Genomic DNA, 60,948 nt, shown 5'->3' on the forward strand with positions numbered 1-60,948 from the left:
TCCAAGTGATGACTGGGCCGAGGATTTCCTGCACAGAAAACACACGTAAACTAGCCTCGGGGGATGTGCCGAGGAAGACCCCTCCGATGCTAAAGTCAGTACAATGTTTTAAGAGAGAAAGTTATGCAAGAGAATTAATGCTTGAGGCTTGATGTGGATATCTCCTAAATGAGTCAATTGAAGGCTTTTATACCTTTGCTTAATGGATGAATGGGCCTTGGGATCAAGTGGGCTTGCCACGTTGACTGGACCATTGACTGACTTGGCATTTGGACTAGAGAGTTGAACCCTGCTTTTGGCCTTTTGATTAAAATATTTGGACCCAAACAGAGAGAAAACAAAGAAGAACGGAAAATACTAGTTGTACAATGTGCCAAGTTCAATCTTATCCTTAACCACCCTCAAAATGTTGCATCTTTTAAACAAAAGACCTAGCCGTCAGTATTTTTCGAATAGTCCAATGCACATCTATTGAAGCACATCCTTCTTGTCATAAAAAAAGAGCAAGAGTTGCAGAGCCTGTATAAGTCGTTAGAGATCACAATGCAGTCACCATTTAAGAGTTGAGACATGGGCCATGGCTTACGCAGAGAAAGCAGAATCACCTAGGCCAAAACTACCACCCACTTCCACCTTGTTTGTTGTTGGAAACTTGATTGTCTAACCAGTCATATATCTTCGTGTATGCTTGTGCGATAAGGTGGGGATTTTAAAGGGAAGTTGGTGGTGTTGGGGAAACCATTTTTGGTGTCGAAGGAGGTCGTATAAGATGAGCAATTGAAGCAAATAACAAAGGGATAAAACATTCGCCCTTTTGGGTTAGGGTTTGTGAGCTCTTGTTTAGCTGCAAGTCGATAAAATTATATTTTTTGGGTGTTTGGGTAGTCCATATTTTGCACACCAACTTTTTCACTTATATAATACTGTTTGTTTTTTTAACCGAAACTTTTCACTTGCGCACGTATAGGGGTGAAAGTAATATGGATTAAATCCGCATACTGTGCCAAACCGAACCAAATTAGCAATTTGGATTGGTTTTTTTATTAATTAAAAAATTTGGATTGCGGATCGGTTTCGGTTTTAAGCTTCAAAAAACCGAAAACCAAAATTTGAAATCGAAAATTTTAAAACGCCCAATTTTCCAGCCCATTTTCCCTCTAATTAGAAACCCTATTCATTTTTCCTTCCTCATTCTTTCACTCTCAACCTCTCACTACAGCAACCCTAGATCTAATCTCGATCGTTTCAATTCCCAATTTCTCCAACCATTTTCTTTGGGCAATCTCTAGCCACTTTCTCATTCACCGACCACCGGCTCCACCATTCCACCTTGATTCTCATTCTCGGTCTCCTACGATCCACCGCTCCCCTACTCCTTTTCTCATCCATTTTCTCTTGAAGGATGACTTCAATTTTATTTTTTTTTTCATTTAAAATTTAGAGAATTGGAATGGTGGTGTTAGCTTAGAGCCTCAGACTCTTGCTAAGTGAAAGATTTATGGAAATGATTTATGAAATTTCAAAAAGGAAACGATTGTATGGAAAAATGTTTGGAAATTGACTTCAATCATCATGCTCTCATCAATTAATCTGCCAAATTCAATTTTTGCTTAATTATGGGTTAATGTGATTCATAATTTGGTAATTGTTCTTTATTTTGCTTGAATTAATGTGGTTATATTTTGATCTTGCTTGAATTTTGATTAATTATTAGGGCTTCACTTTCCCCAAAATGACATACCTAACAAAATTCGGTTCGATTTATTTGGATTTAATATTCAAAACCAAATTAATTCGGTTTGGATTGGATGGGATTGAATCCAAATTTGGTTTGGATTCTGTTTCAAAAATCTAAAACCGAATTAATTCCGTTTGGATTCGATTTGGTGTAAAATCCAAATTTAACCGCAAATCGAACTTTCACCCCTACACACGTATTAAAAATTGCAAAGCTTTGACTAATACTAATAAACTATTCATGGAGATGATTATAAGCTACACGAGTACCCACGAGAGTACGAGACTATATATTTTTTTAATTACGTACAAATCATAAACATAATAAAGTAGATTCAAGTAAATCGTTGTTAAAAAAAAAGTAGATTAGGCAAATTAGCAAAGAGTCAAACCATTTTACTTAAAAAAAATGGAGAGAGTAGAGATAAGTCAATGGATTTTATGTTCAAAATTTATAGAATTTGACGCCTCTTAAAAAAATAAATTAATTTGCTACTATCTTGTGAAATAATACTCTTAAAAATAAATGTTACTATTTAAAATATTATTTTTTGTTAAGTACAACCTTTAAAATTGTTTAATTTATACGATTATTACCTCAACCCATTTTTTGACGAATTAGCCTAATGATAGCATCAATTACCAGACTAAATATAATTTATGCCATTTTAATCCCATTTTTTTGTGACATATTAATCAATTAGTCATACAGAACATGTAATTTGTGACATCACATATCAATTGAAAATGAAATTTATGTCATTTAAATTTGAGTTTAATCACTTATTAAAGTTTTTCTTATACTAGTCGTCTAATCTTAATGTATATTAGATATAATTAAGATCATAAATGATGTCATTATTGGTCTAATTCATTGGAAAATGGCGGGAGGTATTAATCTTACAAATTAGTTACTTTTATAGGTAATAATTAACAACTTTTATTTTTCGAGGTGATAATTAACAAGACACACTTTTTTAATGGTAGTAATTGACAAGTTTTCCAAAATATTATTATGATATAATCTCTTAGGAACGAAAGAAGTACAATTTGACCGACACACACTTTGAAGTGGCGTTTAATTGACTTTTTTTTTATAATAAGATATAAATGAAGTGGCCATGGTTTAAAAAATAAAAGAAAAAATATTGGAAAAAAAAATCTTCTCAATTGTGCAAGTGAAAAAGGAAAGCCTAATTGGTGTCCACTTACTTAAGAATACAACAACACCCTTTTTATTTTTATATCTTAATGTTACTTATTGGAAATAAATTAATGGCATTGGATGGAAAGATAAATAATGGTTATATAGTTGTAATAAAACTGATAATTGGCAAATCAATCAAAATTAGAAAGTTAAAATTTGGAATTGATTGTTCAAATAATTTTCACTAACTATATAAAGAATTATAAATCATACATGGAATTATGACAGTAATAAAAATGCGATTTGGGAATTACAATAAAAAAAATTAGATGACTGATTACAAGTAATAACAAGTGAAATGGAAACTTATCATTGATAAATCATCATAAATTGGAAATATACAATTTGGCATTAATTGTTCAAATAATTGGCATCAATAGAGAATTTATTGATGAAGGAATATGACAATAATGAGAATGCAATTAGGGAATTACAATAATCAAATAACTATATAATTATATTAATTACAATTGAAAAAGAAAATAATCATGGCAAATCTATCACAGTTGGAAAGATAAAATTTGGCATTAAATTTTCAAATAATTGGAATTATAAATCATGGAATTATGACAGAAATGAAAATACATTAGGAATTACAATAAAATAATTAAATGATTGAATATAATAACAAGTGAAATGGAAACTTACTTGATAAAATAATCACAGTTGGAAATATACAATTTGGCATTAATTATTCAAATAATTGGCGTCATTAAGAATTTATAAATTAAGGAATATGACAATAATATAATGAGAATGCAATTAGGGGCCTACATTCAAAGAACTATATAATTATTAATTACAATTGAAAAAGAAAATAATCATAGGCAAATCTATCATGGTTGGAAAGAGAAAATTTGGCATTAAATTTTCAAATATTTGTCATCAAGTAAGGAACTATAATTTATGGAATATGAAATAATGAAAATGTAATCATTATTTACAATTAAAGAATTAAACGATTGATTGCATTACAATTGAAATAGAAAAAATTATTAACAAATCAATCATAAATGGAAAGATAAAATTTGACACTAATTCTTCAAAATAATTGTCATCAATTAAGGAATTATAAATTATGGAATAATGGAAATAAGGAAATTAAAATACAATCAAGGAATTACAATTAAGGAATTAATTCAACTGTGTATATTAACTAAAATTATAATATCACAATTTTACCCTTATTTATCCTTGCAAGTGCACAAGTATCAATCAAGACATATATATTGTGTATGTTGATGTTAGAATTAGGCATATGTAATTGAATTGAGAAATATCTTCCAATTAGGCCCTGATCACTTCACCTTAAAAAAAATAAATTAATATTCAGTTATTATAATTTTAATTTAGTAAAAATAAATTAATTTTAGTAAAATTATTTTCAGTTCAGTAAAAATAATTTCAGTACAGTTAAAATGAATAACTTTAAATAAGAAATATGATTGAGAATAAGTAAAAATAATTTCAGTTCAGCAAAAATAATTTCAGTTTAGTAAAAATAATTTAAGTTCAGCAAAAATAATTTCAGTTCCGTAAAAATAATTTCAGTTTAGCAAAAATAAGGGGAAGTGAACGGGGCCTTAATGAAATAAACTATTAATTTTTTTAGTTGCCAATTGATATTATTGTATTTTTTTTATGTTGGTAATCTTCGAAAAATTGAATTGACTACTACGAAATAATTATATTATTATTATATGTTTTTTCAATATTTTTGTTTCTCCGTGTATTCAAATGATGTATTTGACGTTATGGAAAAAATACAATAAATCATGCACACATCGCGTGCATAGATTATTAATTTGTTAAAAAGTAAATTATGTGAAATTAGAGAATTTTTTTAATTTTTTCTCAGAAAAAAAAGAAGTATTTTCTTAAAACAAGATTCGGGACCATGAAAAGAGAGAAAAAAATGTAGCAGTGTGCCATATATAAGAGCGTAACACTAACAATACGGGTTTGATTTAAGTAAATGTAACATACTAACAGTTAAAAAAATTAGTCGAAGTACATTAGTCAAGTATTCTTTAAATTAATTTACATAATAAAAGTAATGTTTTAGCCTCAATTAATAGCGTATAAGATATAAGATGACATAACATATCTTTGATTGATTAAGAAAGCATTCATATTATGAATCAACCTAGTCCTCGTTCTTTTGAACTAAACATAGTCTAGATGAACAAACTATACTCGATAGAAACTGAAATATTATTATTATTATTGTTGTTGTTGTTGTTGTTGTTATTATTATTATTATTATTCCAATTGTAAAATAAATAATAACAACATTATTATACTGTGTATTAAAGTTGATATTTAGTATAATTCATTATAATAATAATAATAATAATAATAATAATAATTATTATTATTAATATTATTTTATTACAAAACCCTCAAAAAGATACTTAAAAGAACAACAATAACAACGCCTAAGACAACAAATACACAAATGTTTTAAAAAATCCGGTTTACATTAAATTGTGAACGGCGGATGGCGGCAATAAATAGAAAAGAACTTTGTTACCAATTTCATTCATACGTCACACATTTCATTTCTTCTCTCTTCTTCTTTTTTCTCTCTCTTCCTCATAATTTACTTTCTTTCTCTTCCTTAATTTTCTCACTCTTCCATTTTGACTTGATTTTCTTCAATATTTTGTGATTTGATCTGTTTTGCTTCAATTTTTAGTGCTTTGATATGATTTTCTACCTTCTTTTTCACTTGCGAACTTGTTTCTCGCTAATTTCAGGTTTGTTACTTAATTTTTTGTGCATTTTTATTAGTTTTTAGTGGATTTGATTCGATTTTTAGGTTTTTTTAATTTTGTTCTTCTACTCTTTTGTAGTGCTTATTTACTACTAATTTCTGCAATGGTGAAGAAGAAGAGTAAAAATTAGGAGTTATAGTTAGATGATGTTGATCTCAGTGTAGGTTGGGTCACTTTTGTGAGAATTTAGGTTATTTTTGAAAAAAAACAAAAAACTAATGAGATTTATGGAAATTTTATGTGAAGATATTTGTCACTTTTGTGAAAAAAAAAGTTACTTTTGTGAAAATATGAGTCACTTTTGTGAAAAAAGGGGTTACGTTTGTGAAAAAAAGGGGTCACTTTTGTGAAAAAAAAGGTCACTTTTGTAAAAAAAAAAAGTCACTTTTCTAAAAATATGAGTTACTTTTGTTAAAAAAGGGTCACTTTTATAACAAAAAAGGGTCACTTTTGTGAAGAAAAAAGTTACTTTTGTGAAAATATGAGTCACTTTTGTGAAAAAAGGGGTTACGTTTGTGAAAAAAAGGGGTCACTTTTGTGAAAAAAAGGGTCACTTTTGTAAAAAAAAGGTCACTTTTCTAAAAATATGAGTTACTTTTGTTAAAAAAGGGTCACTTTTATAACAAAAAAGGGTCACTTTTTGTAAAAAAAAGGGTCACTTTAATGAAAATATTACTGTTCACATGCGCAAAATGTCGATGTACAATAAAATTATTGTAAACCGGGGGCATGCAAAAGTTTTTGCAACAAATAATGAGTAAGTAATGTTAATTATATTGATTAAACTAAATAAAGCCGGATAAATAACTACTTGTAATTATGTAGTACCAAGTAGTTTAATTTTCAATTATTTTATCTACCATATTTCCACATAAACAATAAGCTGAGAAGATTTAATCAACGCCGCTTCCCTTTAAATCACAAATATATATAGATCCGAACATCAATCTTCACCATTTTACAAAGCATTAATAAAGAAATTTCTTTTAAGAGAACCCACTTCATTACCTCGCTAAATAAACTGTTATCCAAACAATTTAATTATGAATCAGATCTAATGTTTTTTTCTTGCCGTTATAAGTATAGCGAAATTTCTTTTTAAATAACGACATAAATAACCTCTATCCTTACAAAAAAGTTACTGACTCGTTATAACCAGATACAAATTTGAGATTCTCGAAAAAGAAAGGTGGCAAGAATAAGAATTCAATCCACCATTTTAGGTCATCCAAAACATTAAAACCCAACTAAAATCCGGTTTTTTAAATCCGAGAAAGATAAATACTACTTGAGATAAAATAAATCCGAATGTTCCAATTTAGACCCCATTTGATAAAGAGGAGTTCCAACGGATGAAGATGCCAAGTGTTGACAAAGCAAAGAAAATAAAAAATGTCCCTTTTTATTTTTCACTTCCCTCTTTTTTTCTTTCTCTCTCTTAAATTCACGTAATATTTGTTGTAAGAGGAGAGAGAAAACAAAAAGAGGTGAGAGAAAGAGTGGAGTGAGAGAGTCGTCGAACTAGTTCTTTTCGAAGCTCTGATTCACTACTTGTTACATCAAAATTCACTGTAAGTTGTCAAATTTCTTGAAGTTTTCATTCGATTTGTTGATTTTCAGTTGTTATTTGTCATTGATTTTGTGTTTTTTGTTGTAATTATGATTGTAAAATGTCGCGTTTTGTCAGCCTAGGGTTTTGGTGATGAGTGTGAATTTGGTTGGTTTTTGCGTTTGATTTGGTTTGAATTTCGTGCATTTAGCTTGTTATGGTTAATTTTACTGTGATGTTGGTTGTGTTTGGGGTTGATTTGAGGTGTTTGTGGATCCGACCTTGTTGATTTGGTGGAGAAAGTGGTGAATTGGTGTTTTTGTGGTGTAATTTTTGGAATTTGTGTGTGTTTATGATCTGATTATGTGTTATTCAGGTTTTATGATGTGCAAGATTTGATTTTTGTTGAAAATTCTTGGTTTTCAGGGTTTAAGAAGTTGTTGAGGGTGAAATTCGTTTGTTTTCTGCTGAAAGAAAGAAGCTTTAATTTAGCTGACTGTGGGATTTGATAATGGGGGAGGAGGATGCGAAGTTGGAAGTCATGGAGACTGTTATGAATGGGACCAAGTCTCCGGTGAAGGAGGCTGGAACTGTGGTGGAGGAGAAAGAAAACGGAGTCAAAGATATGGTGGAAGAAGATAAGAAAGACAAGAATGATGGCAAAGCTAAGGAGAAAACAGGTGATGAGGGCAAGGGGGAAGAGAAGGTGGATGAAGGCAAAGAACCTAAAGAAGAGGACGCCAAAGTAGAGGAAGGCAAAGAGCCTAAGGAAGAGAAGAAAGCTGAAGAAGAGGAGGGTGAAGAAGAACCTAAAACTGAGGCGAAGGAAGAAGAAAAGAGCTCGAATGAAATTGAGAAGGACGTTGAAATGACTGAGAAAAATGAGAATCTGGAAGAGAAAGATGAGGGTGCTGAAGAGAAAGTTAAGGGTTCAGAAGAGAAGATGGATGAGGAGAAAGAGAATGACGATGAAAAGGTAGAGGGTAAAGAAGAGGCAATGGAGAGTGGAGAGGAAAAGGATCATGAAGAAAATGATACAGAAGAGGTGAAAGGTAGTGAAAAGGGAGAAGAAGACGAGAAAATTAAGGAAGATGAAGAGGAAAAGGGGAACAAGGAGGAGAAATCCTCAAAGAAGCGTAGCCGGGGAAAGGGTGCTGAGGATAAGGGTGCAGATAAGAAAAAGAAAGTAGTCCAAAAGGAGTTGGAGCCTAGAACTCCAACTATTGATCGCCCAGTACGTGAACGGAAATCTGTAGAAAGGTTGGTTGCAACAATCGAGAAAGATAACTCTAGGGAATTTCACATCGAGAAGGTGCTGTTTGCATATTTCACTATTCCTTCTAGAAGTTTTTTTAAACTCTTTATCCCCTGGAATTTAGTTCTCATTTTGCTTGATATTGCAGGGTCGCGGCACCCCACTGAAAGAAATTCCCAACGGTATGTAGCTCCTTACCCTACACTTTTTGATCAGATTTACTTGAAAGCTTTTTATTATATATGCATTATTGCTTCAACATAGGCTGTGTAAAAAATTAAATCTAATAGTAATAATGTTCCTTTTGAAGAGAGAAATTCTTAATTATTATTTTTTTAATAAAAAGTACTCGTATTCAATAACTGTGTTGTGTGGATTTGATTGCTGACCAATAGTTAATTTCCCTTTTGGTTTTAGCTTTGAACTTTATCTCATTGAATGGTTCATTGGTTCTGTTATGTAATTTCATTTACTTAAAGCATGATTTGAACATTTATCTTACCATTTAAAGACTATGAATGAATTGCAGTGTTTTGTATTTTCATTTATTATCTTGCTGTTTTGGCTTTCTGGCACAAAATGCTGCGTCTATGGCATTTTATCAAGTGAACTTATTATATGTGTTCATAGATATTATTGAATGGGTTTGAAAGATTGTATTTAAGATGATGATGCATGAATTAGTTAAACTGTTGCTATAAATGATTCAGCCAGCTAGCAGTTTTCTAGTTTTTCCTGTTTGTGGCATAGAGAAAGAAGTATTAGTTTTGATCTGTTAGTATTGCAGACAGAACTGTGTATTTGGCTGGAACAAAACTTATGCATGGTGGGATAAATTATTATCTTTTGCAGCAGATTGCTGTGTGATTGTATAAGTGTATCTTTTTGCAACAATTTTTGTGATTGTAAATTGTATTAGTATATGTACATTGCTGTTCTGCATCTTGCTATGGACTTGGTTTACAAATTCTAATCTAGAGCAACCTCCAGGCTGGAAAACCTCATGCTACTGTCAGGCCTCAACTTGAACCTGGAGATGTGAGGTGACTGGTCGGAGAGTCTTGCTTAGTGTTGTTAACTTTTTTCGATGCATTAGATATCTGTCTTGTTATGAAGACTTTTTTATGTAACATTGAACCTCCCCTGTCATGTCCGCCTTTTTGGTAAAATGTGATATTGACAATAAACCTGAGCTAGGATGTACTCATGTTTTGTGTAAAAAAGCTTCATGTCAAAGTGTTGATAAACTCTTTTCATTATGTAATATCATTTGAGTTTGTTGTTGATGTAAATGGTATATAAATTGTTACAACACGAAATCTAATTCTTGCTATGCTTAGATGTGGGCATTCTTTTAAATGAAGTGATTTTCTGCTTGATGAACTGACTCAACCAACTAAAGCTTCCCTTAATAAGAGATACTATCATAGAGAAATAGCCTATCAATGAGATATTTGTTTACTGATTTGTAACTTTGTGAGCTCATTCATACTCTCTCGTGGGAGTGCTTAGATGGATGAAGTTCATTTATCGCTCTCTATTGTGGAAATGAATAGTTGGATGAGCGAAACAAGATGTAGAGGTTACCGGTTCAATCTAGCTTGTAGTCATGGACCCCTCCACCTGATAATTTTTTTTTTTTTACGTTAGATACAAAAAACAGTAGAATAAAGTTTCTGAACCTTCCACAGGGTAGCGAAACATGCTCAATTAATAGTCCTCTCTCAAACATCATATATAAAAATCCATTGATGTGGGTCGCCTAGTTTCATGTATGATGTGCTTCTTAACATTAGGGCTTTTCATCTTGTTTGAAGCAATAGTGTTTCTTTGATGGATTATCTCAAAGTAAAAATGTAGTATCTATCTGTAGGATTCTCTGGCTTTATAATCATGTCCACTGCTGTATAAATAAAATTCTTGCTACTGTATGGTGTTTGGTATAGAAATATAATTTCCCCCTCACCCCTCCCCCCCCCCCCCCCTCTTCTGATGTTCCTTTTGCATTGCAGTTGCATACAAGCTATCCAGGAAAAAGAGTGATGAAACCTTTAAGATGCTACATATGATTCTGTATGGAAGAAGAGGGAAGGTGTGTATTTGCAGCTCTCTACTGACAAAATCTCTTTTTGTTATGGCTCAATTATTTGCTCCATCTTTGTTGTGGAATTCATATGTAATTTAAAATTCCTTATTAGTAATTGATTTATAGTTGTTTAACTTACTGACTTATTCAATAGATCGTGGACATGCTTTGGGAAGTAATGATAATTAGCTAAGAGTATGTTCCCTCTGTAACATATTGATTGTCACTTCTGCTGTTTGAGATTGAACTTTGATCGTGAAATTCTCTCATGCTATTAAGATATAGTAACATGAAACCAAAGCTTTATTTCCAAAAGGATAGGTCGTCTGCATGAAACCTTCTCATAATTTTTGTAAATTTACAATGAGAGAAAATCGCAGTCAAATTATAGGTGTAAAGTGCAAGCAATTGTTAATGTATAACATGACATGCTTGAATGAATGTGATGCTAATAGTAGCTTTTATTCAACTTCCAACATATTTTGAAATCTGTAGCTAGAAGGTCAAGAATTCTGTCAACATCATTTATTTCAGCATTTACTTTTATATTACAAAAGAAATATGGTTTGATAAAGTATCATTGCTTACTTGCATAGCAATGATGATTTGAACTTTGAAGTCATTAAACCGGGTACATGCAGAGAAAATAATAAGATGACGGCGGACTGTATTTTGCTATTTTTATGCTAAACCTTTGCAGTCGGTTCATCTTGCCAAACGCTGACAATCTATAAGATTAAAGCTCTAAACATTGTATAAATTTCCTAGACCTGCATCAAATAACTGTCAATTTGGTTTTGATTGACCTTTTACACTCTTGATAGTAGTACAGTCTATTTTGTTAATTAGCAATATGGATTTGTCATATCAAATTAAAATTTGCCTGGAGATGTGAAAACTCATGCACTCTGATTTGGAATATTTGGATTTTAAGAATTGATCTTATATGTAAACTGAGTGTTTAGGGTTTCACTCTGAAATGATCATGTTTTCGGTTTTAAGATTTTTTTTTTTTTTTTTTTTCACACTTCTACTTGTATACGTCAAATGATAAATTTTGCATTTAAGCTGCATATCCAATTATTATTAATGCGGTGAAACTCTTTCCTCCTTGAATCACATGATCTTTAAATCTTCCATTCTTTCTGTTAAAAATTATCTTGTTTTTGGATGGGTTGGTGACGTGGTGCTGGTTTTGGAGATAAGATCTATCTGTTTGCTAAAGGTGTGAACCAAGATTCTATACTATAAATGTAAGGATTAACAGCAAGATGACAAATATAGACGCATTTATAAAGGGGAGGATGTATTGTCTAATAATTAATGAATTACTTTGATTTATTTAATGATGTACTCTTAAGGGAGCTGTGGATTAACTTAATGATGCGCTTTGATAAAATATATTGTTCGCCTTAATAAAATGTTTCATTGGAAGATTGATAGGGGATTGAACATTATTCTAATTAGCTTCTTTTTCTCTTGCAGGCAACTGAATTTAAACGCAATATATCGCGGTTTTCAGGTTTTGTCTGGCATGATAATGAGGTAAATCACAAATTTTTTTGTGCAGGGCCCTGCACTTGTGAACTTACTTTTTCATTATCTAAATCAGTTTTGAAGAACTAGATGTCCAAGCTTCTGTGTCTTAATTTTTCTGCGTGTTTTTGGTTGGTGATTTATAAGTTTTATCTGCAGCACATTGTTCAGTTCTTTTGTAATAGTGACCTATATTCTGATATATAAAAGAGCTGGCCCTTTTTGTTACCAATTGGCCTTGTCTGGCTTGTTTGCTTGCTGATTTTTGTGTTGCATTAAAAAACATAATTTTTAAGATTAAAATGGATTGGATGTCTGATAGTCAGACATTGTGGGCAAGAAATAATATTAGTATCATAGGCATCATCTAGAAAGAGTAGTCTAGTTTATGGAAATCTAGGAAATCTATGAGCTGCTTAAAATTTGCAGTCTAAGTGATCTGTCATTAATAATTATGGGAATTAAAGAGCACTTTATCAGGAAAAAGACAGGTGTCACAGATGGTTGTGTGTGTGCCCCTTGACCTTGTTCAACAAAATTAATTGAAGCAGGGTTGTATGATGACTTTAATGTTCTTGTTACTGCTGCTCCTGACTTTGAATTAAATTAAGGAAAGGCACATCTAAGTTTCTTAGCACTCCTTTGTCTATTACTGCTGCTTGAACTTAATTTACTTGTGGAGGGAAAGTTTGTCTTAAGTTTATTAATCTAATTGCAGGAGAAGCAGAGGCTGAAAGTCAAGGAAAAGTTTGACAAGATTGTGAAAGAGAAATTGCTGGACTTCTGTGATGTGCTTGACATACCAGTTACTAAAGCCACCATTAGAAAGGTATGTCAATTGATTTAAGTTTCTTTGTATTATCATTGCCATGCCACTTTCCCTTTAACTTAGGTGAATTTATAATTAGATCCCAAGTTTCTGACAGTCATCTGTGGTTAATGTGAAGTGAAATCATGAAATGGGTTTCCTTGATATTACCTACCTTCCTCCTATAGAAAAAACCTTTTAAACACTGGAATTTCAATCTTCTGAATATGAAGACTAGCATGCACATGTACTTTAGCTGACAAGGCAGCATTTGAAAGTAAAGCCTATTGGAATATACTTTTGTCTTGTTCAGCATGATTTTGCTGATCAATGTATTACTTTTCAACATTTTTTCATGTATAGCTATTTGGATTGAACTTTTTGTAGAAATAATTTTGAATGTTTGAATTGTGATACTAAGTGTTCAAAGTATTGTACAGGAAGATGTTGTTGCCAAGCTGCTTGACTTTTTGGTTTCTCCTCATGCTACTACTACAGTTTTACTAGCAGAGCAAGATCAGGTTTGTAACAAAGATAGTGGAAGTGAATCTGTCATTGCAATGTGTAAAGCTGCTTATATGACATTTCAATTACCACTGCTGTTTGTATGCTATTTTGCTGTTTTAGGGCAAGAAGCGCAAGAGGTCTGCCACAAAAAGTGCATCTAAATCAACATCACCTAAGGGCTCTTCCAAGGTTCGGATCCCCGGTCTCTATTTGCCATTTTTCCAATGCTCCTAGAATTTATACTTGGTTTCCAAATCATTATACTTCTGTACTCTTGTGTCATTAAGATATATGAGATAAATATATACATCATTTACATTGTTTGCATCCTGTCTTTATTAAATTTGTTTCCTTTTTTCGTTGGCCATTATGGTTGCAGAGCCGGAAGAAGGCTGGCGATGCTTCTAAAAAAGAAGAAAAAAAGACTACTTCAGAGTCTGATGATGAGTCTGCGGATGAGGAAGAAAATGAGGAAGGGAAGAAGGAGAATGGAATTGCAGAGAAATCTGAGGATGAGAAATCTGAGCAGTCTGAGAGTGAAGAGAAAAAGGACATGTCTGAAGATGACTCTGGAGAAGATACACCAAAAGAGAAAGCAAGTTCAGGAAAAGCGAAACAGGAAAACAAGAAAAAGACTCCAAGTGTAGAATCTTCAGGAAAAGCTGCTAGCAAAATAGTTGTCACTCCTAAGAAAGCTAGGTCAGTGCCTAAAGGAACACCAAGAAAATCATCATCAAACAATTCCAAGGTTTTTGAGAGCAAGAACTCAAGCCCTAAGGTGTTCTCAAGGAAGAAGAAGAAGGAAGAGCCGAAGACAGAGAAGTCTCCAGCTCCAAAGAAATCTGCTGTTAAGGAAAAACCTGGTAAGTGTAAACCTTTAAAACATCTGTCCAACTTAAGCACCACATGATATCTATCCGGATACCCTGAAAATGTTCCACCTTTACTGTCATGCTTATTTTATACCGAACATTATTAACCGGCTTGGTTTATTCTCCAGCAAAAGCTGCTTCTGAAATTGATTCTGTTTGGAATTAGGGGGGGGGGGGGGGGGGGGAAGATAATTGTGAGTAATAACTTGCAGAGTTCTTTTGAAATAAATCATGTTAAGTTGCAATTCTTGTAGAGCATTTACTGCTAAAATACTACTGTACTAGGCTGTGGGTTTGATTCGGATTTAACATTGATATCTGTCTAATTGTTATCATGTTGAAATTGTACATTATTAAGTATGGTTGCTTAGGTTGTGTGTCAAATCCTGAATTAAATCTTTAAACTGAGTTTGCTCTGTTATCCTGAAGGTAAAAAGGCTGTGAAAGGGAAGGAGAAATCCAAAGAAGACAGATCAAAGCCAAGTGATGATGAACTAAGGAATGCAATATGTGACATTCTAAAACAAGTTGACTTTAATACGGTAAGAATTGAGTGTTTATAATGTGTCCATGTCTATCACTGTTAAAAAAGATTGCTGAGTGTTTCATGGACTATCCATCCCTCATTGTTGCTCTACACTTACGTGCATTTGGTGTTAATTGACTTTAAGTTCTAGTTAACTTGTTCTGTCTTGCTCTTAAATGACTACACTTCCATCACCATACTATATGAGACCTGGGGTGATCAGCTTATGCTAACCCTTACCTCTAAGCTAAGCTGGAGAGACTAGCAGAAGGTGGTACTTGCTATTCTGCCTGAATTGTACAAAACTACAAATTATATTATTTCTGCGCGGGTATTGTGTATCAGCGCTTTTTTGGGCCTTTTGATGGCTTGTGCAATTGTCACACTGGGATTTGTTGTTTCTGTACATCTCATTTTTTCTGCTTGCAGTTTCATGTTTGTGGTAGTTATATGTAACATGTGCCTTGCAACACTTGGAGCTTATGCCAGTCACTTTCCTCACTGATATGTTTTTTTAATCTACAGGCAACCTTCACTGATATTCTGAAGCAACTTGGTAAGATCTCTCTTTTAAATCTGGTTTTCTACAAATTGTAGACTACAATATCAACATCACTAATTCGCAAGATATGGTGTAGTCTACAATATCTTACGAGTTGCTGATGTTGATATTGAAAATATGGCCTACTAACGTGATGATCTTCTGAGATTTTTGATAGCACCTGCGGTTAGCCAGTCACTAACTTTTTTCCCACCTGCAGCCAAGCAATTCAGTACTGATCTCACGTCCAGAAAGTCATTGATCAAGCTTATGATACAAGACGAGCTTACAAAACTAGCTGATGAAGCTGATGATGATGACGAGGGAGATGAGGGGGATGCTGAAAAAAACCGAAGCCCAGCCTGCTAGCAAAGAGGTGGAGGCCTGATTTGTGACACAGCAGCAGAACAAGTGGTAAAATATATGTGATCATCTGTCCATACCTTCGTTTCTGCCCTGGGGTTAAAGAAATTTAGATAGTATTAACTTTGCTTTAGTATCGGGCCTTGCTGTTTAGTCTAAACAAGTAGCTGTAATCTATCGATAGTTGTTTATAATATTCTGGCAAGCAAACTAGTCTTTTGCTAGCGATAGTATTAGAACAGTTGATGCTCATGCTGCTGAGTACTTAGAACAGTTGATGCTCATGCTGCTGCAGGATGCAGGTTGTAATATACAAATTTAAGAAATTGTTAGGTCTTTTACTTTTGAGCTTTTCTAATTTAAACCAACTTTTGTGGACCAAAAGGGTAGATCTTTGTTGATCATTTTTCAACTTGGGTTGAGAAAGAGGCCTTTCTTTTACTCTTGACTTAAAGTCTTGATTTCGGATTTTGTACTAGTTTTTTCTGTTGTATAATGTTTCTTGTCATCCCAATTCTCTGAATAAATGAGTTATATTATATGGTGGTAGTTAGTTGTTGGTACGCATGAAGGAAAAAGATGCTATGTAAGATGGCGACGTAGGTGGGGATCATGAGGTTGATTTCACTTAATTTTCCTTCTCCCTGTGTTTTTCACTTGGATCAACACTGGATGACCTGAGATCTTGACACGAGGGGATAAGCCATTACGTTTTATGTCGATTGAAGCATTTGTATCCAAATTGATCTATTTGTTTTTTTTTTTTTGGCAACAATCATGGATATTCGAGTGTTTTGAAAATTGATCTGTTCTTTTGGCAACAAATCATCGATATTCTAGTGTTTTGAGGAATAAATCGTGGAAAAATTGCATATTTATAATGAAGAGTTAATTACTCTGTAATTATTTTGGCAACCGAAATTAACATTTGTGTTTTTTGTTTGTTTGTTTGTGTGCAACTAATCGACCAACATTACATTGAGCTTTTAAGGAGTAAATTGCATATTTATAACGGGTAAATTCTTATTAAATCCAAAGAACAAAAACCTTACGTTATTTCAACCTTTTTATTAACCTGAATTAATAATGTATTTTGGCAAATGATTGACCGATATTAGTGTTTTGGAAAATAAACCGCATATTTATAATGAAGAGCATAAGAGGTAGTCGTGGACAATTATTTTTTCTTTCAAAATTTGCTATCTGCCCTTTCAACGGGCTAAATGGGACGATCTTAGTACTGAGTTGTTCATTCCATGAATAGCTCTAGCATACAAACACGTATCAAGACCACAACTATCAGAATAACTACGTGATGAAATTATACTACATGTTTGTATTAGATAATGAAGGATTGAGATAATATGACACCTGTTTAAAAGAAGGTATTACTATAATGACATTAAAGAAGTATGCTTTATTATCACGGGAGTTACATCGGCAACAAACTACTCAAGAATTACTCCATAGCAGTATAGCACATAGAAATCAATTGTACAAGATAACTTCTTTTTTTTTTTTTTTTTTTTTTTTTTGAGGAAAAATTGTACAAGACAACTTGCAAGGGCAAGAAACAACAATAGCAAATTAGCAATGGATGAATTGGTGATGAAGGATGCGAGTATCATAATCATGTTGGCAAAGTGAGTCATAGGATACCATCGACTGTCAAAATCATGGTTTCACCTAGTCACTTATGGACAAAACTCTTTTCCACTCAATGTAGTGGAGCATTTATTCAAGTACTAAGCCTAAATAAAATAAGGGTACAATAATACAAAAGAATATGATAAATTTATTATGACACGTATGAAAGTATTGAGTAGGAGTTATAATGAAATTTATTTTCTTTAAAACATTAAATTGGAAAATAAATCGGGCTCATTCAATTTATTTGATTTGTTTGAATTTACATCGTATATATATTTATCTTATGAGTTATTAAAAGAAATATTTGTATTTTACCACCCACAAATAACTCAGTTTATAAAATTACCACCCAAAAAAAATTATTTTATATTACCACTTATAAAAGACAAAAAAAAAAAAAAAAAGATTTTACACTTTCCATTAAAAAAACCGTTAAGTTTAACGTCTTATATAAAACATGCTTTTTAAATGTTTTGGGGGGTCATTTTTGTCCTATAGGTCAGCTTTGAAGTCAAAATTTACAAAAAATGATTGAGAATGCCTCGTTTTGCATATTAAAAGATACCTTGATTTGCGTGACACACGCAAAATGAGGCAATTTTGTTAATTATTTGTGAATTTTGACCTCAAATCGGACCCTATGGACAAAAATGACCTCCAACACCTTTAAAAAAGCATGTTATTGGCATGAAAATCAATTTTTTTTTTTTTAAACGTTAGATTTAACGATTTTGTTGGTGAAATCTAAATTTTTTTATCTTTTATAAATAAAAATTTGTTTGGGTGGTAATTCAAAAAATGGGTTATTTGTGGTGGTATTAGTGGCAGATGTAAGCCATTTGAGTGGGGTCCCTTGACCCCACTTGAGCATAAAAAAAAGAATTTTTTTTTAATAAAATTAATTTTTTTTTCCAATAAAATTACTTGTTTTTATATCAAATGACCCCATTAAAATTAACCAAATACATTTTGACCCTGTTAAATATTTTTTCTAGATCTACCACTAGGTGGTATAATACAAAAATTTATTAAAATGTATAAAATTAGCTTTTTTGATCTTATATGAGCTTGTTTTGTACTGTATCCAACAAAACTCCTTCCGTAATTTACGATATTAGTTATTCTCAAAATTACAGGTCACCTTTTATATATAAAACAAAGTATTCACTTTTTTTTTTTTTTTTCTTTTGAAAGAAAACAAAGTATTCACTTTTATTTTTACAATACTCCGTAGTTACTTAAAGAATACAAAATTAGATGATGTGATGCTTAAATATCTCAAAAAAAAAAAAACAATAATTTTCAAATCATTTTCACCAATGACAAGTCAAATATCAAGGTAATAATATTGCCCAACCAACTAGGTTTTCTTAGCAACATTAAATATTGTCTTAAAACTACACGAATTATGTAGAGATATATCGTGATATTTATGAAATAATAGTGGAATTATAGTTCAAATATTTAATGCCATAAAAAGGCCCAAATAAATATATGACCTACCCCATTATTATTATTATTATTATTATTATTATTTGTTTTTTTTTCCTTGATGTAACACTATAGAGATTGATCAACTAAGATAATGTTATCCTTAACCGGCCAAACAGAAATTCTTAAAACTTCTATGCAAGTATAAATTATGTGATTTTCTTAAAAAAACATGGAGTACATAATTATTAATTATTATTATTTTTAAAAAAAAAAGTATTCAAAGGGGCATATTAAAACTGCCAAAAAAAAAAAGGTGATGCATTTTATGACCTCTGAAGCTAGGAAAAGGTGATCGAACATCTTTGGCTTAGAAAAATTATTCCATGTTTTAGAGAAAAAAAAGGGTTTCTCTTTTAAAACCTTACTCTACATTCGAATTTACCTATTTTACATCTTTCCATCATTTTCATGCATCTATTCGCTTTATTGCCTACCTTTTTTGGACCATATATGCATCAAATTTCAAATTTTAGAAACACAAACTTTAATATGAACAATCTAATCTTACCTTCTCTATGGACTTGTTTCATATTCATTTGTATTGAATTTTATGCAGGTAAAAAAAAAATGTGAAAAAATGGGTAGCAGAGTGTGAATTTTAACTGTAAAGAAATTTATCATTTAATTAAACATCGTACCAGAAGAATTGGGTTTGATAAAAAGGAGATGAGAGAGGGTGTAAAATAATAAATTCAAGCTTATATTATATGAAGTACTTTGTAATACAAGATAATTTCATGTCTCATTCTTGTCACACAATCACCTTTAACATACTCCTACCTCCTTACAATTAATAGTCCCGTCAAAAAAAAAGTCACACAATGTCGATGAATTAACATATTTTCTAAATTATTTGATGCGATAAATTTCTAATATGTTTCTAGCTATATTTTAATTAAAAGACATGGAGATGATGAAACTGGGTTTGCTATTTAAAATACTATTTTTTTTTATTTAATTTTTTTTTTAACAACCATATCATATCCTTAATGATAAGGAGTTTGACCATATTATAATTAATTTAAATCTAGATGGATTATATTAATATTACTTAACCATTTAATTATCATCATTTTTACAAAAGGAGAGAATACAAGACATGACAAGGATTGTAAAAAAGGATGTCAAGTGTGCTTTCTAAGAAATATATTAATGTCTAATGTAAAGTAGGAAAACACTCTAAGTATTCAAATGAGTGAGCATTCATCAATCTTTCTTAGACACTTGGATGCTAGCAATTGGATGATAGTAAAGAGAAGATATTTGCACAAATCTTCGAATATAAAATTTGATGGTCAATTGATCCCAAATTGAGGTAATGGAATATCCTACTGCCATGTCACCTAGTACAATCTACTGTTCACATCCCCCACCCCCTCCTTCCAAGAGCACAAATCGCTCTTACTAGGGATCGATCCTAGGACCTCCCCTAAGAAAGGTAGATGACAAATCGAATGTGCTAAATTTTGCTTTAAATTTACTACATGTTAAAAAATAAATGTTGGGCACATCTTATTTATAAATTGAGATTACTATATGTGGCAGTCGTCTTAAACTCATATCAAATACAAGATGTTTGGAACAATTTCTAAATAATCAAACCAAACTATTTAATCTGAATTATATCAAATTCATGTTGAGTTTCAAGCAATGTTACGTATTTATGAGCCATTATCTTTATAAAATTGGTTAGAGAAGTTCACGAAGAACTGAGCTTACTTGAAAGACAAGACTTGACAGTCTTGAATCATATTAGTGACCCCTTAAATCAAACACGTTTCATTTCTAAACAAATAAAGTTGGTCCCTCAATCTTGTACATAATATCTTATACCTTTAATCTCAAACCATATGTATCATGACTCAAAAAAGACAATCAACCACCTAAATTGAATCGAGAATAGCTAAACCAAATTTTCATTACACATGACTTAATCAACTCATTTTCTACATTAATATTAGGATTGATTTGGTAAATATATCATTATGAATTATAAAATTTGCTACTTAATATTACGTTTTTGGGTTTACAGAATGTTCCGGCTTCCTAATTGTCTAAGTTAACTGTACATCAATCAACTCCACTTTCACAACCATTTATTCATTTTCGCGCACTATCTATTCATATAGACATAACTGTAAGTCTGTAACTGTTGCGAGTATTCAGAAACAAAGCGAGCACTTATCACCACTCTCCTCTCCAATATAGTGGATCCCAATCATCCCTGCACCACTCTTAGTACTCCACATGTTAAAAGCCACCTAGATGAATGGTCAACATCAATTCTCCCACATTAACCAATCCAATCCAATCCAATGAACTTATCACCAAACAACGTCTTAGAATCTTCCACGTATCTTCTTCAAACAATCTTCTTCTTCTTTTTATTTTTCTTCTATATAATATTTTCATTTTTATTATTTTCTTCTTCTTCATTTTCTTCAACAGCTAACAAATACTCCATTAACCAAAAAAACCGTCCTTTCTCTTCGCGAACTTTCTCATCTTTCCTCCTCTTTTTTTCTCTCTCTCCCCTAAATTACGTCCTTTTCTTTCACTTTTTCTCTTGATTTTTTTTTTTTGCTGATTTCACCTGAATTTTGATTCTAACACTCTGAAATTACTCCGATTCTGTACAATTTTAACAAAACTTGTCGGTTTCGATTTGGTTTTTGGATCATTTGTGGAGAATTAGGGTTTTTTGGATCATTTGCGCAGAATTAGGGTTTTCTAATTTTGTTTGCGCGAAATTGTGATTTTTTGAAGAGATAGAAGTTGAATGTTTGAATTCAGAGTAGCAGTTGATTCACAAGGATTCGAGCAGTCGAGCTTCTTTAATTGATTTTTTTGATCAAGCTTTCCTTCTGTTAAGGTAATTAATCGAACAAATTCTTCGCTAATTTGTTAATTTTCTAGAGAGAAATTGAAACTTTGAATCAATAATAGCTATTGTTTCCAGAATTTGATCAAATTCTAACTCATTTTCTGTAAGATTACGTTCTTTTAGCTAAAAATCGCATATTATAACCTATTAATTCCACCGATTTTGTAGAGTTTGGTTGAAAAATCACGTTCAAATAATTTTTTTTTCAGAATTTGCGCGAAATTGTTGAGAGGAGAAGTCGAAGAAGAATTCAAACTCAGACGAGTTGACCGAGTTGACTCATGGGTGACTCGGACAATGACTCGGGAGGAAAGTCGAACAACTTCAGCCGCGGAGATTCATACCCGAAAGAGCAGGACCGGTTCTTGCCGATCGCAAACGTGAGCCGGATCATGAAAAAGGCGCTACCGGCTAACGCGAAAATCTCAAAGGATGCAAAAGAAACGGTTCAAGAATGCGTTTCGGAGTTCATCAGCTTCATCACAGGAGAAGCGTCGGATAAGTGTCAACGAGAGAAACGGAAGACGATCAACGGTGACGATCTTCTTTGGGCGATGACAACGCTTGGGTTCGAGGAGTATGTTGAACCGCTGAAGATTTATCTGCAGCGTTTCAGGGAGTTGGAAGGGGAGCGAACCGGGCTTGGACCCCCGGTTCAAGGAAATAATAGTAATAGTAATAATAATAGTAACGGAGGAGTTGGGGTAAATAGTGGAAATGGTGGGGGTGTTTTTGGAATTTCACAAGGTGGACACGTGTATGGATATGGTGGTGGCGGCGGCGGCGGGGTGGTGGAAGTGGTAGTGGGGGTAATAGAGGGATTTTGACTTATGGTGGGCCTGGTGGCGCTAATGGTGGGCCGAGGTGATATTGTTGTTATGTTTTGTTGGGCCCCCACTAGGTCTTGTAAGTAGAGTGAGTGGGGTGTGTGTATTTTGTATTATTTTTGGTATCTTTGTAGGTTTTCAACTATTAATGTGAAATTAATTGGAGTTTGGTAGCTCTAGAGATTAGAGTGTACTTAAGAATGTGGTTTATTTTGGGCATGTCATTTGATAGCTTTGGTCATAGTGTACATAAAGCATTAAAAATTTACAATTATGGATTGGAAATTGAGGAGAGTTGTGAAAAACGTGTAAGAATTGATCTTACTATCCTTATAGTAAGGTATGAGATGATTCCATTGAATTTGCTTGCAAGGCGCAACTAGTTTATGACACTTTTCTTCACTTCTTACCTCTATCAAACTTGACTTGTATGGTGGTAATTACTCTGATTAGTAAGTATAAAAACACATACCTCATCTTTCAATTCTTGTCAATGGTAAAATAGGTGTATGTGTTAGAAGAAAGTAAATATTTGATGCTTATGAGGATGAATTATATGTATATGTACAACGAAAGTCCTTTATAAAATCCCATGATAATGTTACATCCTCATAGTAATACATTTTTTCTCTGTTAAATGACCAGTCGTATATCTTCTATAAATAGAAAGACAATTATCCCGTATATGCAATAATATTCCTTGTTAGTCGTTAGCCCTTATTAAATGATATAATACTGATATGGTTTTGAAAGTAATGCCGGCTTGAGGTGGCACCAGTAGTATTATGTTCAATACCCGATTAATCATTTTAATTTAAAAATTCATAACTTTGAGGTGTAAATTATATCTATATTTATTTTTAATGTCGTAATAATTGCTCCATTTTTTTATTTGGCAGATATATTAGGATACCATCACTCTCCTTACCCTTAGGAGGGCGGTGCTGCCTTATTAATCTTTCTTTCCTCTTTCTTATACTAGGTAATGTGTCATTTAAAAATGGTGCAATTACATTGATACAAATGAAGTATGTAACAAAAGTTAGTAGTATCGGCTAATTGCAAACACTTGCATATAGGAAGCGACTGGAGGCCCATGATATTAGAGATTACTGAGCTATTCCTGCACTCATAAGATTAGCACGAGTGCTAGACTAGATGAAACATGGATGCTTTTGGACTGCAATGTTCATTCCTTTATACTGTATTGTAGTGTTTATACAGACACACAAGTGCATGATAGGCACATGTCGATTTCTTGCAATATAGTATTTGTACATGTGTAAATGTCGGGTTGTCATTTTATGTACTTCTAAGTGCATGAAATAATATAGAGACACGGAATTTGCAAAGTTCCATCAACGTATGGTAATAAGAGTATCTCTCACAGTCTCACACAATATATATGTCTACGCCTAAACAAAGGTTATTAGGGGAAGGAGACACTGAATAACAACTAATAACTAAACAAAGGTTATATTAGGGGAAGGAAACACAAAACAGTCAGCCATTATTATCCTATTATTCTTAATTCCTTATAAGTAGTCATGTACATACATACCATGCCAAGGCCATAGCCCAATAAAAAAAAATCCATTATATAGACGTAGTAAGATCCATCATATATAGACATAGTGGATTTTGGTTGGGTTTTTTCATTGAATCCAATAAGTGAAATCAAGCACAAATTTTTAACTTACCTAATTTTCATTTATCTGAACTTGTCTTATCGTATCCGAATTTATTTGAACTCACATAAACTTATTAAAATTTATTTTAGTTGTAATTTGTACTTGAGTAGCCCTTATCAGAACTTATTTTTCCTGAACAGAATTTATCTGAAATTATTACACTTAAAATAAGTAAAAATTAGGTGAACATACATAACAAGCCTTGTATTTCTCTAATCACTATAAACTTTTAACAAAATTTAAACACGTATGTACTGTATAAAAGGAGTTATATGTCTTTACATTTTCCCTTTGTTATTTCCAGATGTATTGTAACTAGGGGTGGTTATTGGGAGGGTCGGTGCGGGGCGGGTTGGTTGCGGGTCATAATGAATATTTAGTGGGTCAGGGTCGAGGTAAAAGTAAAACGGGCCATTAATTTGCTTCATTCTTCCTTCATAATTTTTTCAAGTTTATCAAAATCAACATAATCAGAAAAACTACATGAATACCCAGCCCGGACGGCGGCCACAACAGCAAACATAATTTACACCACAAGTCCACAAACGAAGCAAACAATAGGTAGTCCAAATTCCAAACTGACATAATAACATTACCAATTAATCAATTTAAAAATGTGTTACTACTTCATCTATTCTTATCATTAATAGAGCTAGGCTCCTATCAACAGCATCAACAACTTCGAAATTATACCTAATATCTTCAGTTTTGTGTTGGCTTCAACTGGAATATCTAGACACAATTCATCCTTTAATAGCATCAACAATGCTCTGCAGCTTTGAGACTTCGGATATTAGCTTCATTCTTGTGTTCGCTTCAGCTGGAACATCTAGAGATAACAATGAAAGACTTATATCACAATCTTGTTATACATAATAACCTGGTTGAAACTTCGACACTTGCAAAGAAACAAACAGCAATTTCATTTTGATGTAAAATTCAATTACATAATAACATTACCAATTAATCAATTTAAAAATGTGTTCAATTCAACAATTCATTTTACAATTACTTGAAATTTAACGCAATTAAAAATTAATTAAAATGCAAATTACAAGCCCTAACTAGCTTTAAGTAAGTAGCAAAATCACCCAGAAGAAAATCCAATTTGAATTGAGGGCAGATTAAGAGAGAGAAAATGATGTTACCTGAGACTCTGAGTGCGAAACTTCAATGGAGAACTCTGAGTGCGCTTCAATGGAGAACTCTGAAGGTGGGCGGAAGAACAGAGGAGAAGAGAGAGAAAATGGAAGTGAGTGCAGCTGACCCTTATTATTATTACTGGGCTTTTTAGTTTAATTATTAAATTATTGGGTTATAAAATAAGACCCTATAAAATAAAATCCTATAAAAGTCCTGTCCATTAAAAAATTAAAGGGTCAAAATCCTTTAATATTAGGCCCGACTCTTTTGTCATTGGGTAGCCCTACCCAATAACCAGGCCTAATTGTAATCAAGTAGTACTTGTTTAAGTGGTATGTAGTTTTGTTTTGCATATTTTCAATCATGAGATTTTGGTACTCCGTATTAATCTTCAATAGGAGCCATTCATAATACAATATTTGTGTTGTACTGTGTTAGCGATATAAATAGCCAATCCCTTGAGAAAAGTGAGAAGAATACCTAAGGAGATCAAATAAAGTCGGAGAACAAAGATCGACCTCTAGCTAATTCTAGCAAATTGATTAACCTTTTTAAATAATTAAATTCAAGATTATTATTATAGAGTTTAAGCAAATTAAAATAAGAAATGAAACATTATTCACTTAATCACTTTGCCAATTTTCGTAGCAGTTACGAGCAAGCAACTTTCTGCATAATTTCGATTACTAGATAGATATGTTTGTACGTGCATGCTTTATATTGTTACAATAAAGTAGGATAATTAGATTATTTAAAGTAGAATACAAGCACAACATACAATACATACTACGTAATTGTAGCTTGTAAGTTACATGCATGGATAGTATAACATATATACCATGCTACGCTATTATTTACGTTACATGCGTTACACATGGTACATGTTCATAACATATTAATTTTACACAACCATGTCGAGAGATTTGGAGTTAGCTTTGAGGCTCCAAAACATATCATTTATGGCAGAGAAATGACAGACCGGGGCATCACCAGGGCGGATCCCAAGGTATTGAAGGGCTGGGACATTAGGCTTCCACGCGTATGTGTCATAGTGACATACGGCGGTGGTTTGGATGGTGTTACCAGAGGTTGGGCTAACCAAAGTTACGTCGTAATGACCAATGTCTTGTTGGTGGTGACAGTAGTACACGACGTAAGGGTAGCTCATCCTATGGCATGCAGCAGCAGTATTGCCTGGTACAACCAACTTCTTCACTTTTGTTAACACGTAATCTTGTATGCCTTTAGGCACCTCAATATCGCTCCTCATCATTCTTAATTCAACATCGTTCGACCTCCCTTACAACAAAATCTACAACGTCTTCCATGGATTGGGCACAAGTCCTGTCATAATAATTAATTGCTTATTATTGAGGGCGCCCCCATTACTCACTGTGAGAAACGTTTTTGTTTCTTACAGTGGTAGTTTCGTAAATAAAATGTATCACTTTAGTCACGGTGGTACATTTTATTTACGAAATGGATGATAAAATTATACCATTTTAGTCACGACGGTACATTTTATTTACGAAACTGCCACTGTGAGAAACAAAAACGTTTCTCACAGTGAGTAATAGAGATTTACTGATATAATTAATGATTCGACGAAATAATTAACCAATAAAATTACATATTAGAAAAAATATTTGTAATAAACTGATCATAAATACTTGTATATTAAGCCTTGTTAAAGAGTAGTATAGTACCTGTTTTCCTTTTCCACCTTTGGTCTATGCAGACAGATATCAAGGGTTCCTTTAATTCCCGTTACTTCTATAGATCCAGGTTTTATCGAAAATAAATCGAGTATTTCAGTGAATTTATCCCCCGAGAAAGGGATGGATTGAGCAATGTGCTTAGGCAAAAAAGGAACACTTGGAGTCTTTTGAAAATCATGCTTTAATTTCTCTCCAAGGCGCAAGCTTTTCTCGACGAAAAAAACCGATCCAAAACTCACTTCGTGAACCTTTTCTTTATTACCATTCTCTTGGTTGTATTTCCAACCGTAGACAGTGTAAGGTTGGTCTATATTAACCTTTTCTTTTGCACTATCGGCTTCTTTTGCACTATCAACATTGTATTTCCAACCGTAGACGGTGTAAGGTTGGTCAATACCAACTCTCTCTTTTGCATCATCGGCATTGTATTTCCAACCGTAGACAGTGTAAGGTTGGTCTATACCAACTCTCTCTTTTGCATCATCAGCATTGTATTTCCAACCGTAGACAGTGTAAGGTTGGTCTATATTAACCTTTTCTTTTGCACTATCGGCTTCTTTTGCACTATCAGCATTGTATTTCCAACCGTAGACAGTGTAAGGTTGGTCAATACCAACTCTCTCTTTTGCATCATCGGCATTGTATTTCCAACCGTAGACAGTGTAAGGTTGGTCTATACCAACTCTCTCTTTTGCATCATCAACATTGTATTTCCAACCGTAGACAGTGTAAGGTTGGTCTATATTAACCTTTTCTTTTGCACTATCGGCTTCTTTTGCACTATCAGCATTGTATTTCCAACCGTCGACAGTGTAAGGTTGGTCAATACCAACTCTCTCTTTTGCATCATCGGCATTGTATTTCCAACCGTAGACAGTGTAAGGTTGGTCTATACCAACCTTCTCTTTTTCGTTATTTGCATCGTATTTCCAACCGAAGACAGTGAATGGTTGGTTCATATTAGCCTTCTTTGCCTGATCTGCATAGTTGCTACTATAAAGACATTGAAAAAAATTAGAAATTTTATAAGTTAGATTAGCAAAATTACACTTGAATGCCCATAAGATAGCTTAAAATGTTGTTGAAGAAGAATAAATAATCGAGGGCATACCCATTACTTACTGTGAGAAACATTTTTGTTTTTCACATTGGCAATTTCGTAAATAAAATGTACCACTTTACGGTGGTACATTTTATTTACGAAATGGATGATAAAATTGTACTACTTTAGTCACCGTGGTACATTTTATTTACGAAACTGCCACTGTGAGAAACAAAAACGTTTCTCACAGTGAGTAACAGAAATTTACTGTAAATAATCATTTAAAGGATAATAAGTATAAAATGATGTTGTTTTAGCTAAATGTTTCACAATTAATGACAAAGTACTCCGTATAACGTATGTCCCCTTTGTAAGAATATCCGAGTATGTACTGTTGAAGCAAATGGCAATATTTCAATTCTTAAAGTACTCCATAGTAAAAATGAATTGAAATTATAAATGACATTGAACAATAATACAAGTATGTAATTTGCCAAAAAAAAAAAACTTAGATATTATCAATTTAAGAAATCTATAGATTTATGCTTACATAATTAAACTCTTAGCATCTGTTTTAATATAATAAGGCGTCAATGAAGTAATTAATTAGTAAACTTTGACAAGTACGGAAAAAGTAAGTAACGAAGACATAAAATATGATAGTTATCTAAATGAAAAAGGCTATAACAAAAATCATTTAGGAGCTTAGGGAGTATTAATTTAGAGCTATCAATTCGGGTAAACGGATTGAGTTTGGATCGGGTAAATGTAGGTTGGGTCAACTTGGATCGGGTCAATTCGGGTTAATGTCGTAATCTATGCGTGTCAGGTTTGGGTTGGGTCATACATCTTATTGGGTTTAGGTCGGGTTACATTCGGGTTGGGTGAATTATAGGTTGGGTTTAATTCGAGTTTTTCACGGGTTAAAAAGGGTTAGGGTCATTCTCGGGTTTGAGTCGGGTTCGGTTCAAGTCGATAATTTGCGGGTTATAACAGGTCGGGTCATTCTCGGGTTTTAGTCGGGTTCGGTTCAAGTTAATAATTTGTGGGTTATAATCAGGTTGGGTCATTCTCGGGTTTAAGTCGGGTTCAGTTCAAGTCAATAATTTGCGGGTTACAATCAGATTGGGTCATTTCCAAGTCGGGTCATGTTCGGATTCAAGTCTAAGTTTTTGTATCTAAATTTTATATATATATCTATTTCTTTAAAAAAAAATTAAAAAAGTATATCTAAGTCTTTGTGAATCAATTTAATTATATATATCTATTTCCTAAACAAAAAAGTTATTATATGTCCAAGGGAAAAATAAAGGGAAAAAAACAAAAAAAAATTCTTTGAAAGATTGAGGGAATATCTTCCTTCCTTATCATTAAGAAAATAACTGCATATATACAATGTACATGCCTTTGTCAATCATTATAGGCTAAACTCTAGCTAACTATAAACAAATAACTATAATTTTATCAAGCTTTCTTTGACTATAGAACAACGTATATGGCAACATACTAGGAAACAATTTAGGATGAATTTAGGTCAGGCCAATAACAAGTCGTGTTGATTTCAGGTCGGGTTAGTAACATATTCGGTTAGTAATAGATCAGGTAAAATTTCGGTCAGGTTAGTAACAAGTCGAGTTAAATTCGAGTCCGATTAGTAACAAGTCAGTTTAAATTCGAGTCGAGTTAATAACAGGTCGGGTTAAATTCGGGCCGGGTTAGTAACAGGCCGGTTGAATTCGGGTCGGGCTAGTAACAGGTCGGGTTAAATTCAGGTTTTGACGAGTTAAAACGGGTTTGGATCAATCTCGGTTCAGGTCAATAATGGGTCATTTCCAGGTCGGTTCATGTTCAGGTTCGGGTCTCAAATTCTCGGGTTAACTCGGATCTAGGGTTGGTTTCAGGTCAGATCATATCGGGTTTGGGTCACCATTTTTCAAGTTCAAACAAATTGGTTAATAATTAGATTTGGGTTGATATTTCGGATGGAATCAGCTTTTAACGGCTTATGGTAGAACATTTTTCTTTGTCTATGTAGGAAATCCATTGTGCACTCCTTAACACACAATAATTTATGATCGAATGTTCTTTCTCGGGGCCTAGCCCCTCGTTTACATTTAAATTAAAAAAAAAAGGGTTATGATCGATTGTTAATAGTAGGAATTAGGAATACAATTTTATATACTTCGTACTTCGTATGAGTATTCTCTTATATTAAATTCTTAATTTCAATGGCTAAGAACATTTATGATTTATCTGTATATGCATATATAAACATTTATAGATCAATTTGTTACAATGGCTATAATGTTATTAGTTGTTCAAAGGATAAAATTACTTACATAGTTACATTGAATACATTGATTTAAAGTGAAATATTGATCTCTTTGTATTTCTCCTCTTTTAAAAGGAATGAAGAAAATATGTGCATGTATAGTTTCAAAAGTCAAAACTAAAAAAATGAAAAAAGTATGTCTTAAAGATAACAATTCTTTTTATTTTATTTTTATTTTTATTTTTTTATATCAAAACGTGTGTTAGTAAGCTATATATGGAGACAATGGAGTAGTCAACGACAGCGAAGATGTTATGTAATTAAAGTAATTACCCTTGAGAGGCCTTCTCCTTTGTCTCGATGCTTGGAGTCATTATTGACATCTGACCTGTAAATTAATTTGTATCAATATATAAATTTCATTTAAAATGGAGAATATATATATATATATATATATATATATATATATATATATATATATATATATATATATATATATATATATATATATATATATATATATATATATATATATATATATAACAGAAATCAACTTTCAAACTTCATAATGAAGTGTAAAAGAAACATTTTATTTATTTTTACTCAACACTTTAGATACTTGAAAATGATTTCTGCCCAATTAATCACAAAACACACTAGAAAATAAATTAAATGAGCTATAATTAAAGTAACCTTTAGGATGAAATAGATTGTCCGTGATAGCTTGTGGCATAGGGACTTTTGGTAGCTTCATCTGCCAGTAGTCCTCTTGTTCACAGCTTGATGCATGAAATGCTAGAAAAACAAGCTGTAAAAAAAATACAACAAATAAAAAGGATATATCATAATAAATTAAAGGAAATTGACTAGGTGCAACTCAAAACAAAACGAAGAATATTAGGGATTATTGAAAAATAACGGATATTTGGTATTAATTTTAGTGAACTGGTCGAATTTGAGAATAAAACCAATTTTTATAAAATGACACTCAAATTTGATATGCAAACTATATTTTGAACAATTATTAGTGAATAATGAATTAATGATACATCTTTCATAAAAAAAATGAATTAATGATACATACCCTTGTTCAAGTAAGAAGTAACAGTCATTGTTTTTAGGGACATATTAAATTGTTAATCATCTCATATGATTCTCTTTTCTCGAGTGTATAATCATAATTCATGTTAATTACATTCATATTAATAAGAAAATTAATATTATCTAAGATCATAATATAGTACTATAACTGACTGATTTCCCATGATAGAATGATAGGTAATTAGTGAGAAGTACACGCCCATACTAGACCAACAACCATAGATTATTGTCAAGTGTTAGTACTTTGAGTTTTGCTTGGTCAATAATGGTTTGTGACTTTGTGTTCATTTTAAACAAGCGTGATAAAAAAGTCAAATGGAACGTAAAATTGGTGAGCATGGTAGAATCATCACCGTGTACGAAGTTAAGGCCAATGATACTAGTGTATACTGCAAATTCATCTCGATATATACACATTCAAAATATCAAATTCTTAAATACTATAATTTATAGATAACAAAAATAACTAATGATTAAAAATACGCATTATGCATTGAGAATTATAAAATTTACTCTACATGTTGCAAAATTTGGAGCGAAGAAAGTATTAGTTAGTGCGGATGAATTTATTGCTTACCAAGAAAATTGCATGTAATTGTAACTGGGGCCCGAAATGCATGGCCATCTTTGGATTAAGAATTATGAAAACAAGAAGACTCTAGAGTGAGTGAGTGAGTAGTGATGAGTGAAGGCAAGAGTATTTATACTAGTTGTAAGCTTGATTGTAGCTACTCTTTACTTTGTACAACCACCCACATTATATTAGTTAATATTTGAATTTTTTTTTGTGTTTTTTTTATGTAATCTAAAATAGTACTTGTAAAAGTTAAAATCATATATTGATATTGTAAAAGTCTAACATTGTGGTTAAAATAGAATAAAGAATTTTGTTTTTTAATTGTATATATGATATGAATGAATATATTAATCTTGTGAATGCAATCATTGTTCGATGATCACTATAATTTCCACGCATTTCGAAAATTGAAAAAATTTAAAAAATAAAAATAAAAATAGACTAACAACTCCAGCAGTATTCGCGCGTTGCACGGTAGTGATAAGTAATTAATCCATATTTTTTTATATCTTTTGTTGTTAATAACTTTTTAAGTTTTTTATTTTTATTTTTTTTTGTATAAAGATGTTTTTTTATAAATATAAAAATACATGTACATAATGTTGTCTCATTCAGCGTTTTACATGTTTGACCTTTTTTATTTTTTTAATTTCATAATTTCTGATTTAAAAAAAAATATATACACTAAAAAACGCAGTGTTGTTTTTTTATTTATTTTATTATTATTGTTTTAATTTCTGGTTTAAAAACAAAAAAGAAAAAAAAAAATATTAAAGTTGTTGTGTTCTTGAGCTGCCCCACCTTCCTAGCTTAATCAACCTTTTTTCTTCTTTGTTCTACACCTGGAGTTCATGCACTATAGATTAGTGTCTCCTTCTCCAGCTTGAGGATTTATTATATTTGGTTTTTACCAATTATTCGACCCTCTTCCTGTTTTCACTCCTTTAATTAAAGTTTCTACTGTTCTTTCGAGGGAGAACCAATTTCTCATCTTGAGAAACACTTTTGTTTCTCATGGGGTATGTGTCAAGATCTGAGAGTTTCACTCACTTGTGGGACCGTCGGAACAAAACCTATTCCTCACAATGAGAAACAGGGAATTCCCCGTTCTTTTCTCCTTCACTTTCACTATACTCCTACCTTTAACCTTTTCTGTCCTTTGTTTCTTTTATTAATGGAAAATTTCAGTCATTGGACCGTGTATCGAATAGGGGTGTATTTAAAATCAACCTTTGAAGCATTATATTACTAATATCGATTAGAACAAAGTTGTCATTAGGCGATTCTTTGGGCCCAATCCTCCATGTCGTGCGATTGTTCAACAGATGGTCGACACAAGGTAATATAGTTGTTCATCGTACTAGTAGCAACACTCCTTCGTTTTGGATGGTAGAATTTGCTCATGAATTGATTTTGTTAAACACAAAACAATGGCAGCAATCAAAGCATATATATTTTCTGTATATTGCAATCATGTGAATATGGACTTAAATACAAAGAGGAGAAAAAGATAGGAAGCAACAATCGTATCCCAACCCAACCGCAATAATCGGATACGACATGATAATTATCACATATTGATACTTATTCACCCAAATAATACAATCATTATCACATATTGATAATTATCCACCCCAAAGAATACAATCATTATCATAATAACATAATTATCCTAACAAATTTTTTGTTAAGCAATGGTGTATAATTTTTTTTTTATATTTTTTTACAAAAATCAAAAATTACAAAAAAAAAAAATAATCAAATACACTATAAACACTGCATCGGACAACATTTTACACATTGAATTTTTTTTATAAAAAATCAGGGGTAAAACGCTGTTCGAGTCAGCATTTTATCCTAAAAGCTTAGTTTGATAAATAGTTTGATCACGTGTATATTTTAAAAATTAGTTTGTGAAATAGGCGTAGTTTGGTAAAACTTCCTAATATTTGAAAATATTAATTTTTTTTTTAATGTAATCTAAAATATTACTTGTAAAAGTTAAAATCATATATTGAAATATTGTAAAAGTCTAACATTGTGATTAAAATAAAATAAAGAATTTTGTTTTAAAATTATATACAAGTATATGATATGAATGAACATATTAATCTTGTGCATGCAATCATTGAATGATGAGTTGATGATCACTATAATTTCCACTCTTCGAAAAATTAAAAATAAAAAATAAAAATAGACTAACAACTCTAGCAAATATATAATTTGTATATATATTATCGATATTAAATTAGTATTTGCGTGTTACACGGTAGTGATAAGTGATTACTCCGTATTTTTTTATATCTTTTGTTGTTGATAACTTTTTAAGTTTTTTTTTTAATTTTTTTTTGTATAAAGATGTTTTTTATAAATATAAAAATATGTGTATATAATTCTTTTTTTAAGAGCTCTCCTACCTGAGGGGGAAAAACCCCTCACGAGTGAAAGTAACGGTATCCGAGGTCTACACCAATGAGAGGAAAATCCCTCATGAGAGATTCGGAATCCGCGCATTAGTCGAGGACTATAATTGTGAACAGTAGAGCTGGTGGGCCCCGGTCATTTGACAGCTTTTTTTTGCTTTTTAAAAAGTAAAATTAAATGGCATGTTGGCGGGGGCGCGTCATCCTGCCCATCCGGCTGGCGACATGTGTCCCTGCTAGATTAATTGACCAACGACAATTTTCTGCTTATTTGCAACGATAATAATATATTTAAACGGTATTATTACCGTTTAACTAAAAAAAATCACCAACGGTTATAAAATTTTATTTACTATAAATAGACATCCATTTTGATATACATTCATATACCAAAAAATTACTACATTCACTAATTTTTCATGCTACATCATCATAGTTACTATGTTATTGAAAATATATTAAAATGATGCTTAGACAAAATATATTTAATGTTGCATTATCAATTGAGCTTTACGTTTAGAATGGAAATTAAAGACACAGAATCTATTTCTATTAAATATTATTGTATTGTATTAGGATTATCCAAAATTAGTACGGTGTATACAACAATATTGATACAAAATTTAAGTTTCAGATTTTTTAGTTTCATACCTACTTTGTCCTAATTTCTAGCAAGTAACACTACTAGAAAACAGCTAATTTACGAGGGAAATATTCCGTCGGTAAACCTTAAAAATCCGTCGTAAAGTCCAGTTTCCGACGGAATTCCGTCGGAACACGCTGTCGGAGACCCCTTTGTAGGAAATTTGGGTTTTACCGAGGGATTTTCCGTCGGAAACATCTTTACCGACGGAATTTCCAACGGATTTTAGTTTCTCGTAACCTTAGTTTGACCAAAACTGGAGGTCCGTCGCAACTTTTCGACGGAATGATATCCCACGGAATATTCCCCTGTTCCGACGGAAAAATCCGTCGGAAGGCCCCACCTTTCCGAGGGAATTTTCCGTCGGAACAGGGGAAACTTACGAGGGAGTTTTCCGTCGGAAGGTCCCCTTTTCCGAGGGATTATATTTCCGTCAGAAGATCCCATTTTCCGAGGGATTTTAATTCCGTCGGAAGGTCTCCTTTTCCGAGGGATTTTAATTCCGTCGGAAGGTCTCCTTTTTCGAGGGATTGTAATTCCGTCGGAAGGTCTCCTTTTCCGAGGGATTATAATTCCGTCAGAAGGTCTCCTTTTCCGAGGGATTATAATTCCGTCAGAACTTTTCTTCTTTGCGACGAATTAAATTTCTATTTTGGCTATATATTTTCCTCCGGGACAAACCTGTAATTCCTGCTTCTTATATTATATTACTCACTGAATAATTTGTGCAAATATATATATATATATATATATATATATATATATATATATATATATATACACACTAATTCCAATGTTTACAATAAACACTAAGTTAATATAAAATTACAACTAACAAACAATAAGTTCATCAATGCTATACAACAGCGCGAAAGCCCTGGCCAGCTCCACCAAAACCCGGGTCGTCGTCCCTGGGATCTCGAAATGGAGGTCGCACGTTGGAACATGGGTCATTGGCGTAACGACCCATCATCTTTTCTTCCAGCCTCTTCTCCATTTCTTCCATTTGGGCTTGTAGTTGGGCTTGAACTTGGGCTTGAACTCGGGCTTCCATGTCAGCTTCCATTTGTTCCCGAATAGCCTGGACCCTGGATTCCATGTGATCCTGCATCTGAGAAACAAAGGAGGGCGTGTACTGCATGGAAGAGGTGGAAAGTCGGCGACCTATCTGGCTGCCATAGTACATGTCAGCACTTTCGCCTAGTCCCTTCACACGTCCTTTTTTGTTCCGACCACCCACTGTCTCCCAGTACAGCTCATTCGGACTCTTCTGAGTCCTTTGAGTGCTAGCCGCCTCAACCCTCTTTTGGTAGGCCTCCTACAAGATAAACATATAAAAGGGAACAAACGAGGTAGTAAGTTATACAAATAAGCTAAACCAAATTGAGCCAACTATGGCCTATTCTTAGCCATTTTCTATGTTTTTGACCAAATGAACAGCACAGTCTTTAACAGCTTATGCCTAAGGCTCAAAGGCTTTAGCAGCAAGCATACTTGAGCTTTCTTCATACTGAAGTTGCTCATACTGATCATTTGCTCATACTGATGGTTCGTTAGGCTACTGCTGTCTCTGGTTGGTTATGCTACTGCTGTGTCTGGTCAGCCTATTACGATCTACCATTGGCCCCAACAAATTGTCTAGCCACAGCGAATGAATCAAGCTGGGAAGTAAGGGATCGGAGCTGCTAGCACTGAGTGGTTTGTCTGAAAATAGGAGATGATTCAATATCAACCTATATCTTTTAGGTATTGTATGGGGTACATGCCTTGAAATCACAAAAAACTACAAGTCCCTAAGGTTTGGGACGCATTTTGAGCCAAATGGAGCCAACTATGGCCTGTATGACCTATTCTTTGCCCATTTTCTATGTTTTTTGACCAAATGAACAATTTCTTTCTCTAAACATGCATATTTTAGGTATTGTATGGGGTACAGGCCTTGAAATCACAAAAAACTACAAGTCTCTAAGGTTTGGGACGCATTTTGAGCCAAATGGAGCCAACTATGGCCTGCATGACCTATTTTTTTCCCATTTTCTATGTTTTTGACCAAATGAACTATTCTTTTTCTCATAAACACGCATATTTTAGGTATTGTAAGGGGTACAGGCCTTGAAATCACAAAATACTACAAGTCCCTAAGGTTTGGGACGCATTTTGAGCCAAATGGAGCCAACTATGGCCTGTATGACCTATTCTTTGCCCATTTTCTATGTTTTTGATCAAATGAACTATTTTTTTCTCTAAACATCTCTATTACAGGTAGTCTAAGGGGTACATGCCTTGAAATGCCAAAAAATTACAACTCCCTAAGGTTTGGGACGCATTTGGAGCCAAATTGAACCAACTATGGCCTATATGACCTATTCCTTGCCCATTTACTACTTTTTCGACCAAATGAACTATTTCTTTATCTACCCATATTCATGAATAATGAACCAAGGAAAAAAGTTTAGGGAATTTGTTACCGCGATTTGCTGAGCTGTGGGGTTTACTGGCACTGTGCCTTTCCCAGGCAGCTCCTTGAAGTGTGTCTTCAGAAACAGCTCAGGAGCTGTTGGTAGCTGGCCCTTGTTCTTCGCCGCCTTTGATACAAAAAATAGGAATAATCGTTAACCATGTCAAACTCTTGTTACATTGAAATACACAAATATGTCTTGTAATATAAGATATTTTTAAATAAATTTCCCATCCTTTTTGCATGTTGGGTAGCTGCCAACGAACCCTGAAAGTGGGTCCCTCGGACGGGATTTTCCATAGAACCGCCCCTTCTGTTCTTCTGGTTCTGCGCCGACCTCTCCTTGTAAGTTGGATCGTTAGCAACAATGTCCATCTGCTTGTGGAGCTCCGCACTCAACCAACTTGGCCTGGCGCCTTTCATCTTGTGCGTGATGGTGTGGAACATGTCACGCAGGCGTGTGGCTACCCTCCTCCGAAATGTGATCTTCACTAGTTTGTTCATCTGAGGTGCCCATCTGTATTGTGCCTTCAAATGATAAAATACAAAAGTTATACACAAAACTAAATCAACATAATAGCTAAAACATGTATTAACCAAGACCCAAAAATATCATACGCTGAACAACTTCCACCAGTGTTCCTTCGTAGCTAGAGGCACTTCCGAGAAGTTCCTCCAAGGGGCTCGGTAGTATCCAGTAATTGTACCGGATACCGCACTCCGAACCTTAGGATCATCAAACCTATAACAAACGGGAAACAACAATGTTAAACAAGTTCGAAATATGTAATATAAGCCTTGTATCCGATCATCCATATCATGATATTTACTTACCACAGCGTAGTAGGGTCCAAAAACAGGAGTTGTGACTCATCCTGTGGCTCGTCCTCTGACTCATCCCGTGGCCCATCTTCTACAGGAGTGGATGGGGACGTCTGATCCTCACCCAAATCGGTCGCCTCCGCATCGAACATCTCCTCATCCTGGTCGTCGGTGAACAGGGCGCGGGCGGTCTGTTTCTCTTTCCCCTTTGCTTTCTTCGACGGCTGCCCACTTTTTCCACCCGCCATGACTACCTGAATCAGATGTTAGTAAAATGACAAGATATTATAAATAAGGAGTGCAGTGCAACGTAATATGGCTTTTATACAAACACTAAAAAGTTTTACATAAGCCTCATTAATATTTAGATTTTACAATAAGAAGCATACGTTTAAAGGAGATAAACATTTTCTCCTATTCAGTACTCTCATCACTACTTTCACTACTAGAGTCATCACTACTATCATCTAAAACTACATCGATGTCATCATCATCGTCACTATCACTAGAGCCGATACTAGATTCATCGTCTTCATCGCTTGAGATCACAAAGCCATCATCATCGTCTTCATCATCATCATCCATAGCGTAGTCTGGAATGTCACTCGGCGGGCAAAGCGTTGCATGTAATGTTGGGGATGGTGATTGCAGAAACTCTAAGTCCACCGGAGCATCAACCACTGACCTTGCATGTGTTTTAAACACAGACCACCATTGAACTCGGTCCCATTTCAGGCTAGGGTATGATGCGTAGTACACTTGAGTCACTTGGTAAGATAAAACAAATGGATCATATTTGGGGTATTTCTTAGTATGATTTACTTCGATTAGCTTGTATTGTTCGTGTATGTTCATTCCCCTACCACAATCCATCCAATTGCACTTAAACAAAATTGTCTTGTACTGTCTCTTGGGTCCCGTGTAGACAAGTTCAATTATGTCTTCTAAGATGCCGAAGTACTCTCTGCCATCCTCACTAGATACACACACCCCATAATTCATGGTGGATTTGTGCTTGCCATGGGCATGTGTATGGAAATTAAATCCACCTACAAAAATCTGGCCCCAAGTACGAACTCGCCTGAAGGGACGCATGCACAACGCTCGCAGGACATCCGAATTTGGCTTCTCTTCGACCACCTATAAAGTGGTTGAATATCAGCATCAAGGTTCCTGAATTCAATGAATTGAAATGTAACATGTAAAATTCATTATTATTTCACGGTTACACCGCGTATATCACCTTGTGATGAAACCAATCAGAAAATTCAGTTTCGAAATTCTCCATGACATCTTCTCTACGCAGGAAAGGTCGAGTACTAAGAATGTAGTTCTCAAACTTCCTACGAGGCCAAACACACAATGTAAATCTACAAAGTCATCATTGTAAATGATCGTAAATAAGAATACACTGAATACCTAGGCCTAATATACCTTTCGTATTCGCCAAGAATGCCGGTGTTTCGTAACACGAATAAATGTGCACACTCGAGTTCTTTGTCATCTAAGAACCGAGCTCTACCCTCATTTGACACACGACCACTGTCCTCTTTGAACAACTCTGGTATTTCAGCGCTGTCCGATGTGGACTCAACGTCAGCATTCACATTTCGACCAAGATCTCGAGTTTTAGTGTCAACTGTCGACTGAAAGTAATTGGAGCAGAAGTTTTCTATCTCTTCAGTGAGATAAGCATTGCATATGGACCCTTCAACTCGAGCCTTGTTCCCAATTTTCCGTTTCAAATGATTGAGGAACCTGCAATTACAGTTGTTATGTAACTGTATGAACAATTGATTAGGATGTAAAATAAAGGATGTGAAATAAGGGTATTTGATTTACCTTTCGAAGGGATACATCCACCTGTATTGTACAGGACCACATAACTTCCCCTCGTACGGAAAATGTGTAGGCAAATGCTGCATGGAGTTAAAGAATGCAGGAGGGAAGATCTTCTCAAGCTTGCAGAGGATCTCAGGTATGTTTTTCTCCAATCGCTCCATGTCACTAACTGATGTTGTATAGCAACACAAGTCTCGGAAGAATTGGCTGATCTCTGTAATTGCATTCCAAATATGGCCAGGGAGCAATTCCCTCAAAGCTGTGGGCAACATCCTCTCCATGAACACGTGACAGTCATGGCTTTTCATTCCATAGAGCTTACACGCTTTCAAATCTACGCATCTGCTCAAATTGGAGGCGTAACCATCAGGGAACCGCAGCTGTTTAACCCACTCACACAAAACTTTTCTCTGAGCCTTGTCAAGAGCGAATGGAGCCTTTGGCATTACCTCTTTTCCTCTATCATCCTCTTGAAGATGAAGCTGGGGACGTTTACAATATTCAGCAATGTCATTTTGAGCTGAAGGGGTGTCACACGTAAGCTTTTTCACATCCATTACAGTGTGAATTAACTGATCAAAGAAGTTCTTCTCGATGTGCATGACATCTAAGTTATGACGAATGAGGAGATGCTTCCAATATGGGAGCTCCCACAAGGTGCTTTGCTTGAACCACCCCTTCTTTTCATTTTTCAGCCTTTTAATTGATTCGGGTCCATCTGTAGCCTTCGGAAGGTCCTTAACACATTCCCACAGCTCCTCTCCTGACATGATGTGTGGAGGGGCTCCTATCTCTACTTTGTTTCTACAGAATGTTGTTTTACTGTTCCTAAAAGGGTGATCTGTCGGCAGGAATTGTCGGTGGCAATCAAACCAAGAAACTTTACCACCATGTTCAAGCCAAAATGCTTTGGTCTTCTGCATGCAATGTGGACAAGCTTTCTTACCAGCCGTGGCCCAACCAGACAACATGCCATAAGCCGGGAAGTCACTAATGGTCCATAGGGTGGCTGCTCGAAGATTGAAATTTTGTTTCTTCGAAATATCATAAGTAGCCGCGCCGACTTCCCACAACAGTTTCAACTCCTCTATCAACGGTTGCATGTAAACATCCAAGTTGCCCTTAGGGTTTTTTGGACCAGGAACGAGCAACGAAAGGAACATGAATTGTCTTTTCATGCACATTGAAGGAGGCAAGTTATAAGGGGTCAAAATGACAGGCCAACAAGAATATTGACCCCCAAACTTACCATGAGGAGCAAAACCATCTGTACACAAGCCAAGTCTCACATTACGAGGCTCAGAAGCAAACTCTGGAAACCGACAATCGAGGTGCTTCCAAGCTGCGCTGTCACTAGGGTGTGCCATTGTGCCTTGAACTCTGGGATTTTTCGAATGCCATGTCATTTCCTCCGAAATGTTCTTCGTTGGAAACATTCTTTGCAACCTGGGTGTGATCGGGAAATAAAATAGAACATTCAAAGGCACTAGGCTACCTTTGGAAGTCTGCTTGTATCGGTCGCTGCCACACACCCTGCATTCAGACAACTGAGCATCATCCTTCCAAAACAACATACACCCTTTCGGGCACGCATGAATCTTTTGATGGTACAGTTCCAAACCCTTCACAATCTTCTTCACCTCGTAGAAAGTGTCGGCCATATGATTGTTGTTCGGGATCGCCTCACTTAGCAAAGAAGCAAACCCATCAACACATCTGTGAGGCAAATTATACTCACATTTGAGACTAGTGATTCTAGCGGCCATCTCTAACACGGACAAAGAACTCCCTTCGTATAATGGCCTTTCAGAAGCCTTCAACAAATCCAGAAAATGCTTAGCAGTTGCATTAGGCTCCTCCTCTGATGAAACACTAGCCTCCTCGGAATGACCTTGATCTTGACTATGACCAAAAGCATCCAAAACCATGTCATGATATTCATTGGACCGCCGTTCGGGAACTCCCGGATACCCCTCCCCTTGACACATCCACACGTAGTAGTTAGGTACGAAACCCTTGTCATACAGATGAATTTTAAACGTATCTGCATTCCAAAGGCGTTTGTTCTTACATTTAACACATGGACACCTAACCTCATCCGGATTACTACTCTCGGGATGATCTCTGACGTACTGAATGAATTCATCAACTCCTTTCACGAAATCTGGATTAATACTTTGCCCAATCGTCCTTTTATACATCCAGCTACGTTCTCTTCGTTTCATGATTACAACTTCTACACAGCTCATGCATATGTACAATCACATTAGTCATGAACGGTATTTTGCAGTCATTATCCACCACAGCGTTATGCAAATGCAAATGAGATTTGAAATGCTTCCAAAGGGTCCTTATCACTCCAACCTAACCTATCCTTGTACGTTTATTCTCACTAGTGAATGTAACCCAGGTTTTCAATTCTATGGAAAATCCGCCAGCATTTCCCTACAGTTCTCCAAGTACACGATGTAGGCGATTATACACACCTACATATGTACCCAGAGAACACGGTAGAGAAGTGCATGAAAAGGCAGGATTTTCCCTAGAATCAAAAACAAGGCTTACATTCACCACCTAAGTGAGAATAAGCGTACAAGGACAGTCCCAACCGGGGACTATTCAAGACATACTCCTAATGTGTATGCCTTGAACGGGTATCTAGGCATATGATTATGCAAATGATTCATTTATTATAATATATATAAAGTGAAGAACACATGCATTAAACTAAACAGAGACATATCATAATTAAAGTAAACTAAGCAAATAAATAAGCAGGCTTATTAAAGATTGTATTAAACATTATATCAAACATAAAAATTAAACTACATACACTAACATACACTTTATTAACCAAAACTAAACCAAATTTAAATAAACTAAATTAAAATAAACTAAACTATACTAAACTAAAATAGACTAAACTAACATACATTATTACCCTAAACTAAACCAAACTAAACTAACGTGTTATAATACATTAATTAAAAAGTAAACTTAAATAAACTAAACTAATCTAACATATTATAACACAAACACATTCATTTCAAATATTTGAACAAATTATAATATAAATACAACAACTTTTAAATACAACAACTAAAATCAATAATAAACTAACATATATCTACACACCATTAGGATCTATGCCAAGTATAAACTAAATTTATAAATTTAGCTTTAAAATACTCTCTAACCTGTAGATCTGAGTTTGTTATTGCCAAAGAACCAATTCAATCTACAAAACCTACAAATATTCAAATTCCAAACAAAAAATTAACAAAAAAATAAAAGTATAAACTACATTTATGATTTAATCTTTTTAGTTTATGCTTGCATTTTGTATAAGTTCAAAAATAATAATATATGTGAACTTATTAGAAAAAAAAAAAAAAAAAAATAGAGGGAAAACATAAACTACCTGCTGGCGGCGACGGCTGGTGGGCGTGGAGGTTGCAGACCCGCCGGCGAGTGAGGTGAAAGGTGGTGGTTGTTAGTAATTACTCCGGTAAGCCCTAGGTGAAAGGTGGTGGTTAGGGTTTTTCGGACACCAAAAAAAAAAAAAAAAAAAATTAAACCACAAATTGCGAACTTACCGGCGGCGGTGCAGCGGCGGCTGCGTCCTCTCTGTCTTCCTCTTTCTCCTTCTCCCTTTCTATCTCTTCCTCTTCCTCTTGAATTGCCCTCCATTTCTCTCTCTTCCTCTTTGTCGTTTTTTTTTGTTTCTGGGTTGCAGCAGTAGCAGAAACACGCGGTTTTTTTTTTTAATTGTTCTCAGTTTCCGACGGAATTGATTCCCTCAGAAATGTCAGGTTCCAACGGAATTTTCCGTCGGAACATGACATTTCCGAGGGAATTATTTCCGTCGGAAGATTCTACGAGGGAATATTCCGTCGGAATGGAAGCATTCTGAGGGAAATAAAATCCGTCGGAAAATTTCCGAGGGAATATTCCGTCGGTAGCGCATTATTCCGACGGATTATTCCTACAAAGTTAAATTCCCTTGGAAAGTTTGAATTTTCCAAGGGAATTAAATTCCGTCGGAAAATATCCCTCGGAAATAAGCCTATTTCTAGTAGTGTAAAATGATAGGGCAAAAAAAAATGATGACATCATATTAAAGTTTGGAGGGAAATTTTTTCAATGAGAGCTTGACACATAAGACACTCTAAGGAATTGATTACATCAGCACGTTTTTTTTTTAGTAATAGTTAATAAATGACTCAACAAGCTAATTAAGCAACCTAGACCATTCATTCCTAGCACGTAAACTCACTAAGTTGTATTAGAACTGGCAAATGGGTCATTCGGGTCGGGTATGAGTCGGGTCAAGTTCGGGTCGGGTCAGGTCATTTCGGGTTTCGGGTTGATTTTGGGTCGGGTATCGGGTCAACACTTCGGGCCGAGTTCGGGTCGGGTCAATTTTCGGGTGTAAATTTCGAGTAAGCTTTGATCGGGTCGGGTCATGTTCGGGTCGATGCATTGGGTTAAATTCAACTCTGTATATATATTTATTTATTTTTTTATGAGAAACTTACTATATTTATTAAGGCTACTTTTTTCATGGAATACATGGAGTAGTAATTGTTAGACTTTTATTGACCTTGTTTTTTTTTTGGTGTTTAGATTGAGAATCAATTTCAAGATCTCCTAAAACTAAGAGGGATGCTCTAACTAATTGAGTTATACCTCACTCTCTTATTGACCTTTGTTTTAATACTATTATTATCATTGTCACTGTTCACAGTTGTAATAATTTCTTTGTATTACTTTTATAATAATCTATAATATAATCTATGATTTAAATAGATTCTGCTCATTTCAGGTATAAGGTAATTTTAGTTCAGGTCACTTTGGGTTTTGAGTCTATTTGGGTCAATTAATTCAAGTTAAAGGTCGGGTCACTTTGGGTATCGGGTCAACTTCGGGTCGGGTCATTTCGGGTCTCGGGTAAACTTCGAGTCGGGTCGTTTCGGGTCAAGGTCGGGTATGGGTCGGGTCGGGTTGATTTCGGGTTTCGGGTAGATTTCGGGTTACTGTTTTCGGGTCATGGGTCGGATCATCGGGTCTGAGTCAGGATTGCCAGGTCTTAGTTGTATCATGATCAAACGATTTGATATTATCACCAAACTAACATTATGTTTTACCTTCAGTAATAATTTTGCAATTAAAGATCTTGAATTAATTGTCACCTAATAAAGCATATATTTTTTGAAAAAGAGCCACGATTTGATCTTGTGACCTACCTATTAATTATACACAAGTCCTCATCTTAAATCAAGACCTCGTGATATGGCATGGAACAAGACATATGTCGTGATATGTGCATTTGTATATTTTTTGGGCTTTCTTCCTTTGGCTAACATGCAAGTGCCAAATTCTAAGGATGTTACTAACTACCATTAAGAATAACTATATGCTATCACCATAGTTATTTACATGTATGTTTCTTCTTTTGACCTCCTCATCACCTTATCGACCACCACCATATAATTTAACCACCCTCGCAAGAGTTGCAACACCCTAACACATGTCAAGCATCAGCAAGCCATGGTCACTGCCTCCTAAGCAAAGGTTGCACCCGTACGAGGTTCGATGAGAAGGGTTCATCATATATATATATGGTGTTAGTCAGATGGGGTGGTCAAGTGTTGTTAACAATCTCTAGCTCCCAAGTCCCATGCATTTACTCTAGAGTCAAGAAAACTTAGATCAATGATTGAATATATAAACAAATACTAAGCATGCAAAAATCAAACCTAATCACTGGTGACATTAAATTTTATTTGGCTATAAAGTTGTACCATCACAAGATTCACAACGATTGTTCTACATTATCCGTGCAATATTCTCTCAATCCCAAAAGACTACCTACAAAATAGTTTCAAAGATAATGTTTCTAGTCTAGACAAGAGATAATCAAGGTCTTGTTTCAAGTAACAGTGTAACACAATTATTCATACAGCTTTAATATTTATTGTTTAGCACTGGCTTAATTAAAAGGTTATGACACTAATTATCGGGTAACATATTGCTTACATGCCTACTGCAATACTACGTACTAATAATGCAACATCATGTACAGTGGATGTCAATTATAGTTTAGTAATGACGTAATTGATAATTGAATGTCGTCTATATTATATGTCAATGCATGTATGCTCTAATACATTGTTTGATCATAATAAAGTACGTATGGTAGTTGTGAGATTGGTGACATTATTACTGAGTAGATACTTTGGACACTTGTTGGTTTAAACAAAATCAATTGCTACTATTAGTATAATAATTTGTCTATAATCGAGTCTTGACCTAGTGAGTAAGATTACAAGAATGTTTATTAAGTCCACAAGTAGTAAAGCTAGAAGAAATTATCGATAAGTGACTTTAATAAATCTTTACAACCACTCTACTAGTACTAATTAATCATGTTAATTAGGGAGCCAAAAGTCCAAAACAAGCCGACAAGAAACCAAATTCCATTTCTATAAATCTAAATTTTAAATCCAACCACGAGAATCATGAGCACTAGGCAATTTGACACGTATATTGATTGTTGGGGAAAATAATTAAGCGTCAATAATTGCTATTTTTATAAAAAAAAAATGATCTTAAATTCTTAATGCTTGTCAATATTAATAATCGCATTTCTTTATTAAGATAAGAATTAAATTGCATTGCAGATTTGCAACCTAATGTATGCACAGTCACACATAAGGTAAAGCAGTTACAAATTTTCTAAAATTAAAATGATCAATAAGTACAAATCTATTTTATTCATGCTTGGATTGATCTCTTTTTCATTGTTGTTTAATTCCTTTTGTTTTGTGATTTTGTCCAAATATTTCGAAAATGGAATTGAATTCGATACCTTGACATGAATCTGAATTAATATCAACCAATAATCAATTTGACCTAGTTCGTAATACTTTATGGTTCAAAGAAAAATAAACACTTAGTTGGAACTTGGAAAATAACACGATCCGTAGAAATGAACTCAAATCAACACTCAAGGACTGACTTGAAAAAATATTTTATTTTTGTGTAGGCAAACACACACGTAGTAATGCATCTCACTCTTCACTCATTTGGTTTGAAGTTTGATCAAGAAAAATTGAGCTCTTGGTATCAATGTTATTATCTTAGATATAATAAAATAATCCATATTATATTATTTTGGTATACTAGTAATAAGGATAATAAAATACTCTGTATTATGTTATTTTGGTATAATAAGGGTATGATAATATTATTTCTTGATATCATTTTTATTATCGTCACGTGATATCTTTGGTATAATAGGAATACGATAATAAACATTGATACCAAGAGATATTTTGATATTGGCTTTTAATCCATCCATTTATATTTGTAATTATGCACAGTATTTATTTAATTCACAAGAATTTACTTGTATATTTTGAAATTTTAAATTGAAACAAATCAAAAAAATTTAAAGTGATTATGAAACCGATTTAACCAATGAAACCAAGGTAAAAAATAGGACAGAGTAAGAAGCTGAATAACTAGTACATGCTTGTCATAGTCATAGTGTCATTCTGCCATGACGAATCAATGGCTTTCTCGTTCATTGCTATTTTCTTTCCTCCTTCATTTAGGCATTTCGTCGAACACCTTCTCAGCATTGGCTCAAATTTACACCATTGAAGTTGTCAGTGAGTATCCTCATGATCCCAGAGCTTTTACAGAGGTCTTTTTTTTTCCTTTTTTTTTTTTTTATTTTTTTTATTTTTTTTATATTTTGCAGTTTTTCATGGTTAGTGGAAAATGGGTTATCTTTCAATTGCTCTGAATTGAAGTTTAGAACTGATTACCCTCTTTTGATAATGTGATCATTAAACAATAATTTTATTGAATTGTGCTTTTAGTTTATGTTACTTGAACTCTTCATTTCAGCTCTTGCGTATGAACTCTTGACATATCAATTTAGACCATAAACATGCTTAATTTTTAATTTTGTAGATGAGTCGAATACTTAAACACGTACCCGTGTCTGATATGAGTACCTGAGTCCTAGTTGCATAATCAACTTTGTTGTGTGCATGTGGGTTGTTGCTAATTTGGAAGATAGTAGCTTTTATTTTAGCTTGAAAAATAGACAGATTACTGAGATTGATGGGGGAAAGATGTCGAAAACCTTGCATGCAACATGCAAGAATTGGTTATTTTGGGATTCTTTTATCAATTTTTGGGCTAATTCAAAGCAAGTATAGTTTTGTTGCTTGCATTGTAGAATGGATTTAGAACTTCATACATTTGCTAATTGTTTATAGTTGATTTATCAGAATATAGCTTTGTTTTATGAATTGAAACAGTTAGAGTATGTCAATAGAGAGATTCTAATCAAAATCTTATTTTGTTTATTGTCCTTTTGTGCTTCCTTTCAGGGACTTCTATATGAAGGAAATAACACTCTTTATGAATCAACTGGTCTATATGGAGAGGTGAATTCGTCCTGCTTCGCTTTGTGACGTTTTTGCATATGGTGTTATAGATCTTTTCATATAAATAAGATTTTGGTCATTCATATTATGTTGAGTTTTTGATGATAAAAGGGAAAATAATGTTACTCTGTCCTATTCATTCAGCATTTCTTGCTTTTTCATTTGGGGGTGTTTCATAAAGTATCCTAGATGTTTACTGTCATAGTTAAATAATTACTGATCAGCTGAACACTCATTATTTATGTGTATTTTTTTTACACCCATTATTATGTGTATTTAATCAACTTAGAACCTGCATGTTATATGAAGGGTATACCTTGTTTCTGGTATTCTGTGATTCATCTTTCCTATGGTCGTAGATTGAGCTTCTGAACTGGAGTATTCCATTTAGGAGGGAGGAATTATATGTGTGGTTTGTAAATCTCGCTATTCAATTTTGTATGCTGATATCAGATCTTTTTTGTTGATACTGTTTGCTCTATGTCTCTTAAGTATTTTTAGGTTCATACTCCGTATTTGATATTTAAATTGTGTTATTTAACTTGACTTTGAACCTTGCAGTCTTCAGTGAGGAGAGTTAATCTACAAACTGGAAAGGTACACCACACTTTCATGAATCTCAACTGATTTTCACCATTTCTACTAGTTCCATATAGTTAGTAGTTATATACTTCGTATTGAAGGCCTTTACTCACCTTGTTATCTGATCTTCTGCTGCCATTACCACTCTTTCATACATCTCATCTTCCTCTCTTAACACAAGAACATGTCGTTAGTACTGCGAATTATGCATATAGAGTTATAGACCTTACTTATATTACATTAATATGAACCTCTGGAGAGTGGAAACTTGCTTAGTGTTAAAGAAGATAGCTAACATAAGAGATCTTGTGGTTGATCCATAGTCTTGATCAATATGATCAAACTGCATATCAACTACATTATGCATTCCTCATATTTTCCTACACCTTCTTGGGCTTCTACACCAGTTTCACTCTGTACATTATGCATACTTATTTTTGCTTTTAGCCTAGCTAGAGAACTTGGGTGCAACAAACTCAACATTCCTATGTGCCTAAATTGTGGTTGTTGAGTAAGTGTGCATAATAGTTTACTTCAATATGACATGCTCCTTAATCTTCTTCTATACACATAATCATCATGTGACGAAATTAGTGCCTGATTTTCCTCTGGTAATCTTATTTTTGGAGAATCAATTTTCACATTAACTATTATTTCTCTACCTACAACAGCACTATAACCATGATTGGCTCTGTATGGTAGGATTTGAAGAGATCATCTTACCTTTAACCAGTGTTGCTACAAATACAACAAACTTTCAGAAGAATTTCATTAGTCCAACACAGCTGTATTAACATGAACATGTTAAATAATCTCCGTTTTCTGTACCCCAAGTTGTCTCCCAACTTTAAATTCTATCTAGTTACAATGAATCAATACCTCCCACCTCCACAGACAATTCCAGATTGCTGAAATACTTCTACTTCCCTTTTGCTTACTACCTATATTCTCTTGTTAAAGTATGTTTTGATGTTAAAGCCACTCCTCGATATAATTGTATCTTTTTCCAGTTACTTTTATACAGTGCTCTTCATGAAGGGAGTAACTGTCGGCTTCCTAAATGAGACCACCTTTGTAATTTTCCTTAAAATGATTCTAGCGAATTAAACAATATAAAAGATCCCAACAAGCTCTTTGTAATGTTGGATATTGGAAGTATTTGTTCATTTAGATATATTCTAATTTAAACCTAAGATATTTTCAGCATTGGTAAACGGTAATCATAACCCAGCTATTTGTGTTTTTTGCTTCATTTGACTAATTCTTTCTTGGTTCCAATAGGTCGAGGCATTTCTGGATGTCTTCTTCTTATTTTGGGGAAGGATTAACTTTGGTTGGTGAAAGGTTTGTATTAAAAGAGTAATTTGCCATTTAACTAACAACTACTTTGTACAAATGATTTAGCTGTAAATCTGTGAGCTAAGGACCAACAGTATCACTAAATACTTGTTTCAATTGTGATTCACTTTTCATTTTATAATTGTACAACTTTTGACATAGATGTTGTGGTTACCGCACTGTACCTCAATCGTATTATGCCGCAGGAGTAAATTACCTTCGCACACCTAACAAGTCTAGGGATATAAATTTATGTAACTATTTGTTAAGCAGTAATTAGCCTTGTTGCATCCCAACTCCACTATATACTTGAGATATTGATTGATGTAGGATATTAGATCTTTAAAGAACCTCAACCCCCCCTCCCCCTTCATATTTGCTTCTTAAAATATATGAAAAGCTATAATCTTTTCTAATCTATGTATACAATTTGTTTTGCAGGCTGTATCAACTAACTTATGATCAGAACACTGGTTTCATTTACGACAGAACAACCTTGAGCAAAGTCAGTAATTCTAGAGTTCCACTTTTACTTACTGTGATATATAGTGTCTTAAGAGCATTTTATCTCTACTATCTGTCATCTCAATAAGATTTATGATTCCGTCAAAAAAAAAAAAAAAAAGATTTATGATTGAATTAGAATACTTCAAAGCCATAATCTCACAACCATCACCATCATTAAATAAATATTAGTCTCAAGTTATTCCGTAGAACTTTGGCATGCATTTGTCTTGTTCCTCTCTTTCCGAGTTGCATTCGTAAGTTTGAATTGAGAATTGAGATGAATTCTTCATTCCAAGGTCTTTGATTCTGAATCATTTCTCAGGAAACTTATAACTTGAACAGTGTGAAAATTGTTTCTGTAGTGAAGAGATAGAAACGCAACAAGAACAGCACTGGAGATTCCTAACTTCTCTATTGGTATAAGAAAATTTCTATTATAGTCTGATTGAAAAGGATAGAAATTCATATTTGCAATCTTTTGTAGAAGCTTTTCTTGATTAAGACTTCCAAAATTATGGATCTGATTTGGGGTAACTGAGTGGAAAAATTTCAGAAAAGCTGATGTATAATTAGTTTACAGTACCGGACCTCTTTTCTGGTGTGGCTAAACCAAGGAAAAAAAAAGACTCAGTGTGAGCCGAATGAGTCATCTGGATTGATTTTACGTGAAGCTAACTTTCCTACGTCTTGAAATTTCTAATAGTGCTGAAGGTGCTAATCTTTGATGTTGTGAGACTTATGACTTTGATCGAGATTTTTTTTTGACATCTTCCAAAATAACAAGGTTACAACACTCGTGCTTTATTGCATTGCAGATAGGAATATTTAATCACCATTTTTTTTTTTTTTTTGATCTCTTATCAAAAAGTTGCAACTTACAAGCTTACAACACTCGTGCTTTACTACAGTTAGGAATATTTAATCACCAAATGAAGGATGGATGGGGACTGACAACTGATGGGAAAATCATGTTTGGAAGTGATGGTTCATCAACATTATACCATATTGATCCCCATACAATGAAAGGTGCTGCTTTTATCCTCTTTTTTCAATATATGGATTTCATTTTTGTCCCTCTTTCTGCTGCTGCTGCCTTGTTCTTGTGTGCACGAAACTAAGGATGCCTTCAAATTTGATAGTTCTAAATCTTGTAATAGATAGAGATAAAATATTCGAAGTATATGTTAATAAAAAACCATATCTGTGTGCTCGATTCTCACTGCAGGCTGTTGGGTCCTGCCTATATGTCCTGTAGTATAACTTTACATAATGAGTAAGCTGTTTAAAAGATAGTTGCATGTATATCTCACTCAATATACTTGTTGTACAGTGATAAAGAGGCAGAATGTCAGATACAAAGATCTTGACGTACATTACCTAAATGTGTTGGAGTATGTTCATGGGGAAGTCTGGGCAAATGTTTTTCGGGTAATTGTTATGCCGAAGTTCATATTCTGGTATCTCACTTAATTTACTTCAGTTCTCTTGCTTAATAAGTGATGCCTGAACTTGAAAGCATGTTCTTAGCAGATATACTATGCATGAAAATATAAGTAGCGTGTTAATTAACATCCAGGAAATTAGTCCAATATAGTGTAATTTCAGCTTACTGAGCTGTAATCATATAGATATCAATATGAAGACTGACTGAGTTGTTGTGCAGACTGACTGCATTATAAGAATATCGCCTGAGGATGGTACAGTGCTAGGCTGGATCCTTCTTCCCATGTTGAGGTTAATTTTCAACCATTCTCTTTGTCTCTTTGTTCAAGCTAGCTACTCTCCCTTTTCTCAACTCATGATTTGTGTTTTTCAACCCATTGCACCTCATAATCTTCCCTCGTCCTGTTTCAGAGAAAGATTGGAAGCAGCTGGTGAAATAGTATGTCTTGACATTTTTACCCAAGTTGACTTTATACATTGGCTTAGTCCGTGAATTTGGACCTTTTTTAGAGCTAGCAACATCCTTATAACCATCTCATAAGTGCATTAATTGCTTTGTTATAGGAATTTGAAGACGTCTTGAATGGCATCGCATGGGACAATGATGAAAAGCGCATATTTGGTCAGTTTCTTTCACTTCATTCTGTCACATTTCTGGTTAATTTCACTCTATTGTTAATCAACTACCTTTCTTGAAAAGAGTCTGTCTAATTGCCCAGCGATTAGACAAGTAAACAGAGGTTAAAATGTTGGCAATTCCCTTTTATCCTTTTTAAATGCCTACTAACTGACAAGATAAATTTATTTTGAAGAAAATACAGCCTTCAACTTTCTGCAATCATAAGTATTGATGTGTTTAAATCCCAATTTTTTTAGGACTTTGTAGTTCTGTGCTGAGACTAGCTGATAAACATGTCTCATTCTAGTATTTGGGGTAGGCCTTGAAGAACCGCCAATTTACCTGATTTTAAACCCTATAGAAACTGGAAAAAAAAAATGTATACTTTTGAATTTTGTAGTTATTTTGGGTTTATTCAGGTTTTTCTATATATTTGTTGTTTGTGTTAATATTTTGTAGTAACTGGAAAGCTGTGGCCAAAGTTATATGAGATCAAGGTGCATTCATCGAATGATCATTCTCAAGTTGATATTGAACGGATGTGCATCCAAATGCCCGCCAGCCTTGAAGGCATGAAGTAGCAGCAGTCACAAAGATTACTAGTACTTATTGATAGTTTCTTTGATGTCCAAACAAAACTTCGCCTATGAAGTTGGTGATTTTCTGATTGAACTCTTAATGTACAAGAGAAGTATTTTCGAGCAAGCATTAGACCTCAAGAATTGAAAACAGGACAAAATAATATGGCTTGGAAACTTAATTTAATGGTGTATTGAGAGGCATTAGACTAGCTCAGGATTTCAGTTTTGTAAAATTAATTTCAATTCAGCAAAAACAATTTCATTTCAGTAAATATAATTTCAGTTCAGTAAAGGTGTAGTGAACTGGGCCTAACAATAGGATTCTAAGCGAAATAAGAGAAACAATTCGATCATATTTCTAATTTTCCGACATTTTTTTTTTTTTGCTTCTATTAATTAGTCAAAGTGGTCATGATTTATTACTCATACTATATATATTCGATACATCTATATTCTAGATGAATAAATTACATAATGACCAACAAATTTAATTTAATTATATAATTAGTATTTTTAAATTTTGAGATTGGATTAAATTATGGAGTAAACTAAAAGAAAAACAATTCATTTTTCTAATCTTCTGACGATTAATGTTGGTATTATTACGTCAAGCAATCGGTGTTTCTCGGTTTTGCTTTGGATTCTTGGTGAGCAAGCAAGCAATCTTCGAATATAAACACGCTTTCAGCTCCAATTCTTGAATTGCCTCACTCTTTCTAGCCAGCTATGTCAAAAATCAAACATTCAAACTTCGAATAATTGGCCCATCATCTCAATTCCAGAGATTGAAGATCTTTGACGACTCCCAAGATTTTAGTACAAAAACTAATTCTAATCTTTATATACAATGCAAAGCAACATAAATCACAAGAAAGATACCTAGAAATTGATTAATAGGTTCATCTAGTTGTTAAAAAAAAATACAAAAACAAAAAAAAAGAGCTAAAGAAGAAGCAAAAAAGAAAAGGAAAACAAAAAAAACAAAAAAAAAAACAGTACACTAATAAGAGCTTAAAGAAAAAGAAAAAAAAAAGAAAAAAAAAAAACCGAGTAATATCCAGGTCAAACTACAAGCTGCCTTCAAGGAGTAGAAAGAAAACAAGTCAAAAGCTAAATCCCATTAATTTATCATGTGAAAGAAATTTGTATTGAAAGAATGGTTAGAAAAATTCTCTATAATCATCTAAACTTATGTACACAAGAACAACATGAGCTATAGACAGGAATATATACACACGACGAAAATTAAAAGGCGACAACTACAAAGAATACAACAAAGAGTAAGCTAAGAGAAAGATACAACAAAAATCCAACAAAACATAAAGAACATAAGCAACAACCTCTGGGAGCTAAATCCTACTTCGTATAACATAGCATCCAAATATTAATTTCCAGAATATTGAGACTTTTTTAAGGTTCTCAAGCCATACGCATCATCAACCACAACACTTGTTTTCATGGATAAATTTCCAACTAGAACGTAAAAACTGAAAAGACAGCTAACACCTAAACGGTAAAAGGGCGGTGTGATGTTTTGCAGGATCCGGACACCATGCATACGACTTCAACTTCAAAACCTCAAGGTAATGTTAATCTCCAAAGAGCCTCCCACTCCAGCTTCAGTCTCTGAGTCAAGGTTGCCTTCAACAACTACAAACAGATAGATTTCGTCAGATAATATTTAAAATAAGAAAAGGGAAAAAAAAAAAAAAAGATTCTAAGATTGAACAGACATAAACCAAGCATTAATATTAGGGGCCGTTTGGTTCGCAGTAATAATCAAAGGGAATGGGATTCCATGGGAATCATTCCCTTTGTTGTTTTTTTTTGCATTTCTATCATTCCCTTTCCCCTTTGATTACCCAAAAAGCTTCTACTCCCATTCCCCACCCCCCCCCTAGCTTTTCCCATTCCCTTTCCCCAACCACCACCGTACCCACATCAACCACCCTCACCCAAGCCACTTCTCGCCGGAACTTCGCCGCCCCTCACCGGAATCTCGCCGCCATCCCCCTACCCTCGCCGCCCCTCACCGGAATCTCGCCGCCCCTTCTCTCACCGGAAAATCATTCCCTCACCCACGCATAACCCTCCCCTCCACTTAGATCCGTCGGCCGCCTCTCCCCCACCCCTCGCCGCACCACGGCCAGCCTCGTCATTGACCCCTATGCAGCTTCTGGTTGTCTGTTCCCCCTTCCTCCACCTCCACCTCCTCCATTGACCCATATGCAGCTCGAAAGCAAAAGTCCCCCAACTGCCCTTCATCTTCCTAATCCAGGTTCCAATGGTTTTTTGGGGGAGGGATGAGCTGTGCAGGGGTGGGGGAGAGGTGGCGTAGGGCGGCGAATGGTGGGGGAGGTGCGGTGAGTGGTTTGGTGGATGGATGGTGGCTGGAAAAGGTGGAATTAGGTGGTGGTGTGGTGGTGGGATTTGTTTCCCTTTGTTATTAAACAAACAACATAGCAAATTTCAAGGGTTTCATTCCATTCTCCTCCATACCCTTTCCCCATTCCATTCCAATTCCACTTTACGAACCAAACGGCCCCTTAGTATATTACTTCAAACATTCCCATGAGTAAAATTAAAAGTAAAAAAAACCAGATTAGCCAATATATTTTGCAAGCATGTCTCCTGAGGCAGGACAATAAGCATGACCTTCAAGGACTCGTTAAAAAAGCCACAGAACAACCTATTAGAGCAAACGTTCCTACAAGAATTATATAACAGCAGCATTGTATAGCAGACTTTGGATCAAATTTTCAAAAATTCTTTGAAGTCTATCATGGTTTGTATATCATAGGTTGACAGTACGAGGCTTGTACGTTATTACCACAACAAAGTTGAGAGTTTTTACTATGCTTGGTATATTCACATTAAAATGAGATACATGAATATGACCAAGTTCAAGATCCTACTATCTTTTGCTACAAGTATATTATAACACCTAGTCCTTACACGAGCCTTTCCCAAAGACTTGATATTATAGCACAAACCTTCATAACTTGCTACCTCTAGCAATGGCTATGCCTATCGCATCTATCAAGTCTAAGAATCATTACGGAACAGTTTAATAAAGCAGCAGGCACGAAATTTTGTAGAATTGATAGAAGAGAAAAATCCAATATTAATATTAATTCATCAGAAAAAACTCCCAACATTCAAAACTTATAGGAGATGATAAAAGATGTAGGTATCATTCATGAGATTAGCAACATCTACAGACAAATAAATCTCCGAAATAAATGGATAGAAAATAATAATTAAATGTTATATAACAAAAAGTTTCATTCAGTAGCTTCTAGTCCAGTGTAAGTTGTAACAACAAACAAAAGACCAACTTAATTATGATGTAAAGAACCTACAATCAACAAAATCTTCATATTCATTCAAAAATCAAGTACATCAAATAAAAGTCTAGATCATGCAAATAGACCTGTAACACCAACTGAAGAGTATACCACGATACCCAGGCCACAACATATTACATAATGGGCGAAGAAATTAAATGAGTACTGTATAGTTTGCAGTGCAATAGGTAAAATTTCACTATTTACACCAAAATAAGATAACCTGTAGGAGCTTATTAGAAGCCAATTACAATTCAAAACGAAGAGCAGATCAGCATGAATTGAGCAAAAAGACACATATAACACCACTCAACAGTCGATCATCACAAATGCACGCGCACGTACGTCGTACACACACAAACAATATTTGGTCCTGTCTTATAAAACAATATTGGAGTAACCTAAAGCTTTTTCATAGATGACCCTTAATCACATATCTATAAATTAAAATAAGGATTTCTCAATGCTATACTGTTAATAAATAACAAAGGTTTATAAATTCTATACTTGAATGAAGCAGCAGCACGTAATAAAGTTCATTTATAAAGTTAACAGAAATGAAACAAAGATGGCTCGGTGGATAAAATGGCATGAGAGGAATAAGAGATGGTAAATGACTTACCTCCTACATAAGAGCAGAAAAGCACACCCCAGAAACATAAGGAACATGAGTGACTTAAGAAATGAATCATAACTTGTGACCCAAAAAAGGTAGAAGCTAAGAAGCACAGTGAACCCCCAGTCATCCAGCCTCAAAAGCAAGCATAGTAGTAAATATCAGCTATTCAGAAGTTATCCTCCTCCTCTTCCCATAGTCAGCATCTCTAGATCTTGGACGCTCTTCTTCTTGGGACACACGGGACTTACTATGAGTCCTCGATGGCCGCCTCTCCCATTCTTCATCATAATCTGCTTCACGGTCCCTGTACCTATGATGATCAGCATATCTATCTCTGTCTTCTCTGTAGCGATCCCTATCCCTTTCTCGCTCACGATCTCGATCACGAGAACGCTCACGATCACGGTCGCGTGAGCGTTCACGATCACGGTCCCTCTCACGGTCACGGGTTTCTCTGTCATCACGATGTCTTCTATCCGGCCATTCATGATCGTGTGCTGCCTCTTTCTCCCTAGGTATATCCCTGTCATATCCAGGCTCCCTATCTTCCCGATACTTCCTATCAGAAGACCCTGAAAAGTCTCTATCAGGAACCTTTTCTTTAACAGGATTCTGCCAACCAGTCCGGTCGTGGCTTGCCTCTCCATATTGATGGTCAGACACAGCTTCTTCCCCATAGCTGGACTCTGCAGCTCTCCCAGCATGCTCATCACCAGCCCATGCACCCATATTGGGATCAGACCACATACCCATATTAGGACCATCAACACCAGCATTAGGCATCATTCCCATCCCATTCATGGGCATGCCTCTTCCAAAGAATGCAGGATTCACATGTGGAGCTACTCCAGGCAGGCCAACATTACCCACAGGTGGGAAATTTGACATTAATCCTTGAAATGGAGGTTGAGGTCCACCCGGGAATCCACCATAATTGCCCATTCTCCCCATAGGCCCTCCAAAACCAGGATCAAAACCTTGACCCATCATGGCTTGAGGATGCATCATCGGAGGAGATGGCCCCATACCTTGACCAAACCCATTGCCACCATTTCCCATAATACCTCTTCCAGCCATCCCACCAGCAGGCCTGTTTCTTATAGGTCCAACTGGTCCCCTACCACCCATGCCTTGAGGATTGCCTCTCCCCCAACTGCCTCTCATAAAATTCCTGTTTTGATCCCCACCTTGGTAATTGCCACCAGTTGATATGTTGTTCCCAGTTGGCTTATTTCCACCCTCGGCAGGGCCTCTCCTAGGTTGTGAAAGTGTTTGTGGTGTCGTCTGTTGATTTCTATTAACCTGTGCCTCACCCATCCTCTTGACAGTAAATGGAGAAGCAAATGCAACAACACATGGCCTGCCATTGAAAACATGTCCATTCATTCCCTCCTTACAAGCTAAAGCAGCAGCAGCATCATAGAACTCAACCTGGCAATATCCCTTCGACTTCCCACTAGCTTTTTCATCAAAAAACTTAACTTCTTTAACATTCCCATACTTGACAAGCTCAGTTTCAAGTTCTGCATCCGTAGTCCACCAATGCAAATCTCCAACAAAAAGAACATTCCCACCACCCCCTCCTCCACCAGCACCACCCATACCAGCACCCATTGGCGTAACTTGCACAGCAGAACTTCCTGTTCCACTCATGTTCCCAGCAGTCCCATTCACAACCCCACCTCCACCACCCTGTCTAACAATTCCCTCATTTCCTACACTCATCCCATGTGGCTGCTGGGGTTGACTAATCCCTTGAGGTGGCATACTATTAACTGCTTGCTCATCTACATCACCTACTTTACTCGAATGTGGCCCTAACTCAACCCTCAGTCCACCTCCATAACCACGCCCTGCACCAGACACCCCAGCTCCTGAACCAGAACCCATACCACCATTAGGCTGTACAGGGCCCTTAACATCACTCCCTCTTAAACCCTGATTCTGAAACCCATCTACTCTACCCACATCACCCTCAAACTTTCTCTCTCCCTCACCCTGCCCGACACCCGGAATCGACAACCCATCATCCTCAGACAAAAAGGGGGGTGGGGGATGCTGAGATAGAGACTGAGACTGAGGAGGTTCAAGCCTACTACTTTCACCATCATTCCTAAACCCTACTTCCTCATTTTTCCTCAAAGATTGCAAAAACCCTTCTCCTACATTAACATCATTATAAAGATCCTCGTAATCATCATCTTCCTCACCAAAACCCTCATCAGTAACTGCAGAAATCGCTTCATTACGATGGAATTGCTCCACCTGATCTCCTCCCCCTCCTCCTACCCCTTCAGCATCATCCATCTCTTCCCCTTCTTCTCTAAACCTCTCAAATTGTTAAAACTAGGGTTAGCTTAGTGATTTCTAGCTAACTAACGGCAAAATTAAACAAATTTAGCGCGAGAAAACAGCGAATGTTGCACGCAATTTCAAACAAATTAAATCCATAAACCAGAAACAACAATAAAAATTGAAATTCTAGGGATTTGACTTACCAGAAAGGGAAGAAATTGCAGACGCGAGTGTTGGATTGGAGGGAAAAGGGAGAGAAATGAAAGGGAAAAACGAAGAGAGAGAAAGTTTGGAAACCCTAATCTGGAAGATTGTGTGTGATTTGAAAAGAAAAGGAATAAATTAATTTAGCAAAAAAAAAAAAAAAAAAAAAAGGATTTTCCGAGAAAGAGAGAGAGATGGATGAAAATTCTGATCCATTGTGTCACGAATCCAACGAGTTACGACACAACGAGTTAATGGTAATTTTTTTTTTTAGGGAGAGTTGTTGGTAATTCTACGAGCAAGCCCCGGTTTATCACTTTGTCACTTTTTTATACTCCGTATTTGATTTTCAAAAAAAAAATGTAAATCAAGTATATAAACAACAATCAACGATTATAGTATTTTGGTAATAAAATAATAATTACAAAGCCACATTTAATGAAAAGTTGTTAGTTTGGAATTTATCGTAATTTTGCTCTTTATGTAGTCATGTTTCACAATCACAATCAATATTTGGAATTCAAGGCATGGATTTAAACTGGGATTACTCAGTGATGTCATAAATTACTCATGTCGTCTTAATAAGTGAATGTATTA

The 60,948-nt window shown here is 34.5% G+C and overlaps 5 protein-coding genes and 2 pseudogenes across 7 annotated transcripts; 3 read left to right on the top strand and 4 right to left on the bottom strand.

The window, feature by feature from the left end:
* The first annotated feature begins 7,145 nt into the window (after positions 1-7,145).
* On the top strand, positions 7,146-16,242 carry LOC110735497 (protein DEK). Its single transcript, XM_021915688.1, is given in 13 exon segments — positions 7,146-7,292; positions 7,697-8,582; positions 8,674-8,707; positions 10,538-10,617; positions 12,097-12,156; positions 12,866-12,976; positions 13,396-13,476; positions 13,583-13,651; positions 13,842-14,325; positions 14,764-14,876; positions 15,386-15,416; positions 15,622-15,752; positions 15,754-16,242. Coding segments are annotated over 12 exon segments (2,031 nt in total). The 5' UTR covers positions 7,146-7,292; positions 7,697-7,781; the 3' UTR covers positions 15,790-16,242.
* Positions 16,243-21,325: 5,083 nt separating this feature from the next.
* LOC110735498 lies at positions 21,326-22,924 on the top strand (annotated as a pseudogene).
* Positions 22,925-26,175: 3,251 nt separating this feature from the next.
* On the bottom strand, positions 26,176-32,243 carry LOC110735499 (feeding circuit activating peptides-like). 2 transcript variants are annotated; one of them, XM_021915690.1, is made up of 5 exons: positions 32,164-32,243; positions 31,179-31,293; positions 30,819-30,873; positions 27,160-28,161; positions 26,176-26,797 (listed from the first exon to the last, which is right to left on the bottom strand). In XM_021915690.1, exons 1-5 carry the CDS (start codon positions 32,209-32,211, stop codon positions 26,734-26,736), a joined length of 1,284 nt encoding a protein of 427 aa, XP_021771382.1. In that variant the 5' UTR covers positions 32,212-32,243; the 3' UTR covers positions 26,176-26,733. The 2 variants fall into 2 exon arrangements, with proteins under 2 accessions (XP_021771382.1, XP_021771381.1); XM_021915689.1 differs by having other exon boundaries at positions 27,160-28,164.
* Positions 26,355-26,726, bottom strand: LOC110735543 (BURP domain-containing protein BNM2A-like). Its single transcript, XM_021915734.1, has one exon. The coding sequence runs from the start codon at positions 26,724-26,726 to the stop codon at positions 26,355-26,357; it is 372 nt and encodes a 123-aa protein (XP_021771426.1).
* A 6,680-nt stretch (positions 32,244-38,923) lies between the features above and the next one.
* LOC110735544 lies at positions 38,924-42,576 on the bottom strand. Its single transcript, XM_021915735.1, has 5 exons — positions 42,229-42,576; positions 40,352-42,165; positions 39,944-40,267; positions 39,753-39,879; positions 38,924-39,649 (listed from the first exon to the last, which is right to left on the bottom strand). Exons 1-5 carry the CDS (start codon positions 42,574-42,576, stop codon positions 38,924-38,926), a joined length of 3,339 nt encoding a protein of 1,112 aa, XP_021771427.1.
* A 5,333-nt stretch (positions 42,577-47,909) lies between these two features.
* On the top strand, positions 47,910-54,369 carry LOC110735500 (annotated as a pseudogene).
* Positions 54,370-55,095: 726 nt separating this feature from the next.
* Positions 55,096-60,491, bottom strand: LOC110735502 (cleavage and polyadenylation specificity factor subunit CG7185-like). Of its 2 annotated transcripts, none has more exons than XM_021915691.1 (3): positions 60,351-60,491; positions 57,856-60,175; positions 55,096-55,536 (listed from the first exon to the last, which is right to left on the bottom strand). In XM_021915691.1, the coding sequence occupies exon 2, from the start codon at positions 60,157-60,159 to the stop codon at positions 58,015-58,017; it is 2,145 nt and encodes a 714-aa protein (XP_021771383.1). In that variant the 5' UTR covers positions 60,160-60,175; positions 60,351-60,491; the 3' UTR covers positions 55,096-55,536; positions 57,856-58,014. The 2 variants fall into 2 exon arrangements, with proteins under 2 accessions (XP_021771383.1, XP_021771384.1); XM_021915692.1 differs by having other exon boundaries at positions 57,856-60,181.
* Between the last annotated feature and the right edge of the window lie 457 nt (positions 60,492-60,948).

The sequence above is a fragment of the Chenopodium quinoa genome, unplaced genomic scaffold, assembly GCF_001683475.1.
Source record: "Chenopodium quinoa cultivar QQ74 unplaced genomic scaffold, ASM168347v1, whole genome shotgun sequence".
Lineage (NCBI taxonomy): Eukaryota > Viridiplantae > Streptophyta > Magnoliopsida > Caryophyllales > Amaranthaceae > Chenopodium > Chenopodium quinoa.

Excerpts from the sequence above, each read along its gene's own strand:
- LOC110735543 (XM_021915734.1), bottom strand. The coding sequence starts at position 26,726 with ATGATGAGGAGCGATATTGAGGTGCCTAAAGGCATACAAGATTACGTG.
- LOC110735499 (XM_021915689.1), bottom strand. The coding sequence starts at position 32,211 with ATGGCCATGCATTTCGGGCCCCAGTTACAATTACATGCAATTTTCTTG. Across the intron at positions 30,874-31,178 it reads CAATCTATTTCATCCTAAAG|GTCAGATGTCAATAATGACT; the intron begins GTTACTTTAATT and ends ATTAATTTACAG. Across the intron at positions 28,165-30,818 it reads AAGGAGAAGGCCTCTCAAGG|TAGCAACTATGCAGATCAGG; the intron begins GTAATTACTTTA and ends ATGTCTTTATAG.
- LOC110735544 (XM_021915735.1), bottom strand. The coding sequence starts at position 42,576 with ATGAAACGAAGAGAACGTAGCTGGATGTATAAAAGGACGATTGGGCAA. Across the intron at positions 40,268-40,351 it reads TGGATGTATCCCTTCGAAAG|GTTCCTCAATCATTTGAAAC; the intron begins GTAAATCAAATA and ends CTGTAATTGCAG. Across the intron at positions 39,650-39,752 it reads CTGATTGGTTTCATCACAAG|GTGGTCGAAGAGAAGCCAAA; the intron begins GTGATATACGCG and ends ACCACTTTATAG.
- LOC110735502 (XM_021915691.1), bottom strand. The coding sequence starts at position 60,159 with ATGGATGATGCTGAAGGGGTAGGAGGAGGGGGAGGAGATCAGGTGGAG.